At 44.0% G+C, this 57,963-nt stretch overlaps 2 protein-coding genes across 3 annotated transcripts; one reads left to right on the top strand and one right to left on the bottom strand.

Annotated features, from left to right (window-relative positions):
- The first annotated feature begins 270 nt into the window (after nucleotides 1-270).
- Rnf214 (ring finger protein 214) lies at nucleotides 271-30,285 on the top strand. 2 transcript variants are annotated; one of them, XM_051197316.1, is made up of 14 exons: nucleotides 271-409; nucleotides 4,452-4,497; nucleotides 5,751-5,810; nucleotides 12,569-12,709; nucleotides 16,494-16,633; nucleotides 23,193-23,289; nucleotides 23,583-23,671; nucleotides 26,319-26,409; nucleotides 26,573-26,671; nucleotides 27,527-27,903; nucleotides 28,029-28,158; nucleotides 28,607-28,711; nucleotides 29,000-29,095; nucleotides 30,013-30,285. In XM_051197316.1, the coding sequence occupies exons 1-14, from the start codon at nucleotides 291-293 to the stop codon at nucleotides 30,076-30,078; spliced, it is 1,656 nt and encodes a 551-aa protein (XP_051053273.1). In that variant the 5' UTR covers nucleotides 271-290; the 3' UTR covers nucleotides 30,079-30,285. The 2 variants fall into 2 exon arrangements, with proteins under 2 accessions (XP_051053273.1, XP_051053272.1); XM_051197315.1 differs by lacking the exons at nucleotides 28,607-28,711; nucleotides 29,000-29,095; nucleotides 30,013-30,285 and having other exon boundaries at nucleotides 4,452-4,962; nucleotides 28,029-28,299.
- A 2,625-nt stretch (nucleotides 30,286-32,910) lies between these two features.
- On the bottom strand, nucleotides 32,911-56,918 carry Bace1 (beta-secretase 1). Its single transcript, XM_051197317.1, has 9 exons — nucleotides 56,117-56,918; nucleotides 41,928-42,016; nucleotides 39,827-40,043; nucleotides 38,570-38,707; nucleotides 37,553-37,687; nucleotides 36,446-36,547; nucleotides 35,852-36,001; nucleotides 35,460-35,631; nucleotides 32,911-34,844 (listed from the first exon to the last, which is right to left on the bottom strand). Exons 1-9 carry the CDS (start codon nucleotides 56,375-56,377, stop codon nucleotides 34,603-34,605), a joined length of 1,506 nt encoding a protein of 501 aa, XP_051053274.1. The 5' UTR covers nucleotides 56,378-56,918; the 3' UTR covers nucleotides 32,911-34,602.
- Nucleotides 56,919-57,963: the final 1,045 nt, after the last annotated feature.

The raw sequence follows: 57,963 nt of genomic DNA, 5'->3' as shown, positions 1-57,963 counted from the left end.
TATTTTAAATGGCAGCATTTCTGTCAACAGAGAAGGTAAAAGCTTTGCATAGGCTCCTAAATATTTATGTACATATGACTGAATGCTCCTCAGGGTTGGTGCTGGCTGGTACTTCAGGCGTGAAGCGGCTTTTTTTTTTTTTTTTTTAATTGCCCTCCTGCAGAATACTCTTTTTTTAGGTGTATATTTTCAGAGCCTAAGTTCTTGGTGTTTGGAGGAACAGATACAGTGGGCATTCTGCAGAAGAAAGCTTTCAGCTTTGTAACTTGTATCGTATCCCTTGTATTTCAATGTCCAGAGTGCAGATGGCCTCTGAGATAGCTGGCGTTGGGGCTGGTGCCCCCAGTCCTTCGGAATCCTCTACTTTATGTGCTTCCAAGACAGATGATGCTCTCCCAGATGGCCTAAGGTAATGTGCAGACTCATGAAAAGGCTTATTTGAGAAAGGGGCTTGAAAATGGGCTTCTAACTGGCTAGCTGTAGCCTTTCCTCCTCAGCACTCTTAATGACACTCCTGCAGATTTTTTTAAAAGTAGGAACTGCTTGGTCTTTGTAGCAACTGGCACTTGGACAGGTGTGCTGGGTTAGGACATATATCCACACATTATAAAAGCATATATTTTTTGATGTGTCCTGTAAAGCCTATATGTTTATTTAATCATTCTTGTGTATCATCTTATTTTCTTCTTTCTTTTTTTAGACTTTGCAGCCCTGGCTGGCCTGGAATTCACTATGTAGACCAGATTCACCTCATACTGCCTCTGCTTCCTTAGTACTGGGATTAAAGGGATGCATTACTATGTGTGGCCATATTTATGTTTTTAAAAGTGAATATTCATTGTGTATTATGCATGCTGCGGAGGTGTGTGTACATTGGGAGGCCAGAGGACAGCTTTGTGGAATGGGCTCTTATTATTATTATGTGGGTTCCAGTGATCGAACTCAGATTGCCAGGCTTTTGTGGAAAGCACCTTTACCTGCTGAGCCATTTTGTCAGTCTTCATACTCATTTATAAGATACTTGGTTATATAGAATATATATATATACATATATATGTACAAAACTTAAACAGAAACATTATATGTATATCTTTGTTAATGTATCTTACTGTTAATGCATGTGTTATGCTTCTTATTAAAATGCATTTTTCGTTTTTTTCTTCCAACCAAATTTGTTTTTTAATTTTTTTTTTTTTTTTTCTTTTTGAGATAGGGTCTCACTATGTAGCTCTGGCTGACCTGGAGCTGGCTGTGTAGGCCCAGGGGCTGACTTTGAACTCAGAGTATGTCTGATTCCGCCTCCCAAGTGTTTAAATGTAGTGTTTATGTGTAACATCATAGTTTTCATGTGAAGATCAGGGAAATCTGCCAGAATCAGTGCTCTTCTTTCATCTTGTGGGAATCCGACTTAGGTCAGGCATGGTAGAATAGTGCCTTCACACACTGAGCCATCTCATTGGTTTCAAAACTCTTGGTGGTTGTTTTTTGAGGCAGAGTCTTTTGTAGTTCAGGCTGACCTCAAACTCACTGTGTAACAGAGTCTAATCTTGTCTCTACCTCCCAGTTGTGTGGACCACCACACTCAGCTCTCTCCTGCAGAGTCTTTCAAGCAGGAGTTGTGATTACCCAACCTTGTCTCTTGAGAATGTGTAATACACTGTTGTGTGCAATATTGAACTAAGTTGACTAGAGAACCTGGGGCCTAATACCGTAGGTATGTACATTAACACCTTCAACCCTCATTTAAGTCACTCAAGACAGGTGTTGATGTTCCTATAATAGCGAGGAAACTGAGACCCAGAGAGGTTAGTGACTTGCCCAAAGGTACAAAACTGCTAGAGTCAGAATTTGAACTCATGAACTCTGACTTAAGAGTGCTCAGTAAATATTTGTTCTTAAAAAGAGCTATTTGAGCCAGGTATGATGGCACATAACTGTAGTAAGAGTTGCTTGTTAGTGAGTGAGTAATAGGGGAAATGTTATAATAACCTACCATAAACTTGGATCTTTCTGCTTGCAGTAATTTTCTAAATTAAAGCAGCCATGTCTTTACTACTACTACTAGTAGTAGCAGCCAAAGGTTATTGATATTGAGTGTTAGGTGGACAAAACTATTTCTATTTTAGAAATAAAATAACTTGCCTAGAGGCAAATAGCTAGTAAATTGTAGAGTTTAGATTTAAATCCAGGTACTGTATTTACCCAGGTTTATAATTAAGTTCCCTGCCCCCATTCCACAGTTGGCTCTCAATAAGAATCACTGAGTATTTGCTAGGGGAGGGAAAGACATTTTCTTCAATGGCCTTGCCACTCCTATAATTAACCCTTCATCCATGCTCCTGTATGTATTAACCCTAAATAAACTTATTGGTCCTCTAAGGAAAAAAAAAAAAAGATAAAAATTAGCCAGGTTATGGTGGCGTATGCTTTTAATCCCAGCACTAAGGAGGTAGAGGCAGGTGATCTCTGAGTTTGAGGCCAGCCTGGTCTACAGAGTTGAGTTTTAGGACAGTTAAGACTAAACAGAGAAATCTTGTCTTGAAAAACAAACAAAAATTTAAAAAACTATTGAGTGTGTTTGTAAAGATGCCTGTATCACACTCAGTTGTTCTGAGGGAAGAGTACTTTACCTGAAGCCTGTTTTGGTGCCAGCTTGGGATGCTTAAAGGGTAAGTTGACAGTTACACATAGTACAGAGGAAGAGGGAAAACAGCAAAGGAATTTGATACAGACTTTTTAAAAAAATATTAGTATTATTGAGATAGGGCTTTCCTGTGTAGCCCTGACTGTCTTGGAACTCTCTTTGTAGACCAGGGTAACCTCAAACTCAGAGATCCTGCCTCTGCCTCCTGAACACTGGAATTAAAGACATGCATCACCATGCTCAGCTAATTTATTTTTATTTTATGTGCATTGGTGTTTTGCCTGCATGTATGTCTGTGTGAGGATGTCAGATGTGTGTGGAGTTACACACAGTTGTGAGCTGCCATGTGGGTACTGGGAGTTGAACCTAGGTCCTCTGGAATAACAGCCAATGCTCTTAACTGCTGAGGTATCCCTTAGCCCCTAGTTTGGTTTAGACTTTACTTCTGAGTGAAAGACTGGCTATGAATGTTGGATGTCACTGTAAGTATGTTTTAAGCATCTCTGGAAAAAGTCCTTCATTGGACTAGTGTAATGGTGTATACCTTTAATCTCAGCACTCAATAGGCAGAGGCAGGTGGGTCTCTAAGAGTTCAAGACCAGTCTGGTCTATTTAAATATGTGTTCCAGGCCAGGCAGGCCTACATAGTAAGACTTTGTCTCAAAACAAACAAACAAAACAAACAAAAAAAGCCTCCTAAGTGTTGGGATTAAAGGTATGTGCCATTACTGCCTGGCCAGATAGTGGCAGTGTTCAAAGATCTATGTGATGTGTTTGAAGGATAATTATTATTTTTAATTTAAGTTTTTAGTTGTGTTGGGGAGGGGGACTCAAGAACAACTTTAGGAGCTTTCTTATTTACTTTTATGGTTTTTTGTTTGTTTTTTGAGATAAGGTTTCCCTGTATTGCTCTGGAGCCTGTCTTGGAACTCACTCTATAGATCAGGCTGGCCTTGAACTCACAGAGATCCTCCTGCCTCTGCTTCCCAAGTGCTGGGATTAAAAGCATGCACCACCAACACCCCCGGCTAGGAGTTTTCTTCTTCCACTTTGTTACAGAGACTGGATTCAGGTCATCAGGGCTCGCATAGCAAACACCCACTGAGCTATCTTGCTAGACCAGAAAATTACTTTTTGGAACATGAGGTTGGGATAAAAACAGTGTTTTGTCAGATGTGGTGGTGCACACCTCCAATCCCAGTACTTGAAGCAAGCAGATGATACCTTCAAGACCAGTCAGTGAAGCCCTGTTTCAAATCAATCAATATATTTGTTAAACTATTATTTGTAACCAAGTTAGTACATGTACCTACTATAATTAGCATTGTCCTGTTTTTTCCTCTGTTCACAGAAGTTATTGTCACTCAGAATTTACTTTTAGATCTTCAGGGTCACTTGTGTTTAGGTACTTACTATAGGCCATCCCTAGAACTTTCCCAAGTTCTTGCCCTCCAGCTGGACTACTTGTATATGGGGTAGAAATTGTTGAGACTGGTTTCTTCTCATGATGGAGAGGGTTTATAGTATCTACTTTTGTTCTGGTGGCTGTGTTGGGGATGTGGCTCAGTGGTTAAACATTGTCCACCATGTGTAAGACCCTGGGTTTGATCCCAAGCACTGAAAAACAAAGTATTATATTTAATCTTCCAAATGTTGGGTAAAGAAAGAAATTTCCTTTTTTTTTTGTTGTTGTGCTAGGAGCAGAATCCAGGGTCTAAGGCATGCTAGTCAGGTGATATACCACTAAGCTAAAACCTTATCCCAGAAACATTGTTTTTTTTTTTTTTTTTTTTTTTTTTTTTTATAGCCCCAAAGACCCTGCCCAGAAACAGAAGAACTCATCTCCACCGAGTGTAAGTAGCCCAATGATAACCAAGGAGAGTAACAGAAATGCCCATTTGGAACACCCAGAGCAGAATCCTGGTTCATCAGCGAGTGATACCTCAGCAGCGCACCAGGAGGCTTTAGGAGGAAACTCGGTAGCCACAGCCCTTTGTCTTTCTGGCAGTGGGTCTCAGTCTGATTTGAAGGACTTGACCAGCCCGGCAGGAGAGGAGGGGGACACAAGCCTCCGGGAGAGCCTTCATCCAGTCACTCGGTCTCTTAAGGCAGGGTGCCACTCAAAACAACTTGCCTCCAGGAATTGCTCTGAAGAGAGAGCCCCAGCAGCCTCCATCCTAAAGGAAGGTAGCAGGGATGCAGGCTTGGATTTCCGACCTGTAGTGCCTCCTGCAAATGGGGTTGAAGGAGTCAGAGTGGATCAGGATGATGATCAGGATAGCTCTTCCCCGAAGCTTTCTCAGAACATTGCTGTACAGGTCAAGTATCAAGTTTCTACTACTAAAATGGAATTGGGGGAGGTGAGGGTATGAGCAATTTCTTCTTATATGTTAGAGAACTGCACTGTTTCAATTTTTGCTAGTAGTCATCATACTGTTTGCATATAACGCTATGCAATGGCTTCTTTTTGCTGTTCCAAGAACAAGAAAGCCAGTGTCTAATTTTGTAGCATGTAGGAACTATTGTGACCTACCTCCATATAATCTTTTTGGATGAAACCTTGAGTGGTGTAGATCCTTGGCATTCATACTTTTTTCACTACTCCTCCCCCCCAACAGAGTTTTTCTGTGTAACCATAATTGTCTTAGAACTCTTTGTAGACCAGGCTGGCCTCAAACTTAGAGATCTGCCCACTTCTGCCTCCTACATTCTGGGATTAAAGCTGTGTGGCACTGATGCCTGGCTAGCACTTGTACCATTAGTCTCTGTCCTCCCATTAGGAGTTCTTGCTAATTGTCTGTTCTACATCAAGAAGTACATCAAGAAGATCCCTGCTTTCTAGTGCTGGTGTGCTTTGTTGTGGGAAGAAATAGATTGCAGGAGGCAGTTGTTCTCTTAGATTTGTGGCTTTCCCTTAGACAGATTTAGACCATTTATGGGGTCAGTGAAGATTGTATTAAATGGTAATGTCTGTTTGCCAGAACTACATTGCTACTTTGTTCTCTGTTGCTGGTTTATAGGAGAAAAGGTCTAGAATAACTGTGTTAAAGTGACTTAAAGTCTTGAATATAATTTTTTTTTTTTTTTTTTTTTTTTTTTTTTGTAGACTGACTTTAAGACAGCAGATTCAGAGGTAAACACAGATCAAGATATTGAAAAGAATCTGGTAAGTTCGTACTTAAAATATCATTGTCACATAAAGCCATTGGAACACTGAATGTAGAGCCTTGTCATCTTGGTTGGGAAAAGTGCACATCTTTATACAGTCCCTGACAGTGGGAATGGACTGCCTCACCCAGCCTGTTACATTTTAACAATATCTCTTATGCCAGTCCTATTCTGAGGAGAGGACAGGGCTTCTGCAGCTCTTGCTATGTTTCTTGTGTGGGTTTAGTATTGGAATTTGTTTTCTATTTACCATTTTCTACATGTAATTTTAAATGTCCTTTATTTTTATTTTTGAGATAGGGTATTATTGTTATAGTCCTTGTTGGTCTCAGACTTTCAGTGTTGCCTTCTAAATACTGTGATTAGAAGTTTGCACTATTCTGTTCATCACTTTCTGTGTTTGACAAAGGGTCTTGTTCTGGAGCCAGGTCAGCCTTGAGCTCATAGCAGTCTTTCATGGGATTGCTGGGATTATTGGAGTGAGCCACCACATGTGACTTCTGTTTTGTTTGAAGTTTCATATAGCTTAGGGCTGACCATGAATTCACAATATTGGGGCGGGAGTGCTCTTTAGAGCTGTGAAGTTTTTGGTTGGTTGGTTTTCGTTTTTTTTTTTTTTTTTTTTTTTTGAGATAGGGCTTTTTCTGTGTAACAGTCCTGGTTGTCCTGAAACTCACTTTGTAGGCCAGGCTGGCCTGGAACTCAGAGATCTGCCTATCTCTGCCTCCTGAGGGCTGGAGTTAAAGTGTATACCATCACAACTAGCTTAATGCCCATATTTAACTCTCAAGCTTAAACCTTTCCAGATAAAGCATCCCCATGTTTTTAGCAGTATTCTTTTCTTCTTACGGTAATTTTCCTCTTATCCTAGTTACTTTACTGTGACACACTCTACCTTTATTACTTTTTAAAGTTAATTTTTACTTACTTAGTAATTTTTGAGATAGGGTGTCTTAGAGTTTCTATTGCTTCAACAAAACACCATGACCAAAAAGCAAGTTTTGTGGAGGGAAGGGCTTATTTAGCTTCATTTCAGTTGTTCATTACTGAAGGAAGTCAGGACAGGAACTCAAACAGGGCAGGATCCTTCAGGTAGGAACTGATGCAGAGGACATGGAGAGGTGTTGCTTTCTGGCTTGCTCCTCATGGCTTGCTCAGCCCACCTTCTTATAGAACCTAGGACCACCTGCTCAGGGATGGCACCACCTACCATGGACTGAACCCTCTTCCACTGATCACTAAGTGAGAAAATGCCTTATAGCTGGATCTCATGGAGGCATTTCTTTAACTGAGGCTCCTTCCTTTGGTGACTCTAGCTTGTGTCAAGTTGAAAAAGAACCAGCCAGTACAACTGACCCCTTGTCAACTTGACACACAAACATATCACTATTAAGCCACAACCAATCCCCTCTTATTCGTCCCCAAGATCTCACATTAAAAACATAAGTAACTTTAAAAGTCCCACCGTCTTTACGAATTCAAACACAATAAAAATTTTAGTCCATTTAAATAGCCAATCTATTTTAAAATCCAGTCTTTTAAAAATTCCAAGTTGCCAGGTGGCACATGCCTTTAATTCCAATACCAGAGAAGCACTGACAGGTAGATCTTTGTGAATTTGAGGCTAGCCTGGTCTAAGAAGTAAGTTCCAGGACTACACGAAGAACCCTGTCTCAAAAAACCAACCAACCAACCAAACAAATTCAAAGTCAACTGTGGGCTTCACTGAAATTCTTTCTTCAAGAGAGAGAAAAAAAAAGTCTGGGCACATAATCAAAACAAACCCACATTCCAAATGTCCAATGCCTGGGATCTACTCACAATCTTCTGGACTCCTCCAAAGAGGTTTGGGTCACTTCTCCGGCTCTGCCCTCTGCAGCACACATAGCTGTCTTCTAGGCTCCAGCTGATTCCACTCCACTGCTGCTGCTGTTCTTGGTGGTCTTGCCATGTATTGGTATCTCCAAAATGCTGGGGTCTTTGCTGCAACTAGGCTGCACTTTGACCGATAGCCTCTCATAGGCTTTCTTCAACTTTTTTGCATGTCCTCTTCTGTCCTGTGCCTTCAACTGTTAGTGAGACTGAATCTTCACCGATGGCCTCTCCTGACCTTTCACAATACCAAGCCTCAGCTGCTCTCCATTACACCCTTCATGCCTTCAAAACCAGTACCACCTGGGTGACTCTTACATATTACCAGCTCCAGCTGCCAGCACTAGGTACAACCTTGGCCACCCCTGGAACACAGCTTCTCTGTGCTCTCAGGAAACACTTCCCAGGAGTTTACCTCACGGATGCTGGTCTCTTCTTAATCACAACTAATTTCTTAGCTCCAGCTGACGAGCATCAAGTATCCCAGCAAAAGAGTTTCACTTTAGTAGTTCTGGTATCTTGTTAATCACAACTGATTTGCTTATATTCTTTTTGAAATTTATTTATTTATTTATTTATTTATTTATTATGTATACAGTGTTCTACCTGCATGTTTGCAGGCCAGAAAAGGGCACCAGTTGTTATTTTAGATGGCTGTGAGCCACCATGTGGTTGCTAGGAATTGAACTCATGGCCTCTGGACAAGCAAGCAGTGCTCTTAACCTCTGAGCCATCTCTCCAGCCCCAAGCCTCCATCTTTTTTTGTTTTTGTTTTCCCCCTGAGACATGGTTTCTCTGTGTAACAGTCTTAGCTGACCTGGAACTTGCTTTGTAGACCAGGCTGACCTTGAACTCACAGAGATCCTCTTGCCTCTGCATCCTACGTACTGGGACTAAAGGCATGCGCCACCACTGCCCAGCCAGGCCAGCATCTTACCTACTGCTTTGAACATTCTTATCTTCCAAGCTCCTAAAGAACATCCCAGTGAGCTCTTAACACTGAATTGCTCTTCTAGACCAAAGTTCCAGAGTCCTTCCACAGTCCACCCCATAACATGGGGTGGTCTGTCACAGCAATACCTCACTATGCTGATATCAATTTGTGTTAGGGTTTCCATTGCTGCAACAAAATACCATGACCAAAAAGCAAGTTTTGAGGAAGAAATGGTTTTCTTGGCTTACACTTTAGCATTGCTCTTCATTACTGAAGGAAGTCAGGATAGAAACTCAAACAAAGCAGGATCCTGGAGGCAGGAGCTGATGCAGAGGCCATGTAGGGGTGCTGCTTACTGGGTTACTCCTTGTGTCTTGCTCAGCCCACCTTCTTATAGAACCCAGGGCCACTTGCCCAGGGATGGCACCACCTACCATGGGATGGACCTCCCCCCATTGTTTACTAATTGAGAAAATGCCTTATAGCTGGATCTCATGGAGGTATTTACATAGCCAAGGCTTTTTTTCCTCTCTGATAACTCTAGCTTGTGTCAAGTTGAGGCACACAACCAGCCAATACATAGGATCTCACTCTGGCTAGCCTGGAAGTTGATATATATATAGGTCAGGCTCGCCTTGAACTTGAAGAGATCTCCCTGCTTTTGCCTCCCAAGTGCTGGCATTAAAAGGCATATACCATCAAGCCTGGCCCCATTGTTTCTTTAAAAGCTGATCATCACTGGGTATGGTGGTTGACAAATATAATCTCAACACTTGGGAAGTAGAGGCAAGAAGATCAGGAGTTCAAGGCCAGCCTCAACTGTATAGTGAGTTTGAGGCCAGCCTTGATACATGAGATGCTTGCCTGAAAAAGCTGGCTCTGCAAGCTACATAAAATAGTTTGGGTATGCTATAATTAGTTCACAATATACTTACATTATAGATTCTTTATTAAGTTTAAATTATTGCCGAGCGGTGGTGGCGCATGCCTTTAATTTCAGCAGTTGGGAGGCAGAGGCAAGTGGATCTCTGTGAGTTTGAGACCAGCCTGGTCTACAAGAGCAAGTTTTAGGACAGGCTCTAAAGCCTCAGAGAAACCCTGTCTGAAAAACAAAACAAAAAAATAGTAACCGTGTTACAATATGTTAAGCTCCTGTCACTTTATCAGTATTGTCATATGTATTGCTTACTTATATATTTTCATTTTGTCCCTTGGTAGTGGTTTGTTTTATTTTTTAGATGAGGTCCCACTATGTAGCTCAGGCCTGCCTTGCAGCTGCAATCCTCCCACCCAACCTCCCAAGTGCTGAGGTTACAGGTGGGTGCCACCAGGCTGACTGGCATGAGGAATTTTATTTTTATTTCACAGAAAGGGTCTTATTTTACCTAGACTGGCCTTGAACTGACTCCTTAGTAGAGGCTGTCCTCAAATTGTCTTCCTGCCTTTCCCTTCTGACTGCCAGAATTATCCGTGTGCCACACCGTACCTGGTTTTCTGCAGTACTGGGGATTTAGCCCTGGGCTTTGTGCATGCTAATCAAGTATTTTGTGAACTGAATTACATCTCTAACATACATATGTGTTTTCACATAGGGTCTTGCTTTGGCAGTTATTTGTAAAGTTTTTTTTTTTTTTTTTTTTTTTTTTTAAGACATGATTACTGAGCAAGGGTGGCAACAGAAGAGCTATGGGCCTCTTACTTTAGATCAAAACTGAGGACATTGAAATAGGAGGATCAGTGCAAGGCTAGCCTTGGCTGTGTGTTAAGTTCAAGACCATATCTTAAGAAAAAAGAATAAACAACCCCCCCCCCAAATAATAGAATTTTAGGTAGGTGATACTTATCTGTTAAAATAGTCCCCTTAGGCTAATGAGATGGCTTAGTGGGCAAAAGTGCTTGCCGTTCAAACCTGGTGACCTGAGACCATCCCCAGAGCTCATATAAGAATGGAAGTGGCGGCAGACTAGAAGGACAGCTTAGCAATTAATTAAAGAACCCACTGCTTTTCTAAAGCACCTGAGTTTAGTTTCCAGCACCCACATTAGATGGCTCATAGGGAGGGATCCAACATCTCTAGCCTCCTTGGGCATTTGCACCTATATGCATATAAAGACACACACACACACACACACACACACACACACACACACACACACACACACACACACACGAGAAATTAAAAATAAAAATCATTGCTATTGGAGAGAACCTGAGTTTGGTTCCCAGACACACACACACACACACACACACACACACACACACACACACACACACACACACACACGAGAAATTAAAAATAAAAATCATTGCTATTGGAGAGAACCTGAGTTTGGTTCCCAGAACCCCCCACATGATGGGTCACAATCATTAGTTCTAGTTCTAGGAAATCTAATGTCCTCTTCTGATCTCTTTAAGCACCAGACACACACACACAGTGCACAGATATACATGCAGGCAAAAACATTCGTATACCTAAAATAAATAAACCTTTAAAAAAATCTTTTAAAAGCTAGAAAGAGAACCAGCTCTACAAAGTTGTTCTCTGGCTTCTACATATATGCTATAACACATGTGTACTATACCCACATATATATCCTACACCTGTATACACACAATGATAATAAATTAAAAAAACCAATTTTTAAACAAAGACCTTTTGATCTATCCCTGGTGTTTTGTGACTAAAGTTGCATCCTTTAATTTTTAAAAATTTTTTATTTCTTTTTGTTTTATGGGAGTTGCTGTTTTGTAACTCCCTGTGTAGATCAGTCTCTTTAATGTTATTTTTAACTCTGTGTATGTATCTTTGTGTCCATTTGTGTACGCAAGTGCAGTATTCATGGAGACTAGAAGACATGCCCATCCCCTAAAGCTGGAGTTACAGACAGATGTGAGCAGTCTAATATGGGTGCTGGAAACAGTACTCAGCTCTATTTTATTTTTTATTAAATAAAACAAGCTGTAGTTCATTCAGGTTGACTTCAAACTCTCAGCAATCCTGTTTTAGACTCTTACGTGCTGAAATGATAGGTATCAGCCACCACATCTGACCATAGTGTGACTTCTAATCTCTAGCTTTTGTGGGAGCTTGCTGAGTTGTTCTGAGTACCTGGTTTTCTATATGCCCTAGTGGGCCTGTCAGCTTCAGTGCTGATGGCTAGCACAGCTTCCTATTCCTGGATTCTTTTTAAGTGAGCATGCAACTTTATATTTTCACTTTCTTACCTTTTTTTCTCTTTTTGTAAAGGGTCATATAGGACATATTTTATGTTCTGTGGGCTCAATGGACTTTGTTACAATCATTCCATTCTGCTGTTACATTGGGAAGAAACCTATAAGGTAGCTTGTGCATTTCAATAAAACTGATATTGATGAAAACAAAGTCTGGATTTGGCCCACGTGACATGAGTTTCCAACCCTGCTTTAGCATACTGTTGAATAATGGCAAATCTGAAGTTGTGCAGATGTTCTAAATCTTTAATATCTGGTTTGGTAGCTGTTAGTGACAGGTAGCTTTTGATTCCTTGAAATGTGTCTAGGCTCCCAAGGGCCTGGGTATTTTCTGTTTTATAATACTTAATGATTAACTTAAGTTACATAGCCACATAGAGTTATTAGCTATTGTATTGGACAGTGTAGCAGCATCTCAGATACAGATTGGGGATACAGTTCAGTTGATAAGAGTACTTGCTCATCATGCAGAAAGCCCTGGGTTCAGTCCCTAGTACAGTATAAACTAGGCATGGTGGTGCACACCTGTAATTGCAACACTTGGGAGATGGAAGACTTAGAAGTTCAAGATCATCTTCAGCAACATAACAGGATGGAGGCTAGCCTGAGCTATATAAGACCATTTCTCAAACAAATAACAAGCTAAATAAACAAACAAAAAACCTGGTTAGTGTTTCTTGTGATTCTAATGGGAATGAAATTCCTGTTGTTCTTAATAGGACAAAATGATGACAGAGAGAACCCTGTTGAAGGAACGTTATCAAGAAGTACTGGACAAGCAGAGGCAGGTGGAGAATCAGCTTCAAGTGCAATTAAAGCAGCTTCAGCAAAGGAGAGAAGAAGAAATGAAGAATCACCAGGTAGTCTGCAAATATTGACATTTGGGAGATGTACCTTACTTGTAGAGTGCTTGCCTAGCATATTCAGCAACCTGGGCTCAATTCCCAGAAGCGCAAGAGAACAAGAAATGAAGAAAAAGAAATTGCAACTCAGATAATTATGTCTCTTCTTTCATATGCAGAATGTAGATTTAAAATTACATATTTATGGCCATGAGTAATGGCATACGCCTTTAATCCCAGCACTCTGAAGACAGACCCAGGTGGAGATCTGTGAGTTTGAGGGTAGTCTGGTTTATATAGCAAGTTCCAGTCCATATGTAGTAAGACAGTATCTAAAAAAAAATTCACCCCCTCGCCTCGAAAAAAAGGGTAGATAGGGGTGTGTGTGTATGTATGTATGTATGTATGTATGTATGTATGTATGTATGTGTTTATGCATACACAAGCATACTACTCATGAGTAAAGTAGCCCTGGCTGTCCTGGAACTCACTCTATAGATCAGGCTGGCTTCAAACTCAGAGGTCTGCCTGCCTCTGCCTCCTAAGTGCTGGGATTAAAGCTGTGCATCACCACCTCCTGAACATAATTTTTTTTTATTCTTCAAAAAACATTCAAGTATTAAAAGAAGCATTGAGAGCATCTTTTCCAGACGCTTCTATATTAGTACAGAGAGAAAAAGGTTATTTATTAATATGTTTTGTTGACGTTATTGACTAGTTAATACTTAATCTCCTATCTCATACAAAAATATCATTTTATTTAGGTTAAATCTACAATTAAAAACTTGAAAAAATAAATTAGTAAGTAAAACCTCAAACACAATAAAAAGATCCAGGTAAGTAATCAAAATAGCATTGTCAAGGGTGAGGTAAAATGAGCTCATTGTGGGCTGTGGGCTGTGGGCTGTGGTGATCATTTTGGAAACTTAGGAAGATATATTAGTTAGGGTTTCTATTGCTATGAAAAGACACCATGACCAAGATGATTTTTATAAAGGAAACATTTAATTGGGGTGGCTTGCTTACAGTTTCAGTCTATTATCCTCATGACCAGGAACGTTTTGGTGTGCAGGTAGATGAGATGCTGGAGCAACGGAGAGTCCTATATCTTGGAGACAACAGGAAGTTGATTGAGTGTCTATTAGTGAAGCTTGAGAAAAGAGATCTCAAAGCCTGTCTCTACTGTGAGACAGTTCCTCTGATAAAACCACACCTACTCCATCAAGGCTGTACCTCCTAATAGTGCTACTCCCTTTGGGGGCCATTTTCTTTTAAACAACTACAGAAGACCTGTCAGTTAAAACTGTAAATACATAGTAAATAAGTTGACCAAGCAGTCTTATTCTAGTGTATGAATATGTAGATATAGAGAATGTTTATTGCGGTATTGCTTAAAAACTTAAGTGGCACATTCCTGTAATCCAATTCTCTGGTGCAGAGGCAGAAACATGAGGAGTTCAAGGGTGTCTTTAGCTACAAAATGAGCCAGCCTGGACTACAGGCTATTTCAACCACCTACCACCCCCCTGCCCCCCATTAGATTAGGTTGGAAAAATAGTTTCAAAAAAGTTTCAGTTAGTCTGATAAATTTTTAACAGAATGATTAGATAGCCTGGAAATGTCCATATTTAGTTATATCTGTAGCTATTGACATAGTGTGGTTATGCCGAGCAGAAAAGACCAAGATGCAAAATGAATATAAAATGGCCTCAAAAAAAAAGGCCTCACTAGAAATGGAAAAATGGACCCTGTGCTGGCTTTCCAGGACCACCCAAACATCAGTGAACAAAATGTGAAAACATAACACATCGATTACTGTTATGGACAGAGTTGTATGAAACAGGATAATTGTATTGTTTGACTTCTTATAAATGTACAAAAACATACACGTATTTGTTCCTGTTATATAGTAATACAGCTAATATCTTAGTTAGGATTACTATTGTTGTTATGAAACACCATGACCAAAAAGCAAGTTAGAGAAGAAAGGGTTTATTTGGCTTACATTTCCATATCACTGTTCATCATCAAAGGAAGTATTAAAAAAAAAAAAAAAAAAAAAAAAAAACTCACACAGGGCAGGAACCTGGAAGCAGGAGCTGATGCAGAGACCATAGAGGGAAGCTGCTCATTGGTGTGTTCCATATCAGTCTGCTTTCTTATAGAACCCAGGACCAGCAGCCCAGGGATGGCCCCACTCACAATGGACTGAGCCCTTCCCCATCAGTCACTAAATTAAGAAAATGCCTTCCAGGCCTGCCTACAGCCTAATCTTATGGAGGCATTTTCTTAATTTAGGTTCTCTCCTCTCAGGTGACTTTAGCTTGTTTCAAGTTGACATAAAACTATCTAGCACAGCAAACAAACAGAAAATTCCACTTCTAGTAGTTCAGAACTATAAGAAGTCAAGAGCATATTTGTTGGATGTGGCAAATTCCCACCTGAAGCAAAAATGCCTGTCTCAGCATTCTCAACAGATCTTTGTTCAGTCTTTACTTGAGTTTTGCTATACAAGCCATTACATTTCTTTTAAAAATATATTGTGTGTGTGTTCGTATATACACATCATGTGTACACATGCAAGTGTTACACATGCAAGTGTGATGCAGATATGTGCACGTGTGTGTAGGTCAGAAGTCAACTTTGAGGTATTATTCCTTAGGCTCTTTCCACTTTGTATTTTGAGAAAGAATCTCTCATTTGGACTTAGAACTAGGCTGACTGTCCAGCAAGCTCCAAGATCCCCTCATTTCTTCCTTTCTAGAGCTGGGAATACAAGGGCATGCCACCACGCCTGACTGTGTTATGTGAGTTCTAGGACTTGAACTCATCATTATGTCTATATGGCAAGTACTTTAATGATTGAGGTCTTCCTAGTTTCACACTCCATTTTATTAAAAATGATTTTATTTTATGCATATGGGTGTTTTACATTTATGTATCCACTTGTATATATCCATTATGTATACACTTGTACCCAGTACTTTGGGAGGCCAGAAAAGGGCATCAGTTCCTCTGGAACTGAGGTTACAGAGAGCTGTAAGCCAGTGTGTGGGTATTGGGTATTGAACCTGAGTCTTCTGGAAAAACAGCCAGAGCTCTTAACTGCTGAGCCATCTGTCCAGCCCCCACATTCCATTTTTCAGTGATTCATAGAACTATCCTGTTGAGTCGAAGTCTGTGTTTATGTAAGTTTCTTCTGGGGGCTTGGCTTTTACATCAGTAATTTATGGAGTTGATTCTTCCAGTTCTGTTTGATTACAATAAGTCAGCATATGAATTTATAATCATTGAAATAAACAGTCAGGGTGGGACTAGTGGATCAACGGCATCTGCTGCTAGGAAGCTGAGAGAGGATGATTGTGGCAAGTTTGAGGCCAGCCTGGGCTTCTATGTCTGAAGTAAACTCCAGTCTAGGATACATAGTAAAACCATGTTTCAAAAGACCAAAAACACTGAGCAAGGTAATACATATTTGTAATCCAAATAAGTGGAAGTGGATTCAAGGGGATCAGTTCAAGGCCAGCTTTGTCGACAAATTGAGTTTAAGCCCAGCCCAGGTTATGTAAGACCCTATCTGAAAAACCAAACCAAACCAGGACAAAAAAACTATCAGGGCTGGCTGGTTGTGTAACTCAGAGATAGAGTGCTTGTCTATCATGTACCAGGCTCTTGTTTAGAACCCTAACACCACACACACACACAGAAAATAAACTTTCAGATTTAAACAAACAAAAACCTAAAACACCAAAAACTAACATTTCCTTCTGTATTTGTATGACTGTCATTGTGTGGCATTTAGGAGATACTAAAGGCAATTCAGGATGTGACCTTAAAGCGGGAAGAAACCAAGAAGAAGATAGAGAAAGAAAAGAAGGAGTTCTTGCAAAAGGAGCAGGACCTGAAAGCAGAAATTGAGAAGCTCTGTGAGAAGGGCAGAAGGTAACCGCTGCTGCTGAAAGTAGATCCTGTGCACACAGGGCCAGGCCTTTGTTTTCATTTGAGAAAGGAACACACGACACACGTTCGAATTCTCCAGTGACTTCACATTCTCAGTACCCTATATTACACAAAATAAGGAAGTTCAGAGAGTTGGTACTGCTCTGAAATGATAATTAAATGCTGGGATTTCATTCCAGGCTCAGTCCCCAGCATGTCTTCTTCTCAAAAAAAGAAGTCACACTGTTAACTAGCTGTATTCCAAGTATGATCATAACTTTTAAATTTTTATTTAAACTGTAACCTGTGTATTTGTGTCTATGTATGTCTGTCTGTCTGTGTGTTCTGGAATTACTACACAGAAGTATTGCATGCTCAGTTTTAGGAAACTAGGGATCCAAACTCAGGTTGTTATACATGCATAACAAATATTTTGCAATGAGCTTCTGCACAGCCCCATGATCAAGATTTCTATGTTATTCTAAACCTATTTCCTTTGCTTTATATGCTGAGGGTCTTTTTTTTTTTTTTTTTTTCCTTGAGAACCTCAGGTTGTGGGAATGTTTTGAATGGTTTTACTGTTTGGCACCACGAGTGGTAACCTATACACCATTTATGAAAGAATTATCTAGGGATTATGTCCTCTTTCTAATATTGTAACAAGAGCAAGGTGGGCCTTAAATCTGGATAAACTTGAGAATTCACAATTGTGAATTCTATGATGTTATTTAAAGGCTGCTGACATTCATTTTATTCATTATTTATTGAGAAAAACTTGGCTGTTGTAAATATATATGATGCTAAGTCAAAAATAAGTAGTAAGCTCACTTACTGATTCATTTTCCAAAGTGAGAGACCTTAACTATGGCACCTCCACATTCAAAAGAATATTAGGGAGAGGGTCTGGAAGGTAGCCAGTTCTGTTGAGAATCTGGTGAATGATTAGGAGGTGGGTCACAATGATCATTCTCAAACAGTTTTGTAGAATCTATTCAGAGCCGAACATCGTCTTTCACATGTTGCTAGTGATTATAACAGCTAGCACCCCCATCTTTTGGCAGCATTGGCCCTGGCACAGTTTTCTCAGTTGATCAGGGAAGATGAGATACAGACATAGACAGGTAGCAACTCATCATGGGATATCTTAACGAACAGAAATAAGTCTATGATTCTGTCTAAGCCTGTGGCAAATTACCTATAACTGTGGACTTTACACTTTTGTGTGTTTGTTTTTTGTTTGTCAAAACAGGGTTTCTCTGTGTAGCTTTGGAGCCTGTCCTAGAATTTGCTTTGTAGATCAGGCTGGCCTCGAACTCACAAAGATCCACCACCTCTGCCTTCCGAGTGTAGACAGAGTGTGCCACCACTACCTGGCTGACTCTACACGCTTCATGTACCTTTTCCCTCTAATTGAACAGCTCTAAGTAATTAATGCTAACAGTGTTATTACTCATGATCTTGAAGATTCAGGTTTTTTTTTTATTTGTTTATTTGAGGTAGATCCTCAATATGTTGCTCAGAGTAGGTACCATCTTTCTGCCTTCCTTATTACTTGCTTGAATTGCAGTCTCAAATTCACTATGTCCTGGCCCCTTATAAATAATAATTAACAAGGGCTATAAATAATATTTTTGTATCTGCTTTGTTTATTAGTATTCACTGAGCCAGAAATTAAGGCAAAAATATATTTATGTGCTGATTTATTTTAAGATAAAACTTGTGTGTTAACATAAATAGCATGTTTTTTATGGGGCCAGTTATATTCAAACTACCACAAAAGATTAAGTCAGTTTATTTAGAAGAATAGCATTATTTAGATGCTCATAAATCTCTTTAGTGAAAAAAATCCATAATTTTTCTAAATTTAATTGATTGTAAATGTTTTTGTTGAAGTCTGGAGAAAATTGCAGTACATAGGTGAGTTAGAAGAGCAGGGGGTGTTTTTATAGCTCTTAAGTATAATTGTGAGTGTTCTTTGATATTCTAAAGGTTTCAAATGATCTGTTAAAAGTTAGCTTTGAAGTAGAACTTTAAACTACCTCGATAAACTTTTGAACTGCTATATTAAAATCTGTTAGGGGGTGTGTGGGGTTGGGTGAGGTGGTGGTTGTAAGGATTAGGGTAAGCTCCTCACATATGCTATGATGTATGTGTGTGAATATAACACTGGGCTATATTCCCAGCCTACTTTTGTTAGTTTGGGACAGGCTGTCTGTTGATAAGGCTGGCTTTAAACTTAACTCTGTAACCCAGGCAAACATTGAACTTGAGACTCCCCAGCTTCATCCTCTAGAGTAGCTGGTATTACATCCTTGTGCCACCAGGCCTGCCTAAAATCTGATGGTTTTGCTTATGTTGTTTTGTTGTGCTTTTTGAGACAGTATCTTACTTTGAAGTCCTGGCTGGCTTGGAACTTGCTGTGTAGACTGATCTGGCCTTAAACTTTCAGCATACCTGCCTCTGCCTCCAGAGTGCTAGTATTACAGGCATGTCCTACAATATCTTGAAGCTTGAATGGATCTTTTACCTATTTTGTTAAAGGGAAGAAAAACTTTTCTTGTACCATTTTAGGGTTAGCAAATTAAATTCCCAGATCAGTAAGAAGAAAAAAGTTTATTTGTCTGTGCAACGTGTCTACACAAAGAAGACCTACTAGAGACCAGTAACTTAAATGTATTAAAATTTGAGGCTCTGTGTCCTCTTGAGGCAAAGATAAGAGGGAAGAAAGTACTTATAGGAAAATTTTTTTGTTGTTTTTGTTTTTTTTGTTTTTGTTTTTTGTTTGTTTGTTATGTTTTTTGAAACAGGATTTGTCTGTGTAACTTTGGAGCCTGTCGTGGAACTAGCTCTTGTAGACCAGGCTGGTCTCAAACTCACAGAAATCCACCTGCCTCTGCCTTCCAAGTGCTGAGACTGAAGGCATGCACCACCACTGCCTGGCTATAGGAAAACATTTTATTTTATTTTATTTTTGGTTTTTCAAGGCAGGGTTTCGCTGTGTAACATGTTCTCCTGGAATTCATTCTGTAGACCAGGCTGCTCTTGAACTCACAGAGATCTGCCCACCTCTGCCTCCTGAGTGCTGGAATTAAAGGCTTGCCCTACCACTGCCTGGTAGGAAAACAATCTTTTGGGGAGAGAGGGGTGTGTTACTTAGTGTTGCTATTGCTGTGATGTAACACCATGACCAAAAGCAACTTGGAGAGGAAAGGGTTTATTTCACTCACTATTCCATATCATTCATCATCAAAAGCTGTGATGACAGGGACTTAATTAAGCAGGGGAGGAACCTGGAGGCAGAAGCTGATGCAGAGGTCATGGAGGGGGGCTGCTTACAGGCTTGCTCCCCATGGCTTGCTCAGCCTGCTTTCTTATATTACCCAGGACCACCAACCCAGGGATGGTACCACCCACAAGGCATTTACTCAGTTGAAATTACATCTTTCAAATAACTTTAGCTTGTGTCAAGTTGACATAAATTAGCCATCACTGTGTGTGTGTGTGTGTGTGTGTGTGTGTGTGTGTGTGAGAGAGAGAGAGAGAGAGAGAGAGAGAGAGAGAGAGAGAGAGAGAGAGAGGAAGAAGAGAGAGAACAAACACACAAGCTTGGATGTCATTCCGGGAACATCACCCACCTCCCTTGAGAGAGGGTCTTTTCTTGGCCTAGAGTTCAGTAATTAGGCTAGACTGGCTAGCCAGTGAGTACCAGTGATCTACTGTCTCCCCTGCCCAGTGTTGGGATCACAAATGAGTACTCCTACCATTTGAGGAGGCTCAGCACTTTTATGTGGGTTCTGCAGATTAAACTCAGCTCTTTGAGCTTTCAAGGCAAGTACTTTACCAGTTGTGTCATCCCTATAGTCCCCAAAGGATTCCCTGGAGAGGGGTGAGAAAGATCATTTAGAGAACATTTGTGGAAATAAAATGAGCTTTCAGTAGATGAGAATGTCTGTGAACTGGGGAGGTGGTTTAGTCAGTAAAGTTCCTACTATGCAAGCAAGCATGTGGACCTGAGTTGAGATTTTCAGCAGCTACTAAAAGCCAGGAATGGCAGCACACATCTGTAACCCCAACACTGGGAATGGGAGACAGTGGGACAAGAAGGACCCTGGAGCTCATTGACCAGCTAATCTAGACAAATTGATAAGCTCCACGGTTTCCTGTGTGAACACAAGAAATGAGTATGGACCTCCAGTACCCATGTGAAAAGTTGGCATGGCCATTATCATCTCTATAACTCTCACACTGGTGGTGCAGAGAGAGGCAGATCCCTGGAGCTATCCAGCTACCTAGTGTAGCTAATCTTTGAGATATAGGTTCAGTCAAGAGACCCTGTCTCAAAAAATAACATAGTGGGAAGTAGAGAAAGACACATGCTGTCTACCTCTGGTCCCCACATGTACTGGGAGGAGGCTTGTTAGATGGCTCCTATCCTCCCTCTGGGAGATCACTATGACATTTTGGCTCTCTACAAATGGCTGCTTTGGCTCTAATAAGGGAAATTTCAAGAGCTCCCTGCCCCCACCACCACACCCTCCACACCCCCACACCCTCCCACCCCACAACTATGGAATCTCAGTGTCTTCTTAAAATAATCTTTATACCCATTGAGTGGATCCTATAGTTATAGTTTGATAACATAATGCATAATTTATTAAATATTGGCCCAACATTTTTGTAGATCTTCCAAGTGTTGATACTGTATCCCTCCAGGCCAGAAGAAGGCATCAGATCTCATTACGGATGGTTATGAACCATCATCTGGTTGCTGGGAATTAAACTCAGGACCTCTGGAAGAGCAGCCAGTGCGCTTAACCTCTGAACCATCTCTCCAGCCCCAATACAGTATTTTATACAAAAATTTAAAATCTGGGACTGGAGTGATAGAACAGTTAAGAGCACTTGCTGCTCTTGCAGAGAACCCAGGTTAAATTTCCAGCTCCCACATAGGGTGGTTCATGACTGCCTATAGCTCCAGCTTCAGGAATCCAACAACCTCTTTGGGCCTCACACACATAACATACACAGAGATACATACATATGAAAAAAATAAAGCTTAAAAATCAAACAGCTCCTTCACCAAAAGGGAAAATTGCTGAAATCAGAAGAATACAGAAGCATGTATTTATTAGTTATAAGAGAGGATACTGTCACATGTCATGTATTCTCAGGAAAACTCCAGTATCAGCTCATTGAAGAATGAAAAAAATAAGTACCATTTATCTGTCCTTTCCTTCCTTTTTATTTGTTTATTTATTTTGATTTTTTATGAGTTTCTCTGATTAGCCATGGCAGTCCTGTAACTCACCTGTAGACCAGATTGGCCTCAAACTCAGAAATTCATTCTACCTCTGCCTCCTGAGTACTGGGATTAAAGGTGTATGCCGCCACCACCCTCCCACTCCCTTCCTCCCTCCCTTCTGTCAAGCTTACAAATTTAAGCTTAAAGGTGTATGTAGCTCCTTGGAGTAGGCCTTTGATGTGTTTGGGGACCCTGGCCTACTATCTGAAAGGTGCAGTCCTATCCCCAGGGCTTCTGGCCAAGCAGTGCAGAGTAGTGAGCCTGGGATGAACCAGGTAACCACAGTTCCAGAGCCTGGGGCTTCCCCAGCTTTTCTTCTTCTCACATCTAATTGCATCACTTGTCATTAACCTGCATTAGTCACACACAGAGATGCGGCTGTGGCATAATTTATAGTTATGAAATTGAAAATAACAAGGAAGGGGCTGGAGAACAGCTCTACAGTCAAGAGCACTGGTTTTTCTCCCAGAGGACTGACATAGCACCTTTGTTATTCCAGTCCCAGGGCATCTGCCACCCTATTCTGGCCTCCAAAGACACTTCATGCACATTCACACAGGCATACATACAGGCAAAACATCTATACACACTGGTATGCACATGCCCACAATAAAGATTAAAGTTCATGTAGTCATCTAGATTTAAAAAAATAATAATGAGATTCTTTTTGTTTATGTTTTTTTTTTTTTTTTCTTTTGAGATAGGCTGGCTTCAAACTCACAGAGATACACTGCCTCTGCCTCCCTAGTGCTAGGACTAAAGGCATGTGCCACCATGGCCTGACTAAAGACATGTGCCACCATGGCCTGACAACAAAGAAATTCTTCGGTCAGTAATGATAGACCTGCATAATGGACAGACATTTTGCTATATATTTAAAAAAAACTTAGTTTTTGTTTTTAATTTTTTTATTATTATTTTGTTAATCTAGGTTGGTCTGTAACTCAGTGCAATCCATCTGACTTAGCCTTCCAGAACGAGGGTTATAGGCATGAACTACCATCCATGCCTAGCTAGGTTTGGATTCTAAGAGAGATTCCTTTCCTGCACTAGGTGACTTTATTTGAGCGAGTGGAGAAGTGGACATTTTACTTGATGGACCTGTTTGCAGTTTAGACTACCCTATATATCGTTTGTCTGTCTCTGGAGTCTCTTCATGTAGTAGTCCCCACAGAACCAGTCAGGCTTTCCTTTTGTTTTGGTTGCTCAGCAAACTTTCATTTCCTTCCTTAATCTTGTTCTTGGCTTCTCACTGTACAGAGAGGTGTGGGAAATGGAACTGGATAGACTCAAGACTCAGGATGGTGAAATCAATCGGAATATTATGGAAGAGACAGAGCGGGCCTGGAAGGCTGAGGTAGGAAGCGACAATGTCTTCAAAGACTTGGTCTTGTGCTCTCAGGTGCTGTACAGTTTTGATAGAGTACTAAAAGCCTGAAGGCATTTGTTTTAACTACAGATAGTTTGTGTTTATAAAGCTTTCTTTCTCTCTCTCTCTCCTGTCTACCCCCTCCTGAATCTCTCTCTCTCTCTCTCTCTCTCTCTCTCTCTCTCTCTCTCTCTGTGTGTGTGTGTGTCTGTGTATGTGCCCGCATGCATGCATGCACAAACATGTACATGCATGGATGTCTGCATGCATGGATTCCTTAGATCCTGTCACTGGAGAGCCGGAAGGAGTTGCTGGTGTTGAAACTGGAAGAAGCAGAGAAAGAAGCAGAGCTGCATCTGACTTACCTCAAGTAGGTATCTCCCTCTTAAGGCCTAGGCTAGCAGGCCTGGCTCACATTTGTCTTCATAGGACTCTAAGGCCATCTCTGTGTGTGCATGTATAATTGTTCAAGATTTCCCTTCCATGTTCTGCACTTTCTCACTCTTTCCTCCTTTTATAGCTTTGCACTTTTTACCATTATACTATCTGTTAAAATAACAAAGCATAATATATGTCTTTGGAGCCTTGTTTCTTCCGTGATTATTTCTCCTCTGTCTGTCACAGAACTTGGAGGATTCCTATAGCATTTGAAGCAGATAAGAACCCTCTCTGGCTGATTCTTTCTTAAATATTTGGCTTAAAAGATGATGACATGAACCAGGCATGGCGGTACTTTGCTATAATCCCAGTACTTTAGAGTCTGAGGCAACTGGATTGAAAGTTCCAGGCCAGGGATACCCTGTCTTCAAATAGAAAGGTGATATCATTTATGCTCTAGCACTTGCTCCCACCTCTTTTTTCAAGGACCACTATCCAAAAGCAGTGTCTCAGGGTGTAACTGGAGTTCAGGGTAAAAGGCCAGGCTCTGTCAACCCTAGCAGACTGTGCTTAGTCATTCATCTCAGTATACCAGTTAAAGAAATCAGTAGTGATGAAAAGCAGAAAACATGTAATCAGTGTTGCCACATTGGAAAGAACTGATAGTTGCAGAGATAACAAAACTATCTTTGGGTTGATCTGTTTATATAGGTTTTAAAGTGACTTTTTACTTATATTTATGTATGTATCTTTGAATGTTTGTATGCACATGTGTACAGGTACCTATCAGATTCACCACAGTTGGAGTTATAAGCAGTAATGTGATGCTCAATGTGGATGTTAGAAACCAAACTTTATTCCTCTGCAAGCACTGTTAACTGCTGAGCCATCATCACTCTAGTCCTAGGGTTTTAAGATGGGATTTTGTGTAGTCTAGGCTGGCCTGGAACATTTGATCCTTCTGCCTTTACCTTTAAAATGTTTGACTTACAGGCAAACACCACCACATGGCACAGAACTTCAGGTTTAAATAGAGGAAATGGGACAAGGGGCAGGAGAGGTAAATAATTAACCATTCTGGGTCAAGATATAGTCTTATTGATGCTTGTCTCAGTTGTTCATCTGTGAGGTGATCAGAAGAAGTCCTATTATTAGCTGTCACCACTTGAGGGCCTTGGTCTGATTCCCACCAGATGACCACTTCTACTCATGGATAATTATCCTCATCTGGAGGTGGCTGTTCTGTTACAAGAAAACCGCCAGCCTATTCTCACTGCCACGCCAGCCCCAAATAACACACAGAGACGCTGTATTAGATATAATGATGTTGGCCTGTTACTAGTGTTTCTTATTGGCTAGCTCTGTCTTAAATATTAACCCATTTCTATCAATCTAAGTATGATCTTATCTTAACAGAGAGAGGGTCAGGGGTTCTACCCTGTTGGTGCTACATCTTAAATCTCCTCCCTACTGCTTTCCACATCCTCCTTGTCTCCTAGTCCCACCTATCTTGCTTTCCTACTGGCCAACAGTGCTTTATTCATTAACCAGTAAGAGAAATATTTACAGAATGACATCTCCCATCACTGTTCCTTAGAAGTCTTGTTCTTCCTGGAATCAAAAGTGACTGCAATTTTAGGATAGTTGTTTTTGTGTCATCATCATCAAAAGGGGAGGGTAAAGATTAGATAAGCGATAAAGAGTAACATGAGTGAGGTAAGTAACATGCCTATAGAGAGTCAAGCATATGCTGACCCAAAGAGGAGAACACACACAAAATGGAGGCAGAAGTGCTAGGCTGCCATCTTACTTTTAATACTTTGAGGAACCAAGTGTGGAGCCAGTGCTTTTTAGCACAAACTCTTTCTTTCTTCCTTTCTGTCTTTCTTTCCTTCTTTTTTTTTTCTTAAGATTTTATTTATTTATTATATATATAGTATTCTGTCTACATGTAACCCTGCATGCTAGATGAAGGGCACCAGATCTCATTACAGATGGTTGTGAGCCACCATGTGGTTGCTGGGAATTGAACTCAGGACCTCTGGAGGAGCAGCCAGTGCTCTTAATTGATGAGCTATCTCTTCAGCCCTACAAACTATTTCTTTCTTTCTTTCTTTCTTTTTTTTTTATTTAATTTATTATTTTACATGTCGATCCCAGTTCCCTCTCCCTCTCTCCCTCCCTTTTACCCTCTCTGCCCCCTGACATGACCACCCTCCGCCCACAAACTATTTCTAAGTATGTATTTTATGTGAATTAAGGATTGACTGTAAAAAAAAAAAAAAAAAGCCCGGTGGTGGTATCTCAAGCCTTTAATCCCAGCACACCGAAGGCAGAGGCAGGCGGACCTCTGTAAGTTCAAGGCTAGCCTAGTCTACAGACTGAGTGCCAGGACTGGCTCCAAAGCTACACAGAGAAACCCTGTCTTGAAAAACCAAGAGAAGAAGAAAAAAAAAAAAAAAAGAATTGATTGTTGTTGCCCAGGGCAAGGTAATTCCAGCACTTGGGAGGCAGAGGCAAGAAGATCTCTGTGAGTTCCAGGACAGCCAGGGTTACACTATGAAACCCAGTCTCAAAACAAAACAACAAAAAATTTTAATTGTTGTGTTTTGAATTCTGTAAATTCTGTTTCTTGAAAGGTCAACTCCTCCAACACTGGAGACAGTTCGTTCCAAACAGGAGTGGGAGACAAGACTGAATGGAGTTCGGATAATGAAAAAGAATGTTCGGGTAAGTTCAGTTAAGAGTGATGGTTCAATCAGCCCCAGTTTGTGCTTAACCTCTCCTGTCAGTAGGTTGGTGGGTAGCCTTTTGTTTACTGCACAGGGTGCTTTCTCTTGAGGTTTGCTCTGCCTGGCAGTAAAGGACAATCCTTTTCTTCCTTTTGTTCCAGGACCAGTTTAACAGTCACATCCAGCTAGTGAGGAATGGAGCCAAGCTAAGCAGCCTTCCTCAGATCCCTACCCCGACTTTGCCTCCACCTCCCTCAGAGGTAAGAGTGCTGACTTTGAGGACTCCACTTTCTGTGTAGACAAAGGCAGAGAGTTGTCTACTTGTTCTGTTTATGAGGATGTTGGGCCATCCCTATTGAGTGTAGGAATATAAGAGATTCTCATTGATTTCTGCCACAGTTTTCTCTCCTGAAATATTTTTGTTGTTTGTTTTTGTTTTTTCAAGATAGGGTTTCTGTGTAGTCTTGGCTGTTCTGGAACTCACTCTGTAAACCAGGCTGGCCCTGAACTCGCTGAGATCCACTTGTCTCTGCCTCCCGAGTACTGGGATTAAAGGCGTGTGTCACTATCTCCTGGCTTCTAAAAAAATTTTTTGTCTATGTTTATATATGTGTGCTTGTATGTGTGCACATGTGTGTGTATGTGTGTGTGTTCCTGTGCACTTAGGCCAGAGACCAATTTTAGGTTATTCTCTACCTTTTTTTTTTTTTTTTTTTTTTTGAGACTAGCTTGGAACTCATTTAGACCTAGCAGTCCTCAAATTCAGAGATCTGCCTTTCTCTTCCTCTTTAGTGCTGGAATTAAAGACATGTATCACCACACCCACCCAGCCTGTCTACCTTATTTCTGAAACAGGGTCTCTCACTGCACCTAGAGCTGTCAGGGATTGGCAAAACTGGCTGGCCACTGTAGGGATCTGCTTGTCTGTGTTCCCACAGCATTAGGGTTACAGATACATGCCCCTCTCGGCTTTTATGTGGCTATTGGGATGTGAACTCAGGACTTTACACTTGCAAGGCAGGTACCTTACCAACTGAACCATCTCCTTATCCCTTGCTCCAGTTCCTAATCTTTTCTCCCCATCTCTTTTGTCCTCCACTTCTTCCCCTTTGCAGGCAGATTTCATGCTTCAAGTATTTCAGCCCAGTCCCTCTCTGGCCCCTCGGATGCCCTTCTCTATTGGGCAGGTCACAATGCCTATGGTTATGCCCAGTGCAGATCCTCGTTCTTTGTCTTTTCCAATCTTGAACCCTGCCCTTTCCCAGTCCAACCAACCATCCCCGCCTCTTCCTGGCTCACATGGGAGAAATAGCCCTGGCTTGGGGTCTCTGGTCAGCCCTCATGGTCCACACATGCCTCCTGCTGCCTCCATCCCGCCTCCCCCAGGCTTGGGCGGTATTAAAGCTTCTACTGAAACTCCCCGGCCCCAACCAGTAGACAAACTGGAGAAGATCCTGGAGAAGCTGCTGACTCGGTTCCCACAGTGCAATAAGTAAGTGTTGTTAAGGATCAGTTTAGGTATCTGCCAGATCAATACTTGTGGTTTGACATAGGGAGGTTATGTGGATGTTTCCCATAAAGACTGATCTTCTTTCCTTCAACATTGTTCTTTCTTAGGGCCCAGATGACCAACATTCTTCAGCAGATCAAGACAGCACGTACCACCATGGCAGGCCTGACCATGGAGGAATTAATCCAGCTGGTAGCTGCACGGCTGGCAGAGCATGAACGGGTGGCAGGTACTCAGGTAAGAGGAGCTACAGGGAGAGAATTTAGATCTACAGAGAGGTTGAGGAAGAAGCCAACTTCAGAAAAACTGGGAGAAGCATCAGAGCAAAGGGTATCTGGTTTGTTCTTTTCATTGTTAAAGTGAGTGATTGTGTGTGTGTGTTTGTGTGTTTGTATTAAATTTATTATTGTGTGTATATGTGTGTTTGTATTAAATTTATTATTGTGTGTGTATGTGTGTGTGTTTGTATGTGAGAGAGATTGTTTTCACGGGTACATGTGTGGAGTTCAAGGACAACTTGTGGGAGTCCATCTTCTATCATGTGAGTCCCAGGAATTGAACTCGGGTCATTAGGCTTTCATACAAGCACCTTTACCCATTGAGCCATCCTGCTGGCCCCAGCTTCTTTAATACATGCTCTGTTGCTCAGACTCTTCCCTCACTCTGAAATTATTTCTACCCACAGCCACTTGGTCGGATCCGGGCTTTGTACCCTGCTCCTCTGGCCCAAATCAGTACCCCAATGTTCTTGCCTTCTGCCCAAGTTTCATACCCTGGAAGGTCTTCACATGTAAGACTCTTTTCTTTTAACACTGGGATGTGGAGAAGCACAGGGTGAGGAGGGAGTGGGTTACAGGTAAGAATGTTAGAGGAAACCATTATCTCCACAGCAGGGTTGTTTGCAGCCCTACTGGGAACATGCTGCAAATACTTTAGGCAAGAATATAGGTTAGGACTTGTATTTTTTTTTTCACTGAGGAATAGTTTTGCTCCGTGGAACTAATTGATGGAGTCATGGGCATAGCAGGCAAGGTGACCTGGAGGTTAGCTAGCTGTGACCAGCTTTCTTGTCCCACAGGCTCCACCCACCTGTAAGTTGTGTCTCATGTGTCAGAAACTTGTCCAGCCCAGTGAGCTGCACCCGATGGCTTGCACCCATGCGCTGCACAAGGAGGTAGGCATTGCTTATCATTCTTGTACTCTGCTTTCTGACAGAGTCAGAGGTCATTTTTTTGCAAAATTTTACTAGGTTAATTCATTACCATCATTGATATTTAGTCATAAAGTTTTCAGTCATTTGTGAACTCACCATCAGTAGAGTTCAGAATGCCAGTTTAGAATGTTGTAGCTTTTTATCCCATTCTCTGTAGGTTACTAATAAGCAATTCATAGTTAAACTCTGATAATCTCTTTTCTTGGGTATGCTTTGTTTTAGCTGAGAGGAGTGGTAGGGCCTGACTATGAGATTAGTAACTCCATTAACAGAATGAAGGCCTGAGTATACTCTTCACTTACTGACTCACAAGTGACTCCTGCTAACAGCAGGGTGATTCTTTCTTAACCAGTTTGTTTTGTTCATTTTGTTTTTCCAAGAAGCAAAAACAGTATTAACATCTAAGTTGTTTTAACTCCTTATGTAGGTAAGGATGGCCTTGAACTTCTGATCCTCTTGCCCCCCCCATCTCCTAAGGTTATAGGTGTGTGTCACCATACTTGGTGTATGTGGTGTTGTAGATCAAACCACGGCTTTCAGCATGCTAGATAGGCACTCATCCCAGCACCTACATTCTAGATAAGACAAAGCCCCAAAGGCACACACTCATACGTGGAGTAAATATATTTTTTTAATGGTGGAAAAAGACACCTATGGTTAACCCTGGATTCCACAAACATATGCACATGCACTAACATGTTTTCATACTAACAAGTGCGTATAACACATAACATGAAGAGAGAGACCACTGCTAGTCCATCTGGCCCTTGTGAGAACTTTTGAGTGTTAGATCTTTTCATCTTTAATGCCACTCTCTGCTAACTTTACTTTGGTTTCCCAGACAAGTCTGAGGTATATGTGTGTTTCTTTCTTTCCAGTGTATCAAATTCTGGGCCCAGACCAACACAAATGATACTTGTCCCTTTTGCCCAACTCTTAAATGATGGACCCGACCGAGAAGGAAGAAGAGGAGAAACCGATGTGAACAGGAAACGCGGGTTCAAGATTTCTAAAACTCTATATTTATACAGTGACATATACTCATGCTGTGTACATTTTTATTATATAGGTAATGTGTGTATAGAAAGTCTGTATTCAAATGTTCGTAATGAAAGTATGTATATAGTGCAGATACACCTTGTTCCCCCTCATCTTGCAGTTCTTTTTGGGGTTGCAGACTGTAGGGAATATGATGTTTAATTTGACCTTGAAATCATGATCCCTGCATAGGACTGTTGTCTAACCCATCTAGGAAGCTGCTGTTGCTCTAAGGCCATCCTGCTTGGTTTGGCTCAGCCTCTAGTCCATTTTTGTAAGGCTCATGTATGCAGAATTGAAGCCTGGTGCTCACCTGCTGTCCAACCAGATGCCTTGCTTTGCAGGGGCCTCCAGAAAGCTTGGTGTTGTTTTAGCCACTCCATTCCAGTGATAAAATGTTACTGATTGAGGGGAAAAAAATTTAACTCTGATAGTATGATTTTTCATTGAACATTTTACTGTGTTAATGATCATTATTTATACATTGATATCATGTATACAGGATATTCTGTTTTATGTCAGAAAAATCCAAGAACAACATAATTAAGTCCCATTTCTCCCAGCATCTTCTGTCTACTCTATTTCCTGGATAGAAAAGCACAATTCACAGATTTTCCCCTGGGCCTAGCCACCATCCCCTGTTGCCACTGGCTTGGCCTCCACTAAGCACTGACAGGCCAGTCTTGCAAAGTGCTCACCCTTCCCATTCCCCTGGTCTCCTGATCTAGCTATTCTCTACCCCCAAAGGTTAAGGCAGTTGGTTCACAAAAAAGTTGTTTAGTGACCTTGGGTGAGCTCCAGACAGGCACTGGGGTGAGATGTCTATGCAAAATTATTTGCAGAATAATCATGGGATGTTAGATTTTCACTTGTGAAGCAAGAAAGCCATGGGGGCACATTCCCTGTCTAGGATAAGATGAAGACAAAGTGAGATGAAGGGGGGGGGGGATTTGACAGTCACAAACCATGTTTTACAGATTCCCATCTGGAGTGAGATGGTTTCCACCTCTGCTTACTGAGTACTTCTGTTTTTTATGCCTGGGATGACTGTGGCTTAGAGAACCTTGAGTCCTTTTCAGTATTACTTCTATAGCAAATGACTTTAATTACCTTCCCTTTTAAAAGTACACAAGTGTTAATCAAGGAAAAAGAAATTGGATCTGGGGGAAGGGCAACATTATGTTACCAACAATTGATGTTTTCCCATTCTGGGACTATGAAATGCTTGTTGAATCTAGTAATTTGTATTAGGATAGCAAAGACTTTCTCCTTTCTGAGCTAACTAAATTCTCTTTTGTTTGTTTGTGTGTTTGTTTTTTTTTTTTTGTTTTGTTTTGTTTTGTTTTTCTTCCCTGCCTATGAGCTCATGGATGAATTCTTTTCTCTTGCCTTATTTGTCCAGGTTGATTGACAAGCATATTTAGGGAACTGGACTTCCCAGGATTACCTTGGCATCTTAAAAGGGGAATGGAATGGCCTGAGTACTCAACCTTTTAGAGGTCAGGTGACCTACTTTCTTTGGTTAATTAAGTACTTTTGTCTTCTTGTCTCCTGTTTGGTACTGTCTTGAACAGAAGAAGTGACAAGATGGAAGACAATTTCCTTTGAATTTTTCAAGTGGGGGATTCGTTTTCTGTCTTATAATCTTAAGATTGTTCTCTCCCTTTAACTGTGCAACAGCCTGGCATTAGCTGTGTAGTACCTTTCAGTGTCCCCTGAAAACTGTGAACTGGAAGTGACTATAAAGAATATTGTGTAGCCAGACATAATGGTACAAGCCTGTAATCATGGTATTTGGCAGGTGAATGCAGGAGGGTTGGGAGTTCAAGGCTATCCTGGGCTACATCTCAACACCTCCCCCAAAAACTCCACACAGACACACATACATACACACATGTATATGGTTTTTATCAAGGAGTGGTGGTACACACCTATAATCCCAGCCCTCAGAAGGCAGAGACAGGAAGGTTGCTACAAGTTTGAAGCCAACTAGTCTACATAATGAGATGCTATCTCAAAAAAAAAAAAAAAAAAAAAAAAAAAAAAAAAATTGTTTTTTCAAAAAAAAACTCTTGAAGCCAAAAGAGCAGGGACAAATAGCAAATTCTAGGAAGGCTACATTTTGGCCAGTGGGTCCCTGCAGCTGGAGCCTCATCAGTGTGGCTCCATTCCTTGCAGAGAAACAGTCAGAAAAACTCAAATTTTGCATTCCTGTTCCCCTTCACCTCTGCCCACTGGGCCTCAGTGGTGCAATCCATGTAGACTGTGGCAAAAGCCCCACACACAGTGTGGAGATAGGCCAGTAATTTTTCAGGAGACTTTAAAAATAGAGCTGTATAATACATATTTTTAAAAGCAAGAAGCTGTTGTCAAGATTTTTTTTCCATTTTACACATCATAGTTCATAGATTTATGATACAAAGGAATTAACCATCAAAAGAAAAATAAATGTAAATTTCCCCTTTAAAAAAAAAAATGAACACCAGTTACTAGGATAAATAACAACTAGGTTGAATGTTTCCCTCTCCCCCACCCCTACCCAGGAGAAAGATGGGGGAAAAGCCAGTTTGGTGTTTTCATTTCATGGTAATGATTCTGGAAGCTTATTTACACTGTAGCTTCTGAGCTGGAAGTGGACGGTCTCCACTCTTCCTGTTAGTCTTTGTGGTTGTGGGGTGTTCCCACTCATCCAGAGCAGCACCAGTGCAAGGGCAATGAAGAGGACCCAGCTGAAAAACTGTGACTCAGTATTCTTATTTTATTGGTTTATGGCTTGTGGGCAGCTGGTTGGGACCAGCAACTCCAGAGGCCCTGCATGTATCTCCCTTTCCCCCATCAGCTAATTCCACGCTTGGTAGGTCCTCTACCTGAAAGCAGTGTGTAGAGCATTTAAGGATAGGATGCAGCGGGTGTCCCAGGAAAATTCAGCTCTTCTCACTAACACTGGTTTCATGTCTGTTGTGTTAGTACTGACAGGGAAGAAGTGAGTGTGGCCCCTACTACCTAGCCCAAGAACCAGCCTGGGTACCCATGTACTGGGAGGGGCAGCAGAGAGCAGGACAGAAAACTGCTCAATCAGGAAAGGTGGAGAAGGAGGTAAGGAAGCCCTGAGGCTGCCATCCTTTCTCCAGGCAGCCTAGATACTGAAGGCAATGACACAGTCAAAAAGCCCTCTATTTCTTACATTCGTGGTTTAATACTAGCCAATGTATGATGATGCCTTAGCCAAATAAATAGAGGGGCCACTGGAGAGGACAAGAAAGTAATGAACTCACTCAGTACACCATAAAGATCCTACTACTTTGTACCATTGGGCAAGAAAATAAAATAAAAACAAAATCCAGGCAGAGGCAAAGGCATCAGTCCTATACCTGCTGAATGAATTTTCAGGATTCTGCCTTTGTGGATCAGATAGGAGAATTCTCCTGTCTGTTCCTTTTAGCACCTCAGTTGGAGTGAACCTATGCTGGGAAGACAATCCCCAGCCCTGCAGTATTCTATTGTCCCATAGGGCACCTGGGACCTCGGGGTTGGAATATTTTGGTGCCACCTAGCATGTAGAAGAAGCAGGTAGAGACAGGTGGAATTAACAAGGTAGGAATTGGAATTCATCTGTCCAGTGGGACTTTCTCATGGGCACAGCTTTAAACAGAGCTCTTTGGCTAATAAGCCCTTTTGCCCATCTCATTTCAGTTCAGGCTACAACCACAGACACATTGGGGGATGACACCTCTCTTAGTCCAAATGGGTTTCTGTCTTAGAGATGAGTTTAAACTTGGGACTAAAAAGTGATTTCTGTCTTTCCTTGCTTTGCTACCAGTTCCTTCTGTCTTGGTCTTGTCTCTCCTATCTCGACTGCCCCCAGGAGTACAAACGTTGCATTGCATTGGTTTTGTTTAACTCAAGAAGCAGTCTTTGCACGAGTGTAGGCTTGATTCTGCAGTCCCTATCACTAAAGCAACTGATAAACTGCATTTCTTTCTGCTGACTTCAGTCAGAAGAAAAAATAAGATTGGCCCTTTCCCTGCCAGGGTACCACGGGGACACATGCCGGGTAGCCTGGTTGTAACACCAGAACTTCTGGAAGGACAGAAAGAATACATTGGTTTGGAGAGTCTAAAGGGCACTGGGCAGAGGGTCAGGGCTGAAGCTTCAAGCAGCAGAATTTCCAACTCAAGTTTGAGGTGACTAAGGGTATTTCTGCCACCAGAATGCTGCTTTCTTCCCTCTTCTGTTTCCTACAGGTGCAAGCCCTGTAACCCACCTTTGCCATCTCGCCCTTTTCTTTCAGAGCAAAAGCATTTGGCAGGTTGGTTAGGGTCCTGAGGTGCTCTGGCCACAGGTACCTTGTGTGTCTCCAACTTGTGTGACCAAAGGGAACCACTCAGATGTGGTCCAAGGGAATCTCTGTCATCTGCCCACAGGCCTCCTTATTTCAGCAGGGAGATGTCATCAGCAAAGTCATCATGCTGATGGCGCAGGCAGCGTAGGCAGCGCCACTGACATACCATGAGGCACAGTGGCAACATGAAGAGGGCGCAGATGGCAGCCATGACATAGGCTATGGTCATAAGTGTCGACTCATCTGTCTGTGGAATGTTGTAGCCACAGTCTTCCATGTCTGGTGTAACAAAAGGACCTTCCACTGCCGCTGTCCTGAACTCATCATGCACTGGAGAAAGAGTGGAGATGAACCAGTAGCTCTTATTGTCATAGAGCAGTTTGGGTTATACAATTAAAACAGCTTCCTGACAAGGACCCATTGGGATCCACCCAAGTGAGGCTGTGCAGAGCCCTTCCTGGAAAGAGTGAGCAGTGGAAAAGGGGCCAGGGCTGGGGAAGGTCTGTTTCTCTTTCCAGGACCCTGGGAACTACAAGGCTTTCTCATTTTCCCATCTAGTAGAAGTAATACCAAAAAGTCAACAGTTCTGAGTTGACCAAAATCCAGCCCCTTACACACTTAGCAGACTTAACCCTTCACCATGAAAATCCAACCACAAAGCACTGACATCTTTCTGTGGTGGCATTCAGCCTCACTGTGGGCAGCCAGCTGCTCTTCTAGCTAGGGTTTCCAAGTGCCTGCAAAGCTTCGGCTGTTACAGGTTTCCAATAGTGCTTTCCCTATCAGACAGGGCTCATCAGAGCAAGCCTCAGCCCTAGCTTTCTTTCACACAGTTGATTAGCCAGAGGCAATGATTACTACCTTCCAAACAGAAAGGGACCTGGATATCCTAGCTGTTGACAGGGAGAACATGACAAGACAGACCCCTCACTGGTGTGCTCTCACCATGGCAAGCGCTGACAGCAAAGCCGATTCGCTTTCGGGCCCGATCAAAGACCACATAGAAGCCTTCCATAATGACAGCTCCCATAACAGTGCCTGTGGATGACTGTGAGATGGCGAACTTGTAACAATCATCTTGGGACGTGGCCACATCTTCCACTGGCCGTAGGTATTGCTAGGAATAAAGTGTCACAGGGTGAGATCATGGTTTATTTTGTCCTTCCGCTTTTCTCTGCCTTCTAGCCATATGCACGTAATTCTTCCTTAAACCCTGAGATGTTGAATTTTCCAAGACCCCTTCACTACTAGACATTTGTCTTTGAAGTTGTAGGAAGCCATGTCTGCTTACTACACACACTTTGTCTTCTTGGCACTGCCTCAGCTTGGGGACATACCTGAGGAAGAATGGTGATGCGGAAGGACTGATTGGTGACCTCACCCATGAGATAAAGTGAGATGACTGGGAAAATGTTCCAAGGAGTAGTGCCTGCTTGCCAGCACACCAGCTGCTCCCCTAGCCAGAAACCATCAGGGAACTTCTCCGTCTGTTGACAAGAAAGGAATATGAGGAATGGGCCTGTCTTAACACCTCTCCTCTTGTATTCATAATTGTAGTGACAGTACTACTATTTGCTTTTCTAGGGAATTTCCACAGTAGCAAAGGTAAACTAGACTAAGGATCAGGAGAAGACAGTGGGACACTGGGCTTATAAATTTGTGCTAGGACTACTGAGCATGGCAGCTCACATTGTCTGTGGGTCCCAGAATTTGGAAGGTGAAGGCATGAAGATGTCAAGTTTAAGGCCAACCTGCATTACAATCGTGACCCCATCTCAAAGAGAGAGAGAGAAAGGTACCAGCTAAGCCAATAGACCAACACCAGTTTCTAAGTGCTCTTAGTGGAAAGATCTATTTATAGACATCTTTGGTGCTTGCTGAGGATGTCACTGTCATTGACTCTGACACTGTTTCGTCTTGAATCCACTGACCGAGGAGGCCGCCTTGATGGACTTGACTGCAGCTTCAAACACTTTCTTAGGCAAACGAAGGTTTGTGGTGCCACTGTCCACGATGCTCTTGTCATAGTTATACTAGGAAGGAGAACATAGGGTCAGAAGAGCTTGTCTGACAGCTAAGTGTCCTGCGAGGGTTGGCATCTCAGCATTATATACTTCGGGCAAAGTCACTTAACCTCTGTGTACCTGTTTCCTTGTCTCTAAATTGAAGATAATAACAGTACCTACCTCAAAGGTTATCATAAGGATTAACTAAGCCAACACACTGAAAGCACTAAGTAGTTCCTAGCATACCTCAGGCACTTGGTAAGTATTAACTTCATTACCTTGTGTGGGTAGGTGTTCTCTGACCTAATCAAAATGCCTTGTGTGGGTTTTTAACTTCTTGAATTACTTTTATGTAGTTATTCTCGTTTAACACAAAATAATGTAGAGAAGATTGGTTTCGTATGCATGAAGGCCTGGGTTTGAGTCCTAGTACCGCATGGTGGTGTATGCCTGTAGAGCACTTGAGAGTCAGAGTTCATGGTCATCTTTAACTGTATAGCAAGTTTGAAGCCAGCATCTGCTACCTGAGACCCTACCTTAAAAAGCCAAAAAAAAGTGAACCAATGAGCTATCATAATAGGTAAGGGTGCCAAATATGACCTGAGCTCAATCCCAGAGAGACCCATATGGTGGGAGAATTAGTCTTCTAACCTCCACACACAAGCTGTGGCACATGCACTCCCACCCCTACTATTACTAAGTGCTAAAGGCACAGGACTAGAGTAAGATCTGTCCTACCGTGGATGTCACAGACTTGCCCAAGGTCATGAGAGACAGTGACTAGAGTCCAGACAGGAACTAGTTACATGTTTTCATTACTGTATTGTAAGCTACATGGTCCAGGCTCTGTGACTGCTCTGCCAGGCCCTGCCCTTCACCTCAGGGACTGCTGTGTGATGGCTAAGCTTTTGACTTGGTTCAGTCCTGACTGAAAGGTCCTATGCCTCCACTGTCCCCTCCCAACCTCTTGACTCTCTCACACCGTGGGGCTAACCCATTTACTCTCACTTGAATCCCCTTCCATTTTATTACCTCTTTGCAGTCCATTTTCAGATCTTGACCATTGATTTCCACACGTACAATGATCACTTCATAATACCACTCCCGCCTGATGGGTGTGTACCAGAGACTGCCAGTGTATAGCGAGTGGTCGATACCACCAATGATCTAAAAGAAAAAGACAGGTAGCTGTGTCCTAGTCCTAGTCCTAGCACAGGAGGAGAGCAGGTCACCCAAAACTAAGATCGGCCATTTGTTGGGTGCCAAGATTATTTCCACAGCATCCTTTCTATCTTCCTAATCCTATCATGCCCTGTGCATGGTAATTTTTAGTTTCTTAAGTATGTTCAGGAGAAGAAATACTTCAGGAGTATTTGTATTAAAATCCCATAGCCCTTGACAGAAAGTTATTTAAACATAGTGGTAATCCTAGCACTCAGGAGGCAGAGGCAGGCAGATCTCTGAGTTCAAGGCCAGTCTGTTCTACAAAGTGAGTTCTAGGACAGGCTCCAAAGCTACACAGAGAATTCTGTTGCCAAAAACAAAAACAAAAACCAAACAAACAAACAAAACAACTAAGCTAGCACAATAAGTGTGGAATGAATTGTTTATATGCTGCTTTCACAAGTTTTATTTTCTTTGCTTCTTAAGAGAATCACTCATTATTGTCCTAATTAATAAATGGGCTTGAACTGAATCTGGTGGCATAACCTGTTATCCCAGCACTTGGAAAATGGAAGGAGGGGGATGCTACAAATCTTAGGCTAGCTTGGTCTACATACACAGTAAGCTGTGAGTCAGCTGAGCTACAGACAGTATGCCTGTCTTCAGACTATCAGACAGCAATCTTAACAGGTCTAATTTTTATTTCCTTTGAAATGTACCTAATTGTTTCTGATCCTTTCCATCAGTGACTCAGCTTCTTTCAAGAAAAGCAAGGAAGAGATGACTGGAAAAGGGAAAAGAGGGAAGTAGGATTGGGAGTATAAAGGGTTTCTTGATCCTGGCCCTGAGGGCAAGGACACTTGGCCCCTCTGAGGATCTACTCACCATACTCCCTCCCACAGAGGCTAGTGCCTCAGTCTGGTTGAGGGGGAAGCCAGCGCCACAGAGCTGCAGGGAAAAGACATTGGGAATGTGGGTCTGCTTCACCAGCGAGTCAAAGAAGGGCTCCAGCGAGTCGTCGGGCTGTAGCAGAAAGACAGAAGAGTAAATCCTCGTGCAGGGGGCCTAACAGCTCAGCTTCCTGTCTATACTCATGGGCAAAGTTGAAACTTAGGGATATTCCTCAGGAAAGATCAACTTGAGGTACTGAGATCTAGCTGAGCAAGGGTAAGAGACATTGCACTGCATATAGACAAGTCCTAGCCATAGGAATGTCCATCCATCCCCACTGTTTCATATTTGGGGTCATATTTGGGGACAGCCTCCTGTACTTATCGTAGCTGCTTCCATGACAATACCACCTCCTGCCTTGTTTACAGCCCTTCAGACAAACTGTTCTCTTCCTTTATGGCATGCATGCCTCTCTGTGTGTTGTCCAAAGGACAACCTTGGATATTCTTCAGAATCTGTGTACCTTTTAAAAGTATGTGTTTTGTGTGCACTGGCATGTGCAGCACAGCATGGATATGAAGATGAGAGGACAATGGGTAGGAATCAGTTTTCTCCTGCCACGTGGCTTGCAGGCTTGATGTCAAGGGTTCTAATCGAACAAGCCACCTCACCAGCCCTAACTTGTTTTAAGATTTATTGTTTTATGGGTTTGGGTATTTTGCTTGCCTGCCCTGTATGCCTATGCACCATGCATGTGCTTGGTGCCTGCAGAGGCCAGAAGAAGGCATTGGATTCCCTGGAGCTGGAGTTCCAGGTGATTATGAGCTGCCATGTGGGTGCTCAGAATCAAACCTGAGTCCCTTGGGAGAGCAGCAAGTGTTCTTTGCTGAGCCATCTCTTCAGCTGCATCCTACTTTGCTTTCTAAGTTAGGGTCTCTCACTAGCTGGGAACTGGTCTAGTTGCCTAGGTTTAATGGCCAACAAGCCCCAGGATTTATGACTCTGCCTTCCTAGAGTTGGGAGTACAAGCGTGCATTATCACACCCAGTTGTTTTTGAAAATTTAGGTTGTGGGGATTAAGCGCAGGTTCTCATGACTGCTAGGTAAGCACTATACTCACTAAGCCATCTCTCCAGTCCAATGTTTACCCTTTCCTTTCATCCTTCCCCCGTCTCTCTTGACTCCTTCCTTGTGCGGCATGCAGTGAACAGTGTGCAGGCAACAGTGTATAGATCCAGGCGTGGTTCTCACCCTGGCGATCTCGGCATAGGCCAGCCCTAGGATGCCCTCCCAGTTGGAACCATTGATGAAGAACTTGTCCGACTCAGTGATGGCAGCGATGTTGGCACGCACAGTGACGTTGGGGCCATGAGGGATGCTCACCAGGTCAGTGCCCAGCTCCCCCTCCCACTTGCCCTGGGTGTAGGGCACATACACACCCTTTCGGAGGTCTCGATATGTGCTGGACCTGTAAAAATGGCAGAGATCTGTGTCTGCAAAGCTACAATGGGTATGTGTCATCAAAATATCCCCCAATGTCTGCTTAGCCCATGACATTCTAGAATCTGCTAAGCAGAGCTTCCCTGGATGTATCACCCAGAACAGAATGTAAGGCAACTCTTTAGATAGATGAGGCAAGCTCCAGCTGAGACTTGCTCTCCTGGCTCCTTAGTTCATACTGTTGGATCTGAAGCTCAAGCCCATGAAGAACAAGATGGGCTTTTGTGCATTGTGCCTGTGGCTACTGCATAGACAGCTATTGGACATCTCCTCCCCCACCCTAGTTCCAGCATGCTCCCAGAGAAAAGGAGCCATTGACTCTCTTGCTGCCTTGGGGCTCAGTGGTACCACCTGCATGATGGAGAAAGAACCAGCTGGGACTGTGGAAGCCATGTAAGAACTTATAGAGAAGACCAGCAAACAAGGCAAGTGTTGGACAACACAAAAGGAATGATACTCATTGCTATGGGATGCCCTCACCTGTGTTAATTAACCAGGACTTGGCTAGTGGTGAGACGGATGAAAATCTGGAATGAAATGTCCTCCACTGAGCTTATCCAAACTCCCTCCCCAACCTTGTTCTTATGAACAAAAGAAACAGAATAGCAGTTTGTACTTCCTACAAGTTCAAGGTTAGGATGTAAGTGTAGAGGCCATACCTTCCTCATGTCTTACACAGACATGTCTCAAGCACTAGATGTCCCCTCACCACATCCTCATTCTGCCTTGATGATAAGAGGCCATCCATATCACTCTCCACCATCTTTCTTTCCTTTTAACCATTCTAGCCTACCTCCCATCACCAAGTGGAACCTAGTGATAGCACTTAGGATGCTACCAGAAGAGGAGACTCAGTGGGGGCCATGAAAGATTCTTTTGTATTTTTTGGCTTCTCAAAACTCAAGAGTAAAGTTTTTGTTTATGTAGTGTATTCACATGAGTGTGCACAGATGAACAAAGGGTGTCTTCTGTTGCTCTCCATTTTAGTTTTTGAGACAGGGTCTCTCTCTGAGTCTGAAGCTGGCTGTTTCAATGAGACTGGCCAGAAAGCTCCCAGAACTACCCATCTCAACCTGCCAGTGCTGGGGTTACAGGCATGCACAGCCATGCCTGGCTTTTATGTGGGTGCTAGGGACTTGGATGTAGTCCTCTTGTTTTCATAGTAAGTTCTCTTAGTCACTGAGCCAGCTCCCCTACTTTTTTGGGGGGGCTTTTTTGAGAGTTGCTATATAGACTACATGGTCTCAGCAGTCCTCCAAATGCTGGGATTACTGGTATGTACCATCTTGCCCAGCTCCTTTACATGCTTAAATCATGCATAAACTATTCAGAGTGGCCCTTGGATAAGAACAAAGTGAAAAACACTAACCACTGTAACCTGTTCAGCTTTCTAAACTGTAAGCTTACCCCTCTTTTTTGTTTGTTTGTTTTGTTTTGTTTTTGAGTCAGTGTTTCTCTGAGTAGCCCTGGCTGGCCTGTAACTCACTATGTAGACCAGGCTGGCCTCAAATTCAGAGATGCACCTGCCTCTGCCTCCCGAGCTCTGGGATTAAAGGTGTGTACCACCATGCCTTGATAGCTTAGCCCTCTTGCCTGTCCATACAGAGAATGAAATGGTTCTTTTCCTGCTCTGGGAGCCTTGGGGCTGCTCCCTCTTTTCCCTCCCATGGAAAGCTGCCCCATGTCAGTATGAGAGCACTTTCTGGCTGCCCCTCAACCCACCCTTTCCCAAACTATGTCTTTTTTCCTGGCCCCTCTTCTTCCCCCCCCCCCCCTGGTAGGAAGAAAGGCTCTTGTTCTTAACACCCTCTCCTTGGAATATCCCCCATTCTCACCCCTCCCCACAACTTACAGCTGTCTCTGGTAGTAGCGATGCAGGAAAGGGTGTGGAGCAGCCCCCACTGCAAAGTTACTACTGCCCGTGTCCACCAGGATGTTGAGCTGTGAGAGAAAGGGGAGAGAAAAGACATTGCAGACAGATGGTTCTGGACATGCTGGCATGTTGTCCCACTGGAACTTTGCAGGCTGACACCACTGGAATCAAGGCCACATAGACAGAATTTGGGGGTCCTCAGAGCCTCAGAGATCCTACTTGCTTCTGTCTGTGTAATGCTATTGTTCCCTATATCATCTGAGCTACCCTATTTCTCTGCCATCAAGTGGCCTCTGCTGTAGGTGATGTACTCCATGTTCAGCACCCACTCCTTCCCTTTCCCTGGCTTCTCAGGAGGAAGCCTGGGTCATCTCTCTGAGAGATGCTATTCTAGGAGCTGGCACTGGCAAGGAAAGATTGGTGGGGGGAGGGATGACACATTGGTACTCTGATGTGTAGGATCCCATGTCCTATAATGTGGCTTAAGTACTTAAGCTTATATGTGCATTTGTCAATGAGGATGGGAATCCAGGAGTCCCATGGCTCATCACTGTTAGAAGTGGCTTAACTAAATAATAAATTCCTGACAGCCTCTTCTAGTGGTCACCTTGGTAAAGATTGTTTAAGTGTCTGTGTTCTTTGCTATGCAGCACTTTTTCCTGGCATCTCGTCTATCCTGTCACCTGCTCTTCACCTTGTAACTGAGTCCTCTTAGTAAACAGAATGACATTCTTTTTCTTTTTAAAGAGGCTTGAACCATTCTCCTTAAAGTGTAAAAACCAAAGAGAATATTAAAATTCATGAAAAATTCAAATAAACTCTGTATCTTCATTTGCTTGTAATTACTCATGCTCATGGCTTAATTAATTAATAAAGTAAAAAATTCTTGACAGCCTCTTCTATTTGGTCACCTTGGTAACCTTGGTAAGGATTGTTTAGGGGGTTTTGTTTTTCGTTTTTTTTTTTTTTAACTTGTTTTTCTAACTTGGAGGTAGCTTCTAACTCAAACTGGTTGAAGCCACTGACCCTTTCTCCTTGACTTGTAAAAATGTACAGTAGGTGACTTTTTGATATCATAGGGTCAAAACCCCTGCCTACAAATCATGTCAATGTATGCATCCTATGATGAGTCATAAGGTTTATGCATGTGCAAACCATCTAATATTTCACCTTTCCTCACCTCTAGTCACTTGTCACCATGACTTGTCTTTGCTTTCCATCGTGGTGACGCAATGAAGAGGAAAGCTGTGAAAACTTACTGTGGGTTCCTGATTTCTCTTCTCTGTTTTTGAAAGACAGGTCCAGCTTGACTCTTGAACTCATTCTGTAACTGAGAATGACTTTGATTTCTGTATTCTCCCTCTCCCTCCGGTGTGCACAGATTATAACCATATGCCACCATGCTGAGCTCAGGGTCCAGATGCTACAGGCTGTGGTCACTGGGCCACATTGCTTTGGGTTATATCAGCATAGTATATCACATGACAGAGGGAACCTCCTCATCTCATAGCAGCCAAGGAGCAAAGGGAGTAGAAGGAGCCAAAGCACTACTGTCTCCTCCTCCGGTGTACCTCCAGTTACCTTACTTCCTCCTACTAGCACCACGCTGAAAACACATGGGCCTTTGAGATACTGTTTAGATCCAAGCTGTTGCAGCCCTGATTCTTTACCATGCAAACACCCTTATCCTATCTGGAGGCAAAGGTTTAGTCTGAGGGTTCCCCATCTTCCTATTTAGGCACCTCACAAATAAATTATCTTTGTAAAACTAGTCACTGAGATGATTGGCATAGAGTCTAGAGTGCATAGCAGACTTGGTATGGTAAGGCTCTGATGTCCTGACCCCTCCCTCAGCCACACCAAACCATTGTTTGTATGTCTGCTATGTCCTAGGAGTGGGAAGAAAAGGCAGGACCCTGTCCTTAGGAAAAAGCCAGCAGTCTGTCAATGGAATCTGACTTCCCAAGTCCAGCTTCTCTAACCTCAGCTTCTCCCCTAGCCTCTGGGTCCTCACTTCCTTTCCCAATGAAGTCAACAGAGCTCCTGACATACTCACCTCCAGCAGATCACCGTGCTCCTGTGAGCTTGTTTTGTCCTGTCTACCAACACCTTTCCCAGCTACTCCATGATCAGCAAGCAGCCCCTTTGTAGCAGGCTCCGTGAACTGCTCCCAATGCCCGCTTTGGTTTCCTGACCTCCTCCCCAGCTCCTACTCCTGGCTGGGTCCCCATGTCCTTCGCTGCTCCCTTCTTCCCCCTGCTCTACTCCCATGCCTCTCCCTGGTCTCTGGGCAGCCACCAGTTAACAGTGGCCATGCTTTCAGAGAAAATCAATAGAGCTGAGAGGCCCCGCACATCAGATTTCAACCAACTGGGTTAATGGTTAAAAAGCCTCACTCCCCCCCTTCTGAGGACCCCTTTCCTACTTTTAGAGCTTAGCTCCTAGCACTAGAAGTGGGTCTTCTCCCAACCCAGCTCTATACGCCTGTGCATGGGAGGGACTACTTGGAATGTGTGCATAGGCCAGTTCTGGCAGGTTGGCAACTTCATACTAAAATGGAGCCTTTATCCAGGGACCCTGTTGTCGAGGCCTTTTCCCGTTTCTTCAGACTGCTCCCTTCTCTACCAGAAGGTACCAATCCTCTCAGTGCCTTCCAGTCCCAGCCTCCACACAAGCCCTCGTCCAGGGCTTCAGACTCGGATTGCTCTTCTCCCTCTCAGCAAGAAGATGGGAAAGCAGAAGAAACCACCCCAGACTCCCTCTGCAGCAGTGTCTGGCTGTTCTTCGCATGCATGTGGTCCTGCTGCTGAGAAGTGATTTCTGGACCTATCTTTCAACAGCTCTAACTGAGCCCCCTGGGCAGCTTTTGGCAGCCTCTCCCTTTCAGCTTGGTGTAGGCCTGGGGCAGAGGAATGGAGCCATCCGGCACTCTCCTTGCCAAACAAGATAGAAGTGGAGAATGGTTGTGGAAGCCTCACCTCCTATCTCCCAGACCCAGGGCCCACCTAGTCTTTCTCAACCCATTGCTCTAGCCCTCCTGGGTCTGAGGCTGCCCCAGCTACTCTTGCCCTCAGGCCCCCAGTTTTTATCTGGGCTGGGGAGGAAACACTCCTCTCCTTGCTGCTTTGCTGGGCACCTACTCTAGACATGAACCCCTGTCTCTCAGGCAGATTCAACTATCATGTCTGAATTCTTCCCTCTGTCCTTTACAAATGCTGAGTCTCTTCATTAAAAACAACACAAACCCTCCCAAATCTCACACCCGCCTCCAGCTACCCTCTCTTCACAACCTAAGCTCTCAACCAAGCTGTCTTCATTTTCTTCACCTCCCACTCTTTCTCAACCCATTCTAAAACTGGGTTTGCCTCTATCCCGCCACTACCAAACAGCCCTTACTACAGTTACCAATGATTTCACAGGAACAAATACAGGAGAGTTCTTCCACATTACTCCCCATGTCACCGCTTAGGTCCTCTCTTGTCTCCCTCACACAGTTCCTCTCCCTCACACAGATCTCTCTCACAGGCTCCTCCCTCACATAGATCTCCCTCACAGATCCTCTCCCTCACAAGATCCTCCCTCACACAGATCCTCCCTCACACAGATCCTCTCTCTCACACAGATCCTCCCTCACACAGATCCTCCCTCACACAGATCCTCTCCCTCACACAGATCCTCCCTCACACAGATCCTCCCTCACAGATCCTCTCCCTCACACAGATCCTCTCTCACACAGATCCTCCCTCACAGATCCTCTCCCTCACACAGATCCTCCCTCACAGATCCTCTCCCTCACACAGATCCTCTCCCTCACAGATCCTCCCTCACACAGATCCTCCCTCACACAGATCCTCCCTCACACAGATCCTCTCTCACACAGATCCTCCCTCACACAGATCTTCTCTCACATAGTTCCTCTCCCTCACACAGATCTTCTCTCACAGGTTCACACCCCCAGCTTGGCTTTGGCTTTTTCCCCCAGTACTCTTTCCCATAAGCACCCCCAAGCAGGAATGACCAAAGCTGACCTCAACCTGTTCCTCTTAAGTGTTCCCTGTATTAGTAAGTGATGGCATCATCCAATCTGTTCTGTAAAGCAACAGCCTGAGACTCTTCAAACTCCTTCTTTATATGTGTCTCTTGTGCTCCCAGTCGCCCTCCTTCAAAGCATTTCTGTGTCTCTGTTTCTTCCCATCTCCTCTGCCACCCTTTGGCCCAGCTAGCATCATCTTACCCTGGGTTATCACAGGATTTCTCGACCTCAACTTATGTATCACATATATGACATTGTATATATGACATATAATGATATATATATATAATGTATATACATGTATATATATGTGTGTGTGTATATATGTATATATGTGTGTATGTATGTATACCATCTGTGTACTGGAGGATTAGGAAGTCAGAATAGGAACTGGACTTACAGATGGTTGTGAACCACCATGAGTGCTTGGAATTGAACTCTATGCGTGCAGCACGTGCTCTTAAACCACTGAACAATCACTCCACTTGACATATCTGTTTTTGACTCAACATTCTGTCTCCTGTACTGTTGCCTGAGTAACCTTCCCAAGGTAAATGTGACCAAGTTTCCCTCCCAAGACAGCAGGTTTCTCTCACTATTAAAATTAAAATGTTTAGCTTGCACACTTCAGGGCATTTCCAACCCACTCCACCTGCATACTAAGCCTCAGGCAGGCCTCTAAGCGCCACCACACCACAATGGCTCCTGCCTGCTTCGGGCCTACCCACAGAGAGTAGCACTGGCTGGCTGCAGCTCTGCCTGGATCATCCTCTTCTGTGTCCTTCTTCCTCAAGCCTAAGCATAAGGGGGCCTCCTGGGGAGGAAGACTGGGGCCATAATCTTAACTCTATGCTTCCTTACCATCTGCCTCTCACCTCCCCTGTGTCTAAGAGCTTTAATTCCTCAGTGTAGCCCTAGTAGGGTATCTGGTGCCCAGTCCTGGCAATAGGTCTGTCTGTCTGTCTGTCCCTCTCTCCACCCACCGTCTTTTGGTTTTCAAAACAGGATCTCTTTGGGTAGCCTTATCTGACCTGGAACTCATTTTGTAGACCAGGTTGGCCTTGAACTCACAGAGATCCACCAGCTTCTGCCTCCCAATGCTGGTATTAAAGATGAGGCAACCCTTGCCAAGCAATAGGTGTTTCTTGAAAAACTGGTTTCTGGGACAGTAGGGGACAAAGTTGTTGATCTGCCTTCCTTTATTTACCCATCCCTTTGACTTGACATGAGAGGATGGGTTTGGGCCACCTGTATTGTAGCCTTCTTCCTTGTTACCTGGCCTAGGGAGACCTAAGAGTGCCATGCCCTGGAGATTTACCTTGGGGTCAGGACTAGGTCAGTGCCAATCACTTAACAAACAAATGTGCTCCTGGGGGGGCCTCTGAGAGAAGGTGGCTTCTAGGGAAGAGCTAACAAGCCCCACGGGGAGAGATGCACCTGCCCAGGCTCATTCTGCTGTGCTCAGCCATAGATCTTAGCTGATGCAGTAAATGTGAGGCTGGCAAATTTAAAGTGGGCTGAGGGTTTCTCCAGTTCCATAGGGCTTGGCCCCCATAGACAGGGATAGCTCAGAACCTGGATGAGGGGGCCTTCCAGAGCCTCTGTCCCCCAACCTGGACAGATGGGTTGTTTTTCACTTGTAAATAATACTAGATTATTAAGAATTGTCAGTATAGGCTAGTGGTTGGCTCAGGGCTAGAACAATTGTCTAGGTTCTACCCTCAGTATGGCAAAATAATAAAACAAACATTCCTTTGCCCTATAACCTTTCCTGGCAGCCTATCTCAGGCTCTGCAGCCTTTGCAAGCCTCTAGGGCAGAGGTTCTACCTCCAAGTCTTCCTTCCAAAGAAGACATCTGTGTTCTTCTGTGTGCACTTCCGAGCTGAGAGTTGGTTAGCAAGAACAAAACTTTGGTGTAAAGCTGATATGGGCGGTAGGCTTTCTTCAATTTTGAAGAGGAAACAGTGTGGCCTTTCGTCTTCTTGACTTTCTAGTCCCTCCCATCTGTAGAGGAAGTGTATGGTAGACAGTTACAGTGATGATTCTGTACAAGTCTTTGTGTGACTCCCTCCACAGTGACTCTGAGCTTGGTCAGTGGGACATCAGCAAAGGCAAGTATAGGCTAATTGAGGCTCATGCACACAATCTTAGTATCCTAACCAGTGAGTCTGTGTGGCAGCCCAAGTTTTGCCTCCTTAAAGACATCGTGGAGCCACAAACCTAGTAGGTTGGGGCAATTCAGCCTCTAGCTGACTTGCTAACTGTATATAGTCACATGAGTGGCTTCAAACAGGAAGACTTCAAGCCATCCCACAGATTCTGAAAAATAACTTTAATTTTAAGGCACAGTAATTTGGTGGTTTGTTGCCCGGTGTTAGGCAACCTATCTGAATGAAACCCTGGGACCCTCGACATTGAAGGGCTACTGACTAACCCTGGGTCACTCCCAAGGCGCTTCTATTGCCACTCTCCACTCTCTCCACTTCCTCACTGTGCCTCTTGTGATGTTTCTCAAGAGTGGGGTGACCTCACCTGGACTCCTTTCCTTAGCTTGGCATGTTCTACTGCAGCATGCCTGACACCTGTTCCAGTTTTAAGTCATGGTCATATACCTTGTCTCTCAAGGGTCTGCCAAGATGAAGCCCCTCTTCCTGAAGGTCCTCAGCACCACCTGGCTTCTCTGGCTGTCACTGTCACTTAATCATTGATTCACTGCTCCTAGTAGCTGAGCACCTACTGTTACCTAACTATTCCCTGGCTCCAGCAGGTGTTCACACCACTTTATCTTTTGAGACAGGGTCTTTCTCTGTAGAAGAAGCAAGCCTGGGACTTTTTATGTAGCCCAGAATGCCCTCAGACTCATGGAAATCCTCCTGTTTCTGCCCTCTAGTAAGTGTTAGAATTACTTAGCTGACTGACACTGGCTCTCATTTGCTGCAGCTGCTTCCCTAGAACCCTATAGATGACAGGTATTATCCTCAAACTCAGGGCCTTAGCAGATCACTGAGTGGCTATGACAACTGCACCCCACCATGTCCATGCATATAGCTTGAGTCTCCTCTGGGACTCTGTTTCTTAGTGCAGCCACGCTTTTCCAGGCCTGCTTGGTTGTTGCCCTTGCGAAGTGAGATTGATCAACCCGGAGAAGGGACAAGGAAGGGCACAAGAACCCTGAAGTTAGCAGCTTACAGCCAACAGCTCATTCCTGCCTCAGACTGCCCCGCAACTGTACCCTGTTCAAGCCCTTCTACTTTAACAAAGCCGCTAACCCGAGACACAGATTTCTTCCTCTAGTTACACCCTCTGCTTTTCTTTGCTCTCTAGCCAATAGCTGGCACCTGGGAACAAGCATAGCTTACCCCAGCTCAGGCCAGCTTTTGTTTTGTTTGTTTTTTTCTAAGACAGGTTTTCTCTGTGTAACAGTCCTGGCTGTCCTGGAACTCACTCTGTAGACCAGGCTGGCCTCAAACTCAGAGATCCACCTGCCTGTGCTTCCAAGTGTTGGGGTTAAAGGCGTGTGCCACCACCCATCTCAACATGATGACTTTTCAGTTTTACTCTGGTGCTTGGGATGGAACCAAAGGCCTCTACCAGTATTACATCCCCAACCCAAATGCAGGTTCCTGAAGCCTCTTTTGTAACTTCATTCTCTGTAGAACTCACCTGGAAAAACCTTCCTCATAGCAGCTATTAGCTACCTGATTCTCTTGGATAGGAGTCCTTCCTCTGGCATGAGCTCAGTTTCCTTCTGGTCCTTGAGCCATGTTCACCCACTGGGGAAAGCTAGGACTCACCTCTGTTCCCTGGCAAAATCTCCACAGGCACTGAAAAGGAATTAGTGCTGGGGGTCACTGACCCTGAGGGGACAGACATCTCAGCAAGACAGCCATACTACCCACAGTGGGATTACAGCAGGCAGTGGAGAGGGCAACCACAGGATAACAGAATCAAGAAGGTCTGAGAGGAGCCTCTACTCATTGGGTCAAAATGCTCTTCAGACTCAGCATCCCTCTTCTAACACCCACCTAGTCCCCTAAGGACCAACAGGACGTGGCGGACCAACATCATTGGATGATTTCCACCCTCTGGGACTCCAGCTAGGAGAACCTCTTTCTGGAACCAGAAAACAGCCTGGCTTCTGCCCAGTCATGAGGTGGTGGGGAGAAAACTCTTAAAGCAGAGAGAGACTGGAGTCCTGGGGGCTTCCCTGGGAGAGCTCTTTCTGAAATTCAACTACAGATTTCTACTTTGCTTTTTACTAGACATGCTCAGTCAGCGGCCCATCTTTCTCAGCACTCCCCTCTCCCAAATGCATCTACCTTTCTTTAGCTGGGAGGGCAGAGGACTGCCTGTAGCCCAGCCCAGGAAGGCCACCATTTCTGATGGTTTTCTCCCATCTGTGTCTATAGCTAATACGCCTCCTCCAGTCATCTTCCTATTTTCTCACTATTCTCTCAAAGAACAAGGTCATTTGCTGACTCTGTGGGGTGACTCCCAAGTCCACCTGTTGAGTCTAGCTCCCATTAATTTCCAGATGCTCATGCCAGTTGTTGCTGGGTTCACCCATAAGGATGGCTCACCAGCATCTCTAAGACTATAAAATGGAAATTAACCCAGTGCTAGTACTTGGAACTAAAGATACGATATGGACTTGAATTCCACCTCCTAGCTGGGTAACTTCACAAACCCCCTTAATCTCTTTTAGCCCTACTTTCCTTATTACCAAAATGAACATACTAATACCTATGCCTCATCACAAGACTAGAAAAGTAACTATGGAAGCCAGGCACAGTGGGCCCCACCTGTAATCAATCTTAGGAGGCTGAGGTGAAGGAGATTATTGCAAATTCCAGGTCAGCCTGGACAGCATAGTGAGTTCTGATATAGCCTGGGGTACAAGTATAAGACTGTCTCACTGGGCTCCCCTGACCCCAAAAAGGAAAGAAAATAAATATGTATGGAACTTGGTAAACTGTGTATCAGGTTTTAAAAGCTTGTCCCTTTGCTATTGCCTGTACAAACAAGCTGAGAGGTTAAGGGACAGGGACCAAGGCCTCCCCTTGCCCTTTCTCTCATACCTTAACTCACAGGGACAGAACATGGCTGGTTCAGTTGCACTATGACTGCTACCAGTCTGAGACCTTCCCTCTTTTCTTCCCTCACTGCCACCTCCCTCGTTAGGCCCTTGTCTCCAAACAGATGCTTGTCTCACACACTACCCTATCCAAGCTCTCCTCCACACTGAAGTTGTTTTCCTGGAACCAAAATTAGATCCCACCATTCCTCTCTCATAGCCTTATGAGGTCTGCCAGCTGCTTCTAGAACCAGGCCCCAATTCCATGCAGCCCCACAGCATCCTTACAACTCCCAGCTTTCTCACCACAGCCCATGCACCTAGTCCTGAAGTGTCCCTTCCCACCACTTTCCATAATGCAGGGTGACACACCTATACCGTCAGAAGTAGTGATTTTGCTCTGTGCAGTTCCTAGACTCATTGTTCTTGGATATCACTGGTGTTTATATATTCGTGTTTCACACCAAATTGCAAGCTTTCCATAACAGGTGCTCAATAAATATTTATCATACCGCGTTGACTAACCCCAAGTTTCCTTCCTAACAAATTATTCTTCTGTGTTAGGTCAATGATGCTTATCCTATCACAATGAGATACATGTTTTCATTTTACGTGAAAATGAGGCAGGATAGGAAACTGGGGAAATTAAGGAGGGGTGGTTCATGCCTGGCATCTCAGCACCAAGGAGGCAGAGCCAAGAGTGCATACACATACATTTGGAGGCCAGGGACCTGCCATACATTTTTAAAAACAAAAAGAAAAACAGGTTTCTCACTGATTTGAGACTTGCTGAGTAGCCTAAAGTATCTGGATGGCCAGTGAGTCCCAGGGATCTTCCTGGCTCTGCCTCCCCAGTGCTGCGATTACAAACATGCCACCATGCAGAGCTTTTGTTGGTGTTTCTTTCTTTCTTTTTTTCAAGACAGGGTTTCTCTGTGGCTTTGGAGGCTGTCCTGGAACTAGCTCTTGTAGACCAGGCTGGTCTCGAACTCACAGAGATCTGCTTGCCTCTGCCTCCCGAGTGCTGGGATTAAAGGCATGCGCCACCACGTCTGGCTATTCCTCTTCCTTCCTTCCTTCGTTCCTTCCTTCCTTCCTTCCTTTCTTTCTTTCTTAAGACAGGGCCTTGTTAATTTATCCAAACTGCCACAAGATAAGTCTTGAACTTGTGTTCCTGCTGCCTCAGCCTTGAGGAGCTGGGATTGCAGATCTGAGTCACCAAGTCCAGTTAATAGCACTATTTAAATGTCTTGTAGCTCATGTAATCATTCAGCAGATGTTTGAGCTGGAGATTATCATACATATTAGAATATGAACTTTTGGACTTGTGAGAAGGCTCAAGGGGTGAAGGCACTTGCAGCCAAGCCTGGTAAGCTCTCTGAGTTCAGTTTGGAATCCACATGGTGGAAGGGAAGAACTGATTCCTACAAGTTGTCCTCTGACCACCTCATGCAGGCTGTGGTATTTGCACACACATACACTAGGTGATTAATAAGTAAATGTAGAAGTTAAGTTGTGTGGTGCTGTGGAATGAACACAGGGTCACCTGCATGCTAGGCTAATGTGCTACCTACCACTGAGCTACATCCCTAGTCCCAAGAACTTGAAGCTTGGTAAAGGAAACAAAAATAACTATATCACACTACACAATTGTAAGGGAGACATCACAGGGAGGGAGGCTCTCAATAGACTGGTCAAGACAATAGAATTGTCTTACTGATGCACCACCTGACCAATGGCTTAGCTTTCAGAGCCCATTTCTTCTTCTGAAAGCTGTGAATAATGTAGAGCTTTTATATACACTGCAGAAACAAAGGGAAAATACATAGTAAATTCATGTCAGCCAGGGCTACATAGTGAGGCCCTGTCTCAAAAACAAGCAAACAAATGTAACAAAATAAGGAGCTGGGTGTGATGGCACACACTTTTGTCCTATCACTCAGAAGGCTAAGGCAGAAGGCTCATGAATTGTGTCTGCCAGGGCTACATAGAAAGGTGTGGAGAGATGCAGCAAAGCCAACCAAAAGATGCAGACTGAATAAAAATAAAATCCCAAAAATGTGTATATCCCAAGCCATGCCTCCTGGCCTCTATTCTGTTTCACCTGTTTCTTTCAACATGCCATGTCAGAATCACAAAGGCACCCTGATGCCTTCTTTACCCTTCACATGATGTCACAAGTGCTGTTCATCTACTTTGTGCCATTCCTTGCACACTGGCCTGCCCCCCCCATCACATCCTCACGCTGTCTCCTCCACAGTACATTACACCTGAACTGTTGTGAGCTTCCTGCCTCTGGCAGCTTTATATTCCATTCTTTCTAAAATGCAGACATCTGTTTGCTTGCTCTATGTCGTTTTCCACTATAAATGATTTCACCCCCCCCCAAGAGCTGAAGTCCAAACCATATAACTTGACATTTAAGTTTGCTTTTTTTTTTTTTTTTTTTTTTTTTGACATTTTGATTCACTTTTATTTATCCAAATTGATCTGGTCTCAGCATCAATCTGTGATACCAACTGGCTTGGCTTTCTCTTGTCTCCTGAACAAACATGCATACACTCTAACATACAACCCATCCTCTCATTCCCCTCTGGTGTCTCGTAGTCTGTGGGCTAGAGTGGGAAGCAGGCAAGAGGCCATCATGGTGTTGTGGGAGAGCTGCCAGGTCCTGACTGGGAATGGCCTCATTCCTTTCCATCCTCTAGGACCACACTCAGTGCACACCTACTCTATGAAGTACCTTGAGTCAACTCTACCTTCCACATCATCCTTTGTACTTCCACATATCAGTGCCTCTCAAGCTTAAGACACCCAGAAATTTTGCCTCTAAGGGTCTTGGGTGATGTCATGAGAATTTACATGTTTAACAGGTTCTAAAGAATCTACAGACCATCCCTTTTATAAAGGCTATGAATGGTCTTAAAGGAGTACTTATATTTCACTTCCTTTTTAAAGCCATCAGTGCAGAAGGTAGTCTTCCATCTCTTTATAAGGTCAGACCTCGAAGCATGGAAAGCATGCTTTCCAAATCCTACATTTCCTCATTCACAGAACTCTGCCATCCCTATTTCATGCTTCTGATAGCCTCATCAGGTAAGAAGAATCCTCTTCTTTCCCAAGGGCTGCTGAGGAGAAGAACAAAATAGTTGCAGAGCAGAGGCTGGCTAGACTAGGGTCTGGGGCAGAGACACGTACTACTACAGGGTGCCTCAACTCAGCCTTCCCACGGCTGGTGTGCAACCTCTAGCCCCCCTACTCCAGCTTCTAGTCAGATGCAGAGAGTTATTGACTAGCCCCAACCAACTACTGTTTGCCAAGGGCTGGAATGGAGCATCTACACTGCATCTCAGGGTACTAGGGAAGTACAGCAACTGGTCCCCCAGTTCAAATGTATTCAACATGTTGAATACGTAGTACAGAAGAGGCAGAGGTGGCTGAGCCAGTTAAGGAGAAGGAGGTAATGTTTATTGGAAGTCAGTTAACCCAGTGCTTTCTTCTAGGCATCTCCCTCTACATGGTTTTATTTAATCCTCACAATTATCTTGCAAAGGAGATCTCATTTTCCATATTTTAAAGACAAGGCAATAGCCAATGGGAGGTTATATAAGTTGCCTAAGGCCATACAGCTAGGATAAGAGAAAGCTGTGGGTGGTAGGCAGAGCGCAGATTCCTGGCCTGCCTGACCCTAGAGTCCTTGCTGGTTGTTTCACAGATCTGTGCACTTGCACAGCACAACACTAGAGTCCCAAGTCTCCACATGTCCCCTTCAGCGACATGTTGCCTTCTGTTGGCTCAGACTGAATTCTAACTCTGGCTTAGCTTCCATACTCAGATTCCATACTCTTTCTGGGAAGTTTTGGTACACAGCAAAGATGACTAGGGGTGAATGTGAGAGAACAGGAACACAGAACCCCCAAAGCAAGCCTGAGTGCTATGAACCCAGTAAGGCTGGCTCCCATCAGGTAGCAAGAAAGGGGCTTGTGGTCCTCCCATATCCAGTGAGTGAGTTAAAGAAGTGTGACTGTCTCCTCCCTGACCCCAACACTCTCCCACCTTTCCACACCCTCATGGATAAGCTTTGTGGGCACAGACTGGAGCCACTGAGGGTAGCTCACAGACATACACAGGATCAGATTCAAGGTGACACACAGGAGCATATGCAGAATCACATTGCCACCGGTACCCAGACTGGCCCACAGAGGCGGCAGATGCACTCAGAGGTCAGCCAGGAACCCCACATGGAAGGTAGCTGACTCAAGCCCACACTCCCAGTCAGCACAAGCAGAGGAAGAAACCTCCACCAGCCACCTTGGAGGCACCTTGGCAATTGTTGGAAAAAAATGGGGGCACTGGAAAGTGCTTTCTCCATGGCTGCTTTCCCCTCTACCTTGGAACCCTTCTCTTGCAAGAGAGTTCTGGCTTCCTAGGCTTATCATTTCTCAGACTCAGTTCGGCTTCCTTCTGGCCATGTTCTGAGGCACGGGTGGGGGAGGGGCTAGCGTGTAGAGGGGGGGACTGGGGAAAGATAGAGCCTATTGGGACTTGGAGGCTACATGGATGTGGCGTGCCTCTCACTTTGCTGGCTTGTGGCAGCCTGGACTGGGAGTTAGGAGCTGATTTATCCAAATGGTGCCAGGATTCTTGGGTTCTCAGAAGATGACAGTGGGGGCCTCAGATTACCCCAGAACACTAGAAAAGGGGAGAGTTGGGTGACGGAAGATGAGAGACTCCAGTTTGGCCAGAGCCAGAGGGGTGCTGACACCTGTTACGGAGTCCTTGTGCTTGACCCTTCCCCAGGGTCAGGTGCCACCATGGAAGTGCTTTTCTTGGGGAGGGGGGAAGAATGGTGCAGTGAGAGGAAGACAATCAGCCCTGGGACTGGAACCCACGGCAAAGGGAAAGACCACTCCCTACCGACCCTGGAGGAATAGCTTGGGAAGGGCCCTGTCCTGCAGCACCCACCAAGCAAGCCATCTTAGCAAGGCAGCCTGCTTCATCCCTACCCTGTCACCCCTCTATCATGCAGGAAGGAGGGCTAACAGGCCTGACTACCTTACCGTTTGTGGGGGGCTGCCCACGGTCATCTCTACATAGTAGCCTTGGCCGGACTTGCCCCTCAGGTTGTCCACCATCTCCACAAAGCTGCCTCTCCGGCCAGGCTCCTCAGATTCCTCGTCGGTCTCCCGGGGCAGCCTCAGGCCCAGGGGTGGTCCTGCCAGGCCGCTGCGAAGGGGCAGTCGGATGCCGAGATGGGTGCCCTGGGCAGGTAGCATTCCCGAGCCCACCCATAGCAGGAGCCAGCGCAACGCCGGGGCCATGGTGAGCCCCGGCCTTATGGCTCCGGTTGACGACTGTCCCTGTTGCCTGCCCCTAAGTCTAGGTGGTGGTGGCTTCTTTCAGGAAAGCGGCCTTGGAGGCATCAGGACTGCAGAGCCTGCAGGCCCCTCATTCAGATCCCGGTCCAGGCGGCGGAGAGTGGGCAGGAGAAATCCGCAGCGCACCAGAGGAGAGAACGGTGGCGATCCGGGACCCAGCTACATCTGGACGGCGACAGCCAGCCTCAACGGGGAGCTCGGGCCCCTCGGGAGGCTGGGAGGGGCGGGCATAGCGATCTGAGCTCGCAGCTTTCGGGGGTCTTCCAGGCGGGGTCCCTAGCGGGAGGACGGACAGGGGTTTCCGGCTCTTGCGGCCGCGTCGGCTGCTCAGGCCACCATAATCCTGCTCCCGCTTCCCAACACCCAAGGAAGGCAGGGGAGGCGGAAAGACTTGTGGCGGTGGCTGTCAAAGCCAAAGGGTTTTTGCTTTTCCCTGGGATCGCTGGGAAGTGTAGTCTTCCCATGGCAGGCAGCCCGGCTTCCGGGGCTGAGAGGGGTCTGGGATGCCCTCTGCCGAGATGGAGTTCACTCTGCAGGATCCTGGTGGGAGCGCGTACCCATAGCGCTGGCAGGCAAGAAGGAACAACTATTATTACACTTCTCATCTGCTAGTCCTCCTTTCATCATTTTATTTATTTATCCATTCATTATTTTATTCTTTTTTGGATACAGGGTCCTGTAAACACACCACGCAATACAGATTAACCACGACTTTGATGCAATCCTCCTGCCTCAGCTTCTTGAATCAACAATGATTGAGTAACCTCAGTATGCCAGGCACTTTGCCTAGCAGAGGGACAGCAAAAAGATGCCCAGATCCCGAAAGAGATTCCACCACGGAGAACTGTAATTTGTTTTTCACAATGTACTGTTAAGAATTGGGGTGGGCGGGCTGTGGTGGCACATGCCTTTAATCCCAGCACTGGGGGGTGGGGTGGGGGAGGGAAGACAGGTGGATCTCTGTGAGTTCTAGGCCAGCCTGGTCAACAGAGATAGTTCCAAGTCAGCCTACCAAAGTTACACAGAGAAACCCTGTCTCGAAAACAAACAAGAATTTGAGGTATAAACCGGATGTGGGAGCATCTGCCTTTAATCCCACAGTGGCAGGAGAATCTATGAATTCAAGAGCAGTTTGGTCTACATAGGTAGGTTTAAGATATCCAGGGCTACATAGAGAAAGCCTGCTTCTCTACATAGTAGCCTTGGCTGGACTTGCCCCTCAGGTTGTCCACCATCTTGTCCACAAACAAGCTGGAGCAGTGGTAGCACATGTCTTTAATCCTGCACTTGGAGGCAGAGGCAAGAGGATTTCTGTGAGTTCCAAGCTAGCCTGGTCTACAGAGTTACAGGACAGTCAGGGCTATTACACAGAGAAACCCTGTCTTGAAAAACAAACAAGTAAAAAACCCAAAAGAAAACAAACAGAAATTGAAAAATATATAGGGAATATAGACGAGGTGGCATTTAAAATTGGAAGTATTTTCAGGAGCAGAGACTGGAGGAGCAAGATTAAGGGATGGGCGCATGCC

This window comes from Phodopus roborovskii, unplaced genomic scaffold, assembly GCF_943737965.1.
Source record: "Phodopus roborovskii unplaced genomic scaffold, PHOROB, whole genome shotgun sequence".
Lineage (NCBI taxonomy): Eukaryota > Metazoa > Chordata > Mammalia > Rodentia > Cricetidae > Phodopus > Phodopus roborovskii.
This window is presented reverse-complemented; position numbering and strand designations above follow the sequence as displayed.

Coding starts and splice junctions, on each gene's coding strand:
- Rnf214 (XM_051197315.1), top strand. CDS start 291: ATGTCCAGAGTGCAGATGGCCTCTGAGATAGCTGGCGTTGGGGCTGGT. Junction 23,672..26,318: donor CTGCATCTGACTTACCTCAA/GTAGGTATCTCC, acceptor GTTTCTTGAAAG/GTCAACTCCTCCAACACTGG. Junction 26,672..27,526: donor TGCCTCCACCTCCCTCAGAG/GTAAGAGTGCTG, acceptor TCCCCTTTGCAG/GCAGATTTCATGCTTCAAGT.
- Bace1 (XM_051197317.1), bottom strand. CDS start 56,377: ATGGCCCCGGCGTTGCGCTGGCTCCTGCTATGGGTGGGCTCGGGAATG. Junction 38,708..39,826: donor CCTATGCCGAGATCGCCAGG/GTGAGAACCACG, acceptor TTTCTGCTACAG/CCCGACGACTCGCTGGAGCC. Junction 37,688..38,569: donor CCTCTGTGGGAGGGAGTATG/GTGAGTAGATCC, acceptor TTTTTCTTTTAG/ATCATTGGTGGTATCGACCA.